Source organism: Molothrus ater, chromosome 15 (assembly GCF_012460135.2).
Source record: "Molothrus ater isolate BHLD 08-10-18 breed brown headed cowbird chromosome 15, BPBGC_Mater_1.1, whole genome shotgun sequence".
Lineage (NCBI taxonomy): Eukaryota > Metazoa > Chordata > Aves > Passeriformes > Icteridae > Molothrus > Molothrus ater.
Genome location: NC_050492.2, coordinates 7,708,485 through 7,779,520, shown reverse-complemented (window position 1 = coordinate 7,779,520; position 71,036 = coordinate 7,708,485). Strand labels below are relative to the sequence as shown.

Here is a 71,036-nt window from a genome sequence, read left to right as displayed (position 1 = left end):
CCAGCCGGGCACCGGTGACCGACAGCCGGACCCTGTGCCCGGGCCGGACACCGGCTCTGCCTCCGGCTCGGCCCGGCCGGGCTGCGATTCCCGGGGCGGCCGGGAGGGAGCACGCGGAGCCCGGCCCCAGGATCGGCCGGGTCCAGGATCGGCCGGTCCAGGATCGGCCGGGTCCAGGATCAGCCGGGTTCACCACGATCAGCCGGGTCCAGGATCGGCCGGGTCCAGGATCAGCCGGGTTCACCACGATCAGCCGGGTCCAGGATCGGCTTCACCTCTGGAGCAGGCTGAGGGGCTGTGTGCCTTCTCTAACCCTGCATTCCCGTGCATCCACTTCCAGCCTAAAGCCTCCAGGGCTGAGACTCAACATCGAAATCATAAACACTCTGTGGAAACCCAGAGCACTGGGAATATTTCTCTGTCTGCTCTGGGGTGCCCTTACCCCCAGAGCAGCACTGACTCTGACCCTCATTCATGGAGAAAGTTTCTTAGACTTCAAGATAGATTAGAATCCACAAAAGTGTGAAATAGATTATAGAGAGTAGTGTAGGTGTATCACTTGGTGAGAAATTGAGGTTTTGGGATTTTTAGTATGTTGTGGATGGCAGCAAAATGGAGGACACAGGGTGTCCTCCTGGGTTTCTTCCTCTTGCTTCTTCTTCCTTCTTCTTCATGGGTTTGGGTGGCATTTTGTAATTGGGCAGAAAAGTCCACATTGGGGACTCTTTGGGATCAGTTATTGGGTTAAAAGGGAAAATAATCCAGGTGTCAGTTCTTAACTGGATAGTTTAGTCTTAAAAGACCTTGTAACAAGAGATTGTTGGCCATTTTGTGCCTTCTAAAAGAAAGCTGCCAAACTCACAGTAGTGAGACTGTTTTGCTGATAAGAAATAATAAACACTTGAGTCCAAACACGAAATACTGCCTCAAGTGCCTCTGCTCCAGACCCAGAAAAACACATAACTGGTATCCCCTCAACACTCCTCTTGCTGTAGGCACTCAGAAAAAGTCCATTCCCCCCTGTGGGTAGCTGTACTAACTCCACATGGCTGTGGTAAAATGGTTATTACCCTCAAAGTGAAGAGTCTTGGCTAGCCAAGGAAGCAGCATGGGATTATACTGAAGTACTTGTTACCTCACATCAAACTGAAATAAAAACTCACATTCTGCTAACATATTGTGGCTACACATGTAAGCAATATATTTCACTATTCATTACACAAATCTAACACGATACCAGCATCTGCCACATATAATTGGGCAGTAACAAAGTAACTAGCAAAGACCCCCAGAAATTAGATTCAACAGATCCAACAGTGCTGTTATAACCCAACTGGAAAACAATGGATATTTCTGTATTTAGGATGTGTGCCATGACTACTTTAAAGTAAAAGAATGGAATTGTGTTCTGCAAAACCCAAGGATCTTGTCTTTATCCCTAAAAGCATTAAATATACACAAATACAGACCAGTGACTGACTCAGCAGCTTGACAGTGAAACATAGAATTAGCGAGATTAATAATAAGCTTTCAGCCATCCAGATAGGTAATGCCATTGTTACTCTCCTTATCTTGACAGAATCATTTTGATTCAGTTGAAAGGGAAATCTGCTGGCCATGAAGGGAGGGTGGTTTGTGACAGCCCCTGTGAATCACTGGGACAAGCAGAATGAGGTCCAGATGGCATCACTTGCTGTCATAGCTCCTGCTAAATGTAGCCTTTGTTTCTACTTTGACAGGCCAGCAGTGAAACAATGAGCAGGAAAGAATGAGTTCCCCTTTGGCATAGCTCCCTAGGCACCCACAGAAACTCTGTAGCCTGAGGGAACCTCTTTCTAAATTAATTTACTTAAATTGCACATCACTTTCTGGGTGGGAATTCAGGTGAGCAGGATGTGAGCGTTAGCTGCTCTGTGTCTGACCTCACACCAGTGAGCCAGGAGTTGCATCACAGACTCTGTTGGGTGAAAAGACAATTGAGACACAGCAAGACTGTTTATTTTCATAGTTTTAGAGACACTTTCTCAAGAAAGGCAAAGTGAGTAGAGACCAAAGTTCATCCTATAACTGCCTGGACATTTCCCTGCATCCCAATGCCTCTTTTGCCTGTGAGCTGACCAGAACCCTCTCCCTCCTCCTCCTCCTGGCCTTGATTTTGGATTGGCTGTGGAAGGAAGGTGTGAAGGAAGCAGAGAGCAATCATGCAGAGGGAGAAGGAATGGGGTCTCCTGCACACCCTCTGTGTTCATCCTGGAGCATCACTGAGCTGGGGGATCCACTGCCCCCTGCTCTGGGTCAGACCTTCCCTTCTCTCCTGGAGGGTGGTCACCATCAGCCACTTGCTCAGCATGAGCAGAGCCCAAAACACACCTGTATGTAACTCCCACCCCTTGGGAGAGAGCATAGCATCCAGGGCTGAAATCCTTCCTGAGAGACAAAGTACAGAAGAAATTTAACGCAGCTCTTGACAGCTAACATAGGTACCCAGTGCAATGGGCAATGAACAGGTTAAAAATACAGCAGGAATTTAGCTGGTGCTGAGCAGACACTCCTATCAGCTGGGCAGTGTGCTTAATACAACCTCCCTGCGCCATTTTTCAAAAGCATTCTCCAAAGTGCTGTGGAAAGGGGCCAGCAGCTGTGACGCTGCCTGGTGCTGGCAGGCCGTGCCGGGAGGCCCTGACAGGCCCATCCATAACATCCCTGAGCTCTCCCTGGGGCACAGCCCCGCTGATAAGGCTGACTCAGGGGCCCAGGCCTCACTCAGCGCCTGTCACAGCCTCGGGCTCCAGGCCGAGGGACTCATGGTGTAATCATCCCACCCTGCCTTGGAAACCTCTCCTGTATGCTGACACAAGCTCTGTGCTCCTCCTCCTCCACAGCTACGGTGTTTGGCCCTGTGTTTTGGGGATACATCACAGATGTGCATGCTGTAAGCCAGCAGAAGACCAAACTCCCAGCAGCTTTGAAGAAACCTTTGATGAACCTTTTGAGGGTTCATCATGGGCCTTGTTGGGACCCACTGCTTGCTGGGTGTTTTCTGTGCCTTGACAAAGCTGGGATGGCAGCTGAACTGGAGCATCAAGGCCTTGCACTGACCGGCCTCTCATTTGTGCAGGTGGAAATGCCCCAATGAAGAAATTATGGGAACTGGCTCCTTGCCATGGCCTGGCTGCAAAGTTGTGGAACTTAATTTGTTCTAAACACATCAAACCAGCTTTACATTAGCAGAGGGTGGTTCCCAGTGGTGGAAAAGGACTTTGGAGACAGAGAGTGTTGGGTCTGGAGTTGGGTATGACAACACTGAGCTCCATTCTGTCAGCATTGATGGGAATCAGCTCTGGCTATTTAAAGTATCTCCATGAGTACCAGGGAGCTCAGCAGAGGCCTGCTGTCTGCAGGACATGTGTGGAGCAGTTTGACCTTCCTACTCCTTCATAGCTTGGCTTTTTATAGCTCCAGATGTGCTCATTAACCACAGAATTATTCACCTCCTCTTTGAATCCTACTCATTCCTAAATAAAAGCAACCCAGTCATCAGACTGAAAGATAAAAAGCCATCACAGCTGACATCTGGGTGCAGACTGCAGATGCTCATGCATTAGTGCATTAACACAAGATATTTATCTGGGCTGAAAGCAAATAGTATCTTTCATCTCTCAACAAAGTATTTTAATCACAGAAGGTCACAGAGAGAGAGAAGAAGGGGAATACATCATCCCATTTATTAATGCAAGAGCATGAAAAATTATGTGCAATAGAAGATTATATTATGAGACAGTCATAAGAGGGACAATTTATAGTTAAAGGTCAAAAGAAACAGAAAACTAACCCACAGAGCAGTTCTTGGCCTTCTGTGTCTCATTCTTTTTCCATGTCATTGTTTAAAGACAGAATTCTGGGCATCCTTCACAAAGGGCAGCTCCTGTTCCCACAGCAACAAAATTCAACAACATGATCGGTATTTTCCATCTTAACATGCAATTTTCCCTGTGCCCAGGACAGAGGGCTCTGTCTGTAATTGACAAGGGGATCCAAGCATATGGGTAGGCAAGAATACTCTAAGTGTTGGATCAAACAGAGCTACAAATTAAAGGATCAGCTTTACAGAGATCCAGGATATGGTGGTAACATCCTAACACCATGCTGGGCATGAGGCTTCTTCTCATGTTGGTACCTAAGCCCAGGCTGCTCAGGCAGCTGAGAACTGCCTTACATTAGGACAGAGCATTGAAAACAATGGATTAAAAGGTGTAAACCAGATGGAAGTGATGGTGGTCAGTTCTGCCCTTGCAGTTCTGTTTCCAATCCATTCATTTATAGCATGAAAAGTGATGAATACCTGTCTTGGGATAGTTCTCTAGTCCAAGATGCTCCTTCCTCCACTAAGCTGGGAATGTGTTATGACATGACACATCCCCAGCACAGAACTGTGACCAAGAGGATTAAGCTGTCCTCAGAGTGGTTATAATAAAACTGATTTACACAGAGAGAGCTGTAAATGCCACTTTTGCTCCCTAAAGAATAGATTCAAAAAAACCCCAAAAGCACAGAGAGGAAAAGCCTGATTTCAAGCACTAGTTACAAACCACAGAAATTGAGAGATCATGCCCGGTGTTTCAAAAAGTGGAATTGTCAATGAAAAACTGTCAAAGTCCATTTGCTTTGTGTCTCTGCCCTAAAAAGGACCAGCTCGCATGACACACATCCTCACCAGCTGGGGCCTCTCCCACAGCAGGCACAGAACAAGGGTTCCTTCAGTCCTCTCACATCCAGCTCTGCTTCTGTTCCAGCACCATGCTGTGTGTCCTGGCAGGACCTGTGCAAATAGGATTTGCTTGCTCCCCACTCATCCTGTACCCCTAAAGAGTTAGTCCAGAAAGCCCACCCCAATGCAGCCATGGATGCACAGCACTAACCCATCAGTCAGTCCAGCAACTGGCCAAAATTCAGCTGCTGTTCTAACATCTCTATTGTTCTGAAGGGATTTTTTCCTGGGGGTTTCATACTAAATGAGTCACTTTTCCTTTTAACCTCCCAACTCCAACTGCATGGATGTATATCTGTCATCCCAGCCACAGCTGGGGTAATGCAGAGGTCAAAGGGATAAATAGCAGAGAGGCTTTATGAACTTTCTCCCCCACAAAAAAATCCCATCTGTAGCCAGGAAATAAAAATCACACAAAATTCATCCAATTGCTTGCTTGCATCATTGCTACTATAAAAAAATATTAAAAATGTATATAAAATACCCTTTGTCTTTCTTTTCCTTTTTTTTTTCACCTTCTTTCTTAAAGTCTGTGGAATAGGATTCCCTATTTTCCATGTTCTCCTGACATGGTGCCAAGCAGCAGAGAGCAGCTGAGGCCATATTTTGTCAAACAACCCAAAAGCCAACATACTTGGCAATGAATACAGACAAGATGCTTCTGATACAATGAGCGGGTTTCATTCCAGACCAGTCTGTTTTCATTGCTCTTAGAGTTTTCATGGCAATGGGCTGGCAGGGTGATTATTTTTATTCACAACCAAGTTAGCAATTCGGTTCTTGCTAACACTATTATTACACTAAATTATCAGGAGAGCTTGAAGTCCCTGCTCACATCTGCTGTCCACTTTCTGCTCTCAGAGAGCAGAAATAAGGTCCCAGTGCTCCTAAGATATTGTCTGGAGGTGTAGTCAAGTGCATTTCTGCCTCTCTAAGTGTTCCTGACTTTATTAAGGAGCAGTTTGGAAAACAAAGCAGGGAGCTGGGACCCAAGGAGAGCTGCTGGGAATTACCAGGGTGCAGAGCTGAGGCAGGGAAAGCCTTGCTCTGCTCCTGCAGAGGATGAAGATGAGAACATAGGTGTAGGTCCTTTCAACATAAAGACATGGATCTGTTAGAGGAGGTCCACAGGAGGTCACAAAGATGCTCCAAGGGCTGGAGTCCCTCTACTCTCAGGACAGGCAGGGAGAAAAGCAGGCTCCAGGGAGACCTTAGAGCCCCTTTCAGTGCCTAAAGGGATTCAGGAGAGCTGGAGAGGGGCTTTGGACAAAGGCCTGGAGTGACAGAACAAGGGGGAGCAGCTTCAAACTGATGGAGGTTGGCTTTAGATTGGATATTAGGAAGAAATTCCTTCTTGTGAGGGTGTTGAAGCACTGGCACAGGTCACCCAGGAAAGCTGTGGCTGTCCCATCCCTGTGGAAGTGGGGAGGCCAGGTTGAACTGGGCTTGGAGCAACCTGGAGTAGTGGAAGGTGTCCCTGCCCATGGCAGGGGGCTTGGATTGAGATGATCTCTAAGGTCTCTTCCAACTCAAATCATTCCTTGGCTTTCTCAGGAGGAAGCCACGTGTCCCACAGGGAGAGGGAGGAGGAGGCAGGGCAAAGGGCTGTGACCTGCCTCAGCCCCTGCACAACCATCCTGCACTGGGCACAACACAGAGCAGCCTGACTGTGTGGAGTCTTTGCACAAGGGGATGTTTGCAGCAGAGCCAGAAAACTCCCTTTGACAAGGATGCTGACTCTAGAGAGGAGTGGTGACAAGTGAGGACGTGTTCCCTGCTCTTAGTGGCAAGCAGCTGGGGCCCCCTGCACCTCTGCCCTCCTCAATCTGTCCTGTCCCCACTGGGCTCCTTTTAGGAGCCTGCTTGTTTCCCATGCAGATGGACACCCTCCTTGATTGGGGCTCCTGCCTGGGCCTGTCCCCTCTGTCATGTCTGGGTTCCTGGGTGAAATGGAATCCAGACTCCTGTGATGTCTGTGCCAGTAAAAATCCACGTGTCAGAACCACCTCTGATTCCTCAGAGAAATAATTAGCAGCGAGTCACTGCGTGGGGCCAGCAGTGAGCTGAGACAAATTGGCAAAGCTTCATTAACTGAGGGACTCTCCAGACTAAAGCAAGCAAAGAGGCTGAGTGAGCTGCTCACAGGAGCTGTGGGAGTGACTAACTCCACGGGCACTTTCCAGCCACAGGGAAGGGCAGAGAAGGAGCTGCTCCCTGCACTGCTCCTCAGGGTTCAGCAGCCAAGGTCAGCACTGCTGGCTCCAGCCTCTCAGTGTTGTTCTTCCAAGTCAGGACTCACAGCTGCCACCACCGTGAAGGTGGTGACAGGAATTTGGGGGTTCTGGCTAAAATGCCTCCATGCATTTCACGCTGGGGCACAGCAATTCAAACAGCTGGAAGGGGAGGAGAGGGCAGCAGCTGAAAATAAACAATGTTTAGCCAGGGTGAGCACAGCCCAGTACAACCAAGTGATGTAAACACAAAGCCTATCTTCAGCATTTAATTGGCAGGATTCCTAATAAACAGCTCTGATGGCAACCTGAACTTGTCCTCTGCTGTAAAAACAGCCTCTGATACCCAAAATGCTGCAGTCTGAGACTTATAACGTCCTTTTTGGCTCCTGTCACACACAAAAAGGCAAAAATTTTGCTGGTTAGATTCAATGAATTAATAAATAAAGAGCAAATCTTACAATCCTCTAAGTCTATTTCAAAAGTAAAAAAAAAAATACATCCAAGTGGAAGATGCATTCATTTAAATGAAACATTTACATTAATTTATTAGAAACTCAGATTCTGTAGGACATTGCTGTTGTCATGAATTTAATTCCAGCTGCAGATTTAGTAGTCAAACACAAATTAATCAAGATTGGTTGGATTCAACTCAAGATACACACAATACACTGAGAATTATGTAAGACGTTTCTTAACAGGATCAGATTATTTTTTCTGGTCAGGTTGTTATTAATAGTAGCACTATACCAACAGTGTAGACCAGCCTACATACATTTGTGAGCACCTGGTCCTAGAGCAAAAAAGCAATAAGCCTCAAGCTAAAGAATAATAAAAAACCCTTAATATTTTTTCCTTGGCAATCACAGCAAGTGGAATATATGATTCTTTCCACATTAAAAAAAAAAAAAATAAAAAAAAAAGAAGGTTTCCTCAGGATTATCCTGAAGTGAACTCCATTTAGGGCCCCAGCACAGTCTCAGCAAGTTAAAAGCCATCTTTCCACTAACTTCGGTGGGAACCAAGGATTTGTGAATAAAATGTTGGCACATCTTTAACAACACAGGAATTCTGTACTGGGTCCTTTAGGGAGTAATCCCTTCATTTAATGCAGCAAAATATAGGATTGTGTCTTAGCTCTTGTCTGTGAAGAGAAGCAGGTGCTCCTAACGTGACTTCCAGACACTGGAGGAAATGGAGACCCTGCACAGCCTGTAAGTTCTTCAAGCAGGCTCTGTGGGGAAAACATCCATAACAGCATGCTTAATTCTCTGTGTGCTTTGGAAATACCCAGCTGGAAGATCAGGGAGCACTGAGAGGAGCTGCCAACCTCTCCAAGCACATTCCCTCTGGGCTGAGTCCTGCTGCTCCTCCCAAAGGCTCTGCTAGTGACAGATGCAGGGAGCAGGAAGGATGGGTTTCTATGAATTCACAGGACTGCAATTGGAGAGACATGGACCATGCTTTTGTCCCCAAAGGCCTCTGTCAGGTCACTTCATTTCTACATGTCTCAGCTTTGCAACCTGGAAAACAGTTCTTCCTTCTCTCCACCTCACAAGTTTTCCAGTCTCCATCTGTTGGCCCTGGAGTCACCAGGGAGGGGGACATACCAGTTCCGGCCTGGGGCCAGGTTTGTCATCTGTTCTGGCTTAAATTACTTCCAGCAGGGCAGGAAGAAAAGCCAGGACTGCAGCTGGCTCAGAGGGACACACCAGGGACAACAGAGCTGTCCCAGTGACAAAACACTCCACCATCAGCCCCACAGGAGCCCCACAGCTCCCCCCATCATTCACAATCATTGAATGATAGAATGGTTTGAGATAGAAGAGACATTAAAGATCATGTAGTTCTAATTCTCTGCCATGGGCATGTTGGTCTAAACACCACCCAGCTGGCCTTGAACATTTCCAGCAATGGAGAAGCCACAGCTTCTCTGGGCAACCTGTGCCAGTGCTTCACCACTATCACAGGGAAGAATTTCTTCTTAATGTCAAATCTAAAATTCTCCTCTTTTCATTTTAAACAACTTCCTCTTGTCCTATCACTATCTGCCTCTGTAAAATGTCATTCTCCCTCTTTTTAATGGACATCTTTAACTACTGTAAGGCTGCAATGAGTTTCCCTAGAGCCTCTTCTTCTCCAAGCTGAACAATCCTGACTCTCTCAGCCATAGAAAGAGGAACTATTGCCACAAAAAAATCTTACACTAAAAGCTCCATTCCAGAATATCCTACTCACACCCACCATATGATTTTATTCACCATATGATTTATTATTTATTATGATCACGGTTTATGGTATAGTTGCGTTTTGCTTCTGGATGAGACAAAGCACTATTCTCAACAAGCACATTCATTTATTTGCACTCACCCAGAAATGTTACAGACATTTACACATCCAGCTGTACTGTGGGATAGAGCATGGGGCATATATGGCTGAAAAAGGCCCATGGAAATTAGAAGTAAACATGTGCTGTGGCATTGTCTAATGTGACACATTCCTGACAGAACTGGGGCTTGGTGCCTGTATGGGACACACCATTACACCATGCCAGGCAGTGTGTGCTGTGCCTGCACAGCACGGGGTGGACACTGCATGAACACACCAGCATCACCCAGCTACTAATGCCCTTCAGCGAGATAAGCCAGGGCTGGGGGTCCAGGGAGACAGGAATGTGGAGTGGGGCTGGCCTCTGTGATAATATCTGCTCAGTGGTGGTCTTATGGGGGAATTTATTTCCAGTCAATGCAAAACAAATGGGGTGGTTTTATGTGTCACGTAATGCTGGGCTACAAAAAGCAAAACAAGGACAGGAACTTCATTATGCTGAGAAACATCCCTGTTTCATTAGAAACCAAATACACTTTGTCTTCAGTGACTATAAAGCAAATGCCTGGGAAATATTGCAAGCAATCCATTACTGCTCCTGGCTGCTCCAGAAGCCACACTGACGGGAATGCTCACGTGGCTTGGACTGGAGCCAGTACAAAGTCTTTAGGGGCCCCTCAGAGCATTCAGCAAAGTAAACCCCATTTAGGCCCAGCCTCACTCAGAAACTTCATTCTCAGGCACATCCAATGGGACAGAAAGGTTTTTTCTACACCCCAAAATTACTTGGGGGCATCTTTGCAGGATGTATCATCTGGAACTCATGTCTTTCTGTGGACACCTACCTAAAATGTCCTGTGGCTTTTAGTGAGTGGGTCAGCAGAGAAGGGACTGTGTGTCCAACAAGGAAAACCTAAGTTTTATACAAAGCATCATAGAAGTGTCCCCATGCATGACAGGGCACAGCAGCCATTTGTTAAAAGTCCCAAGGTTGATGGTGGCTCACAGCACACCAGGAACTGACCCTCTATGTTTTATACATCAATAGAAAACCTTTTTTTTAATTTTTAAAAGAGTGCTTAACATCTATAATTAGAAGCTGCAAGCTTTTCATGCTGGGGAGATTTAAAAAACCATTGGGCTGACTATTCTAGGCACTCAACTTCACACTTTCATTCTCCTGTGGTGATGGTTGCCAGCAGCCAAAGGTTGAGGCACCTGCATTTCCTACTGACACACACCCAGGAATGCAAAGGAAGTGCCTGGGAAGGGCGATGGAAGAGAATGAGATTTCTTTATAAACTAACACGCCTCAAATGAATGCCCAAAGGAAATTACTTTAATTTCTTGCATAGAATGCTTTAGGTGAATGTGATTTGGTTGCCTATGAGAGGAAAAAACATAGGACAGAAAAAACCTTCCTAACAACACTTTATAGTGGAGTTACACAGTGCTGGGAGAAGGGGAGATTTCTAGCTACAAAGAATCAGAGTCATGGAATGGTTTGGGTGGGAAGGAACATTAATGCTCATCTCAATCCAACACCCTGCCATAAGCAGGGGCATCTTCCACTAAACCAGGTTGCTCCAAGCCCCATCCAACACTAGAACATGAAAATACATGGGGCAAATTGTTAGCTAGCACAAATCAGCAGAGATGAATACACTGGACACAACTACACAGGCTGACACCAGCCAGGGATCCAGCCTTGCCAATCAGCCGCCCATGAGGAGGATTACAGAAAAAAGGCCTCTGAAAACATGAACAATAAATTTGCCACCTGGGTATAATTTGTGGAATTTGGTATTTGTTTAGGTCATCACATATTTCCTCTCAAATGAAGCAGCCATAAAGTAGCTTCATATTTTGTCTAACATCAAACAACTCCATAAATAGAGATACATTAGCAGGAGTTCTGTTCAAACCAGAATTAGGCTTTGTGGTTTGTTTGGGTTCTGTGTCCTGCCTTCTCCTCCACTTGGAGAGGAGTGGAGGAGTGATTGATTCAGCAGCCAAAAGTCTTTTCTTGACATAAGCCAAGGTTCAGACATGATGGGGTGTTCAATTTTATCTCTTTTTGTCTTTTTACAGTGGGCAACCAAATCTGATGAGCTAACAGGAACCTTACATCATTACAGAGGAGAAAACTTTCCATGGGGCTAGGCTAAAAATACCACATTTGGTTGTCCAAAAGGAAAGACAAAGTGTGCTTCCCTCAGCATGTTGTAACTGTTGAGTTGGACACCAGCTGTAAGGGCCTCTTACTCATTAATTCTGTCTTCATCGTTACAAAAATACAAAAAATACCTAAAAAGCTGCACCACTCATTCAGTGAAGAATATTTTCCTGACAGCACTGTCCAAATTTTTTTTGCCAAGTCCAGCGAAGGGACTTCCCCTATTTCCATTGTCAAATCCCTCACAGGAGCAGAAACTCTTGGGGATTTTCTCCTGTGGTATCTATTGTTGTCAGCTGGACTCATCCCTGCCCGACACCACAGACCAGGGGGGCAGTGGGAGTGGTAGGATGGAGGCTCTGTGCTGCCTGGGGACAAGCTGCCAGCAAAGCATTTCCAAGTGACTCATCAGCAGTTGAGCTCAGTGGCTGCAGATGCAAACAAAGCTCTCTGCTGTTAGCTCAGCTATGTGCTTGCTCCATCCCAGCTTCAGTTTACAAACCACCAAGATGCTCGAGCTTTCTGTAGCATTTCAAGAGCACTATTCATCTCTCCCTCAAGGAATCATGGAATGTTTTGGGTTGGAAGGCACCTTTAAAGCTTATCTAGTCCAACCCCCTGCCGTGTGCAGGGACACTTTCTACCAGACCACTTTACTCCAAGCCCCATCCCACCTGGCCTGGAACACTTTCAGGGATCAGGCATCCACAGCTTCCTTGGGCAACCTGTGTCAGGGCCTCAGCACCCTCCTGGGGAAGAATTCCTGCCTAATATCTAATCTAAACTGACCTTGTTTTGGGATGATATGTGTGGCTGCAGTATGGCTGGCCTGTGGCTTCCTGGGGAGCCAGGAGGGTGAGGGGCTGGAGCCACGCTGGGCTGCCTCCAGCACTAACTCAGCAATTTCACTTCCTCTGCAAAGTGTGCTCTGAAGGATATTCCTTCTGTCCTCAATTATTTTTTCAGTCTCCTTTAGAAGAACAATAGTACACCTATTTGAAAAATTTTACCAAAGCACAACTTGGAATAATACCTGGGGACCCATAAACTAAAAATCTTTCTTGAACACATGTTTAAACTATTCATGCTTCTCCTGAGACATTCTGAACAGGCACAACTGACTCCACATCCCTGAAAACAGAAAAGTAAATGTCCACCTGTGCCAAGTATTTGTATTCTCTCTCCCTAGGCAGTGACACTGATGGTTTTAAAAGAAGTGCTGAAATTAAGATACTGAAGGAAGCAGTGAAAGGTTTTGGAGTGAACTAAACAAAACAATGGATCTTGGGCCAGGTGAGATTTTCCTGGGAACAGGCAAGCTGGGGCCATGGCACAGGGCTGCACAGCAGAGCACCCTCTGGCTAAGCTCAGCAGAACCATCCACAGATTGATGTTGGGGTTGCTGAGAATATATAAAGAGTTTTAGAGCACTGTGAAGATTTAAAGCCAACTTAAAAAAAACCAACCAAACAAACAAACAAAAAAACCCAACCCATGTTAAATCTTTAAATTAGAGTCATGGAAGAATTTTAAAAGCTGAGTGATTCACCTTTCTTGCTAATTTTACGAGCATCAGAATTGCTAGGTTCTGTTTGATCTTGTGACACCTCACCTTGCATGCCTAAACACTCATAAAATATCCTATTCTTTGGCAACCAAGTGTTATTTCTGTGGTATCTTTAACAGATGAAATACCTTTGGTGGAACATCATTAGCTCTTTGTGCTAACCGGTTGTATATCCAGTTGGACCTCAGACAATTGATAGGACAGAAGAGGACCCTCAGTCCCTAGTGGATTTTTCAGACACATCCATCATTTGCTTAAACCACAGTAGAGTGAACTAGGAGACTTGGTACAATTTCTAGCATGACTGTTTGTCTTGGAACTCGTTATTTAACCATTTGATGCCACAGTCTCATTTATTTGTTAAACATAATTTATTGTATGTGTGAGGTCAAATTTGGAGCTAATGTTTGCAGAAGGCTCTTAAATGCCTAGGTTAGAGTAGCAGATGGGTACTATTTTCTTAATAATAAATTAAAGTACAGACCTATATTCATTACCACAGTGTAATATTGCGCTTGAAGCAGACAAACAGTTCAATGTTAATAACATTTGCTTTTCATGCTCCTTGGATTTTAAGTGATTTTTATTATTTTGTCAGACATAAGGCATTTTATTCCATAGTCAGGTCATACCCTATAGTAGAGGAATTGTATTTGAATATCTGTATAGAGGCTTTGCCCCAGAGGTCCTGGTTGTCCTTGATGGGCTGCAGCTGTGACCAATGAAGGTAACTGGGATAAAAGGGGGCAGGATGGCCAGTCAGGGAGGGCCTTAGAGGGGCCCTGACCTGAGACAGAACAGTGAGAAGGAGAAGGAGAAGGAGAAGGAGAAGGAGAAGGAGAAGGAGAAGGAGAAGGAGAAGGAGAAGGAGAAGGAGAAGGAGAAGGAGAAGGAGAAGGAGAAGGAGAAGGAGAAGGAGAAGGAGAAGGAGAAGGAGAAGGAGAAGGAGAAGGAGAAGGAGAAGGAGAAGGAGAAGGAGAAGGAGAAGGAGAAGGAAGACTGGCAGCCATAAGAACACAACAAGAAGGTATGGACTTTAGAAGTCTGAGAATATCATTATGGGACTCTAGAGAAATAATAGAACAACAACAATACCCTTTCCTAAGAAAAGCAGAAAAAGGCTGAAGAACATACAGGGCAGCATGTGTTAAAAAAGAAACAGTGAGACCTGACCCTTTTTTAGGTGGAGTCCCTGGTGATCCCAATGCCCACTGGACACTTGGGATAATGGCCAAAGTGCTCATTGAATCAACCTTCCCCCCATCACTGGTGGGATCTTTTCTACTGACATCACTGAATCTTGGATCAAAGTTTGCAGTGCTGCTAGATAAGGCTTTGTGCAGTATCACCAAACAGCCTTGCAGGTTCTTAAATGTCATCCAGGCTCTTTAAGCTCCAAGGGCAAATCCTCCTCCAAATCATGTGACACAGCTCTCTCAGCCTAAGCTGCCCAGATGGAGCCCAAGGCAGAGCTTAGGCCTGGCTGAGGAAGCTTCTGAGGAACCCATTTTGTTCCCTCCACTTCCTTGCACTCAAGTGAATGTCAGACCTATTTCTCTGAGTAATGACAAATCCTTCAAAGTACTTTAAAGATTTATTTCAGGCTCAGCTTTTCCACAACCCAGTAACTGGATACTTGGAATGAGGGGGAAAAGAAAATTAATTTAGCATTTATGCAGCATCAGTTTCTTCAAGGAACATGCACCAAAAGATATCCTGGGGCAACATTCTGGAGAGAGCAGAGGAGCATCTTCAGCAGCAGAATCCTGCAGCTGATTAGCCACAAAACTAATGTGCTGAGAACCTAATAATAGCAGAGGAAGGACTTGCTTGAACTTCTCTGAACAGGGATGTTGATGCATGCTGTCCTCTGCCTGCAGCCACCAGCCTCCCAGTCTCAGCCTAGACTGGGTCCTTTTAACCATCACTTCAGTCCCCACTATGAATGCCCTGTGACAAAACCTGCCAAATCTGATCTTGCTTGACTGAACCCAATTCATGCAACCAGCTGAGCAGGTACAGGAGGGGTGCTGAGGAACCTGAGCAGTCCCTTCATTGCCCACACAGCTCCAGCTGCAAAGGGAAAGCATCTACACCCTGAAACAGCAAACATGGGGGAAATCCAGACAGCTCAGACCTGGGGAAACAGGTATGGAGCTGTGGGCGGGTGGCTGGAGGGCCTGACAGATGAAAGGAGCAGTGATGGATGGTGTTGTAGCAACAGTCACTGCAAAGGCAGAAAAGGAAACAAAAGAAACAGGATATGACTGTTTAAGGAGGCTGATATGTTACATTCCTGCAAGCATTTATGAATTCCTACTTATGTGCTAGAACACTAGAACATAAATATTGGCAATTACTTTTAATTTATTTTTGCCTATTCAATAGTGTTCAGGGTTTGGAATTTGTGCTGTTATATTTGTGAAATCTGGGTGCACAAGTGCAAACTTCAGGAATATTAAGAAAGAACTAAGACAAGACATAGTAATTCAGAAGACCAACTTTGAATTGTTATAGAAATATTTAAAATTCTATTGGCATGCTATTTGCCTGCTTTTGGTCTCAGCTGGTGCCCAGTAGATTATCTCCCAGAAATGGCAGGATTTGGGCACCAAAGCATCTTAATTCTGGCCTGCAAGCCCTAGTAGTGAGATGAAGGCTTAGTCTATTTGTTTTTTTTACAGCAACCAAAAAAATGAGTAAGCTAAAGCCTATGACATCAGGAAGGAGTTTCTTCATTTTGTATTATTCAGTTTCTTCATTTCTTGCTCATGGATGATGAATGCTTAATCTTCTGTCCAGTGTGAGCACCTCATAGCATTTCACCTCAAAGTTCAAGCACAGTATTTTTCAAAAGATTCTTGGAAATCCTCCTCTGATGGACCGATGAATTCAGGAAATTGGGAGAGTTCAAACTGTTAAACATACCTCTCTCCTCCAGGATAAACACCCCCAGTTATGCACTGCATTTTCCATGTCCTTCTAGGGGATGTTCCCTTCCCTAGGATGTGACACAAATGTGCATTAGTGAGTCGAACCTCGGTGTGAGGAGATGCCTTGGGCCTCTACAGACATTTCTGCAAAAGTGCTGGAAGTGATGAAGCACAGCCTGAGTGGAGGGAGAAAGCATCTGCTCCAGGAGCTGAGCTGAGCTGTGTCCTGTCCTCACACCCTGAGCTATCCTATAGCATTGCTTTGCCCCTACCATGCAGTTTACACTTTGCAGAGCACAGCCTCTTACACTGATGAGAACTGATCCCCCTGGATCCTCCCCAGGGAGTGTATGGAACACCCTCAGCACAGCAGGAATGCTTTACATGGGGTGAGACAGCAGTGATGGACTGGGCTAAATCAATTCCAGCAGAACATACTGGGATATCACAAAACTTGTTCCCTCTTTCTTAGCACACTGTTTGTCCCTCTGTCCCTATCACTTTAAGGCTGAAATGAATGGGGAAACTCCTGTGAAATCCATCTACAGGAACCTTTGTGATCATTGAATCTTAATGCTGGCATCTGTGGAACTCAACTCAGCCTTTCAAAAAGAGTTAGTTTGCTGTACTTATCTCTGAAGGATAAAAGGCAAACTCTCCTTGACCTGCATAAATTGGGAACATTCAGTTTAATTCTCTCCAGTTGTCTGCATTCTGGAGCTGTACAACAGCCAAAAGAGGATGCATCACTGTAAACAGAGTCAAGAAAGAGGGTGATAAATGCTGAGATCCCCAGGAAAGGCTGGGGAGCTCTTCTGCTGGATAGGTACAGTCACTTGGATTCTACTGTGTGAAAGAAAAATGTGCCAAAATTGTTTGCAGAATATAGCAACAGCTGACATCTGTCATGATTTCACAAGAGAAAAACCAACAAAATCTCAGTGTTTAGCTGCTCAGTGAAGTGATTCACGTTAGACCAGAGGTTTTGACTTTGTTCTTCCAGGCACCGTTTCTGATGGGAAATCAATCAGTTTAATCCCATAATTATCCTTGCAGAAACAGCAAATTGCTTGTAATCTCATCTTCTGCTTGCAATATTATGCCAATATTTCTTTTGATTTTCTCAACTGCCATTCCCTGGTCATGGTGGCATGGCTGTGAAAAGGTTCCAGCTCTGGCAGGGTGAGAGCCAGGGTTAATCCTGCCCTTGCTGTCAGCAGCAGCTGAACCCGCTGGGAGGAGGTCATGCCCCTTCCAAGCAAACAGACCAGCTCCTTCCATCTGCTCCCTATATTCTGGGCTTGCAGCTATGCAGGTGAGGTGAAAAAGAGCCAAGGATCTGCTCTGGTGTGGCAGCAGTGAGTGTGGCAGGGCAGCAGGACAGTCCCCTGCCTGCTCTGTGCTGCCTGGCTTGTCACAGCATTAATCTCAGTCTGGGGATTAAGGTGAGAAGGGTCAGGTGTGACCTAACAGGCACTTGCTCATCTGTTTGCTCTGACTTCTGAGATGGAAAGTGAGACTGAGAATAGGATGAGCATGAAACCAATTCATTTTCCAGCAGAATCAGTAAGAAGGGAATATATATATATATATATTTTTTTAGAAGTGGTTTGTTTGTAACATTTGAACATGTTGTGACCTCCCTTTGAGCCCTGATGTCAGCCTTGTCCTTGTCCACAGCTTTCTGCAGAGCTGCCATTATCAAGGACAAGCTGCTGTTGAGCTCTGATGTGAGCTGGCCATGCTGTGTCATTGCTTCCTGGTGTTCCCCTTGGGAAATCCATCACAGGCTCTTATCTTGTGTTTAGTCTGCAGGATTTGGGAGGTAGGGACTTGTCCTTGCTGCTTAAGGGGTCACAGAACCCCAGCACGTGAAGTTCTGGTAGATGACTGGTAACCTGATGAGCAAGACTTAGAATAACTTAGAATATTGTCTCATGAATATTTGCCAGAATAGAAGAATAAACTGCATTTTCTGTCAGACCCTGCTGCATTTTACTCTCTGAATGTAAACCAAAGGATTTGCCTTTGTCCCTTTTGTGACTCTGCTCCTGCTGCATAGTGTTGCAAATCAAAGCTTAATCTGGCCATGCACAGTGAAGCTTCTTAGTTTTTATAGACTCATAGAATGTTTTGGGTTGGAAAAGACCTTAAAGATCATCTTGATCCAACACCCTGCCATAGGCAGGGACACCTTCCACCAGACCAGGCTGCTTCAATCCCTTAAATCTCCAAAGCCTTGGGAGGCAGCTGGCTTCTTCACCTGAATGTGATTACAGAGAAGAAACTCAACTGGAGGAATGAGATTTCTTTCATTACCCTAATGGTTTCTATCACAGCTGGGTTTTTCTCTGCGGGATGCTTAGATCCCTGAGACAAACTTCTTAGAAATGATTTAGACAAACAAATGAATTAAACAGAATTCAGAATGACAGTTCCCAACACTTGGCCATCTGCCAAGGAACTTTCAAAAGCCAAAATAATAACTCAGATCTGAGAGATCCTGCAAAGCCTATAAATTAAGTAATCCTTTGGAAACCTGCAGCTAAAGCTGCCATAGGGTTGAGATTTGCTTGTACTTGATCCAAGTTAGAAGTTTCAAATTTAATTGTTCACAGGATGATGAGGCTTTGGGATTTTTTTTAAACTATTAAGTAAAGGAATAAACTGGAACCCTTGAGAATGTGTTGTATGTGAATCCTCTTGGGATAGGAAGGCACCAGAAAGAACTCATTCAGGCAATGGAAATGGAAATTAAGATGAAAAAATCAAGCATTACTGATTAATATAAGAAAGGAAAAGAGATTGTACTCTGAGAAACACTGACTACTGGGAGGGCAAATTGCACAAATGCCATGAAACATTGCTTGGAGTTTTTTGTTCCCACGAGGATTTTGAGTTCATATGATCAGCATCACTTTTAGGGACCTTTTCCAATCAAAAATATGAAGAGGAGTAACCAGCATTAAAAAATAAAAATAACCATTCACAACAAATGATTTCCAAACACAAACCACGTGCCTCTGACACAAAATTTTAACAGAAGTGTGGCTGCTGGTAAGGCCAACCCACAGGCTAATGGCTAGTTTGGTGCCTAAAGCTACTTTTAAATCATAGAACCACAGAATGGTTTGCATTGGAAGGGATCTTAAAACTCATTCCAGTCGCCTGCCATGGGCAGGGACACCTTCCATCAGGCCAGGTTGCTCCAAGACCTTTCCCACCTGGCCCTGAATACTTCCAGGGATGGATAACTCATGACTAACTTCAGCCACTGAAATGGCCCTGAGCAGAAACAGCCCTGATGGCAATTTGTACAAGCAAGAAAATCTCCTGACCTGGAGAAGAGCTATCAAGCCATAATGATGCTTTAAATCACCCTCATATGGACACATGTTCAAAAACAAACCATTGAAGGGTCATTATCAGGACTCTCAGATAAACACAGACCTCTGCTAAACATTGGGAGGGTGGCAGATGGAAAACCTGAATGTTCATTGAAAATGGGACATAAAGATCTGTAGTTTACCCAGTCAGTCTGTGATAACAAAGGAAGGAAACTGAGAGTGTCACCAGGGGTGAAGTAGAGCCTGAATGGAATAGTCAAAAACAGAAACAAAGAGGTGATAAGTCTCTGGGGTGGAAAACTACTGGAAACAAATATCAAGGAAAATATCAGGGAGAGGAAAGATAAAGTGAACAAAGTGATGAGATTGAATTCATGAACATGTTTGACCTCCCTTTGAATAATGTGTGGTCTTTGTTAGAGCTCGCTGTCGGGTTTCAGCACTCAGCAGAAGAATGAGCACATTGGCAATTCTGCATTTCAGGTGGATGTTGAGGCTTGCTCCCACAGCAAGGTTCAGCTGCTGTTGGTCCTGTTAATTTCTCTTAATTAGTTCCAATTAGATTTTAGAAATTACCTAAAATAGAATTGAAAAATTCTCACTGAGCAACCTGTTCTAGAGGAATGTAGCCCTGTCAGTGGGGGTTGGAATAAGTTGATCTTTAAGGTCCCACCCAACCTAAGTCATTCTGTGATTCTATGATTCTATCAAAGACAAAACCAGAAATTCATGAGCCCACTTTAGGTGGTTGAAGTGAGAGCTGACTGGGTCCTTTGTAGACTGCAGACTCATGTTTGCTTTGCTCAAAGAAAGCACATATGAAAAGGGGTGAGAACAGCTGAGAGAACTCGGGGCACCTGTGAACCATGGACCTCTTTAGCTAATGCTCTCATTCCCTGCATCCTGTGGAAAAACGTCTATGACAGAGGGGTGCAAAATTAGTTCCTGATACAGTTCTGAATCCTGAGAGCTGCTCTGCATGTGAACACTTTCAATCAGGAGCAATTCAAAGGCATATAATTTTCTTCATAGTAAAACTGCCTCTACTTCACACAGTGTAGTGTATTCTGGAATATAATCTCATTTGGAATAAATACACCCACGAATTTATACCAATTTGGCTAATTTGTTCTACTTAGGTTAAGTTTTAGATGAGGCATCAGTTCCATAGGAGTGATCTGGGCTGAGCATTCAAAAAGCCTTGAAGAGAAAGTGCCTCGGAGCCAGCAGTTTCCTGTCTGCTTTTGAAATGAATACTCTAATGGAGGGGATTTCTGTGTTTTGATCATCTTTTGCCTCTGCCAGCGAATTACTTGGAACCCCTGAAGCTTTGCTGCACAGCAGAGCTGCCCTTCACAGCAGGGTGCAGTTCAGAACCCACCCAGGGAATGGAGCTCCAGCGAGTGGCAGTGGGAAATGTTTGACTCCACAGAACTGCGGGTTTCGTTTTTTTCTTCTTTTTTTCCATAGCTCTGGTTTATTGTTGCTACTTTCCAGTAAACTTAGTGCCCTTCACAGCAAGAATTTTTTCTTTTCCCTTGCAAGAGGAAGGAGATGCCATTGCTGACACGCTGCATTTGTGCACATTTTTAACTCTGTCCTTCAGAGAATCCTCTTCATCAGGATGTTGAACAGCGAGAGCGGGAGAGGTGGGACACAACCAGTCCTCCAGCTCTCTGTGAGAGGAATTTTGCTGTTTGGCTGGGTGGATTTTCTAACACAAGCAAGAAACCTCAGCCCAGCCTACTCCCAGGCTTCTGCAAGCTGGGTGATATCATGCAGGAATAAGGAGGTATGATTCATCACCCAGACAAAGTCAGCCTGTGTAGCCTCTGTTGGTGAAGGCAGCTCTTGTGAGGAACAAAGAGCAGGGGAAAGCTCTGCTGGTATTGGCTGCAGCTGGACCTCCCCTCTGCAGGCACCTTTCTAGCAAAGCAAACCAAGTGTATTGTGTTTCAGGTTTTGACACAGCTTGTAGACTGTACTCGTGCTGCTGTGTCCCAAAGCTGCAGGACAGCTCAGGAGCCTATTTGAAAGTCACAGCTGTGACTCCTGTCTCAGACCAAAGCCCAGAAAATGGGCACAGCACTGAGGCAGTCACACAAACCTTCCTGTGTCACGAGCAAAGAGCATTCACAGCAAATGGCACATAAATCAAACTTGCAGCAAGAAGGTGCTCAATGAAACTGGACTTTCTAAACAATGAACTCTTTGTTAGGTCCTTCTTTTTCAAATGGGAAATTCTGGTCCAGCCCTTTCCAGGAAAAAACAGAAATTTTACAGATATTTGGAGATCTTTTCTCAGCTTCTAGGGGACATGCTTTGCAGCTCTGCTGACCACCCACCCCACCTGCAACCCACCACTCTGTGCCTGCAAACCATCCCATTCGACACTCACTGGCAGCATGGACATCTCCATGGTGCTCCAATGATCCAGCTGTCACTGATCCAGCTGTGCCACCAGGAAACTGAGATCCTCTGCAGGGCCAGGTGCTGCTCCACAGACCACTGCAAGGCACAGTAATGTTGGGGTACAATGGCCATGAAGATACTCTGAGGGTGGAGCACCTCTGCTGTGGGGACAGACAGAGACACTTGGAAGTGTTCAGCCTGGAGAAGAAAAGGCTCTGGGGACAACTGAGAGCCTCTTCCAGTGCCTAAAGGGGCTCCAAGAGAGCTGGAGAGGGACTTGGAGCATGGAGGGACAAAACAAGGGGCAAAGGCTTCAAACTGACAGAGGGCAGAGGTAGATTGGATATTAGGAAGAAATTCTTCCCTGTGAGGGTGACAAAGCCCTGGCACAGCTTGCCCAGAGAAGCTGTGGCTGCCCCATCCCTGGAAGTGTCCAAGGCCAGGTTGGATGGGGCTTGCAGCAACCCAGGATAGTGGAAGGTGTCCTTGCCCACAGCAGGGGTTTGGATTGAGATGACATTTCAGGTCCATCCCAAACAAAACCACTCTGTGATTCTGCGATTATTTTCCTGGAAGTTTACCTTTTGTCCAAGTGACGACCGTGAAAGATTCACAAACCGCTTTAAACCAAATCTGATTATTTCCTTGAACTTTTTTCTCATTCGGGAGACTTATTATAATGAATAAAACAGTCACAACCAAACGTTTACTGACCTATTGCATCATTTTCCTTGCACTGCAGGGGATGGAACTGCTGTGAGGGGGGCTTTGACCAAAACCACACCAAACTACCAGTAAAGTACTGCAACTTGACCACTGTGAGTAGTCGCTCCGAAGCCCACTTATAAAAGCATCCAGGGGAAAATCCGTGCCGAAGCTCCCCCAAGGCCAGCCGGGCGGGGTCCATCCCTCCTCCCGGCCCGCCTTGAGGGCGGGGTGTGCCGGGAGGCGGACTCGCTCCGGGCCGGCGCTCGGGCTCGCTCCGTGCCGGCGCTCGGAGTTGCCGCAGTCCGCGGGCAGGGAGCGCCCGCCGCCGCCGCTATGGCGCACTCGGTGGTCCTGCGTGGCCCTTCGCCGTGGGGCTTTCGTCTGGTGGGCGGTAAAGATTTCAGCGCCCCGCTGACCATCTCCAGGGTGAGCTCGGAGGGGGAGCGGGGCGGCCGCAGGTGATGGGGGCGGGCGGGTGGTACCCGGAGCCGGGCGGGCTCTGCTCGGGCCGGGCGGGTGGCAGCGCTTGGGCTCTTTTCAACTCGAAATTACTCTATATGCACTCAGATGAGTGCTCCCCTCTGAGCTTTGCACTGTTTCAGCTGCTTTCCCCAGTGTTACAGCGTTCTCCCTGCTTTAGTTTTTTTGGATGTTAATTCATAAGGATCTGCTTTCAAAGTTTTTAGTGTTCGCAGGGTTTGGATTCGTGCCCTGGACTGAGTTCACAGGCTGTTGGGGTTTTTAAAGAAGGCATGAGTTAAGTCAGCAAGAAGTTTCTCCATGCAGGCTGCAGTGTTCTGGGGTCTATGTGGGCTGGTAATAATTACTGTGTAAGTGTACTCACACTTGTGTTTGACCTCACAAATATGTATTCTGGAAAATTCTTTGCTAAGACGCCCCAGATAGATTGAAGTAGGCTTTGTGTGTAGATACGTGTGCAAACAAAGCATCCCCCGTGCAGGAAGGCTGGCGGCGCGGCGGTGTGATGGATGAGGTGCTGGGTGCGAGCTGGGCACGCTCCTTGGGGCACTGAGTGTCCCTGCCCTGCTCTGCCTGCCCGGCATGTCGGGCTCTGCAGCCCTGGGCAGCTGCTGCTGAATTTCTGGAACAAACACTGAGTGCAATTGAAAGGAGCTGTAACTTAAAAATACTGTTGTAATGCGCACAAGCTGTTTGCTGTCTTTTCATTCATCTGCCAAAGCTGTGACAGAAAAGACAAAACACGGATCCTGAGTTTCAGAGAAATAATTATGGAAGAGAGTGTGTTTTAAAGAGGTTTAGTTTGTCTTTGAGTTCAAACATGTCTATTGCACGGCTTTGTTTCTGTTTTTACTTTGGCCTGTCCCTTTCCCAGTGCTCCAGTGAGGGCTGTTTTGGAGGAGAAGCAGGAGGAGCTGGATGGAGGAGAGGGAAGGTGGGTGTGCAGGTGGGGCTGGCTGTGCAGCCCGGGGGAGCTGTATTCCAAACAGCTGCTGCAATGTGCTGTGAGAGGGGCAGTCAGCTTTTGGGGTTCAGCCTGAGCCTCCTGGACATGGAGAATTCTATTTCTCCTCTGGTAACATGGGATGTATCAAAAATCACTTCCCAGCAATTGTAGAAATGTTCTTGTTGTGGAAGTGAACATCTGAACTCAGTGGAGGGAGCCAGTTTTCCTGTTACTTTAAAAAAAAAACCAAACTGGTTTAATATTAAACAAGAAAAACCTAAGTCTGCTTCTGCCTAGATAGGTGGCTTGCCAAATTTCTTGTTTGATTCAGCAAACCTGGGAGGTGTGAGGAGGATGATTCTCCTCAGGCCAGTCTTGCTGTGGATCACCAGGAGTTGTAATGCAAGGAGCAGATGTAGGGTGTTATTCCATTTGGCAGCCTTTTAAATTGGATCCTTTTTTAATTCTGTTCCCCCTGAGGAGTGGGCTGATGCTCTGATGTGCTGTACTCTAACAGCTGCTCCCAGAGGGTGGGAAACAAATCACTAGGGTGTAAATCTAGATGTAGGGTGCTCTGCTTAGGCTCTAGTCTCTAAACACAAGAAAACACCTCACTTGCTTTGCAAACAGTACCTGAAAATGTTAAAGCTGGTGAATTATCTTCTGCTGCAGCTCCTGGCCATGAGGATGCAGGAAGGGGCTGCTGGAGGGCTCCCTGGGGAGCCTGGGCTTTGCTTGGTGGTGGCTCTGTGCAACCCTGCTACTGTGCAGAGCACTGATCATGGCTGTTGTGGTGCCATATTCCCTTTTATTCTGTAATTGTCCAGGAAATCTGTTCTTTCTGGCTTTAAATCTTGGCAAGGGGGGTGGGGGCTTCCCGTCTCCAGGAATGAGAAGCCTCCATCCCCTTTGCCCAGCCTGGCTCACGGCAGGAGACTCTTGCTAATTGTGGAGGCTTTTGGCTGACTTCTGCTTCCCTTCAAAGTGCCTTTCTTCTTTAATTTCAGTTTTATTTGTTTTATACTAAAATGCCATTAAATTACAAACATCTTTGGAAAGGCAGAAACCCTGCTGGGAGGCAGGACCACACTCTCAGATTCCCACATCCAGCTGTGGGCCCAGGATGCCAACATGTGCTGGGTGTGCTGGGCTGCCTGAGGGGTGTGGGACTGCTGTGTCCCAATGCTTGGCCCAAAGGGAGCTGAGGATCAACTTGTCACAAGGTGTTTGCATCCTACCTGGTTATGTTGGGAAATCAGGTTGCAGTTTGGGATTTCAGCATCCAAGGCCACCCACATTCACCTCTGGGTGCTGGAGGCTGGAAATAATGAAAGGAGCTGCCAGAGTGAGCTCAGGAGGAGGCACAGTGGTGCTGGGCAGGGGACAAAGCTGAAGGTGGTCTACAAAACTATTGTCAAGAGATAAATGACAATATATAGATTTGCTAGCATGGAACATGACAATGACCCTGTCCTGCTTTGGGATGGAACTTGCCTCCTTCACAATGGTTTACTTCGACCTTTTAGCCCCTGTGAGGTGGCTGTGGCTGTGCAGGTGCTGATGGTATTTAGTCTGTCCCTTGCAGCTGTCTCTAATAGGCTCAGGACATTAAGCAATGGTCTTTTTTTCTTGAAAACAGCTCACTTCTCTCTGTGATTTGATAAGTCTTAAGTGACAAGGGGTAAGGATCTGATTGCTCTGCTGAGCAGCTGATGCTGAACTCTGCCCTGGAGAGGCCAGGGCTCCAGGTGGGCTGTTGTGTTCTTTGGTATTAAAGATAAATGCAAATCCAGAAGGGCATGCTTAGGGCATCTCATACAGTCACATGAAAAGTTAGGTGTGCTACAGATACCCTTTTATCCTCTTTCTTCCTGTATGTTCAGGAGGACCCATATTAGCAGGGCTGGGCTGGTTTGGGGGCATGCAGCCCTGGAGGGTGATAGTGGTGTGCTGTCAGCACAGGGCTCAGTTTGTTTCATAGCCACTGTTACAGTGAGCTAACAGTAGGTGTAGGACATCACATCATTAATAGTTACTCCTCCTAATGATATTTATGGGAGTAAGAAATGATCCAAAAGATCTGCTTCGAGTTGACCTTAATGACTTGAAAGTGGTTTTTAGATTTAATTAAATTTCTGGTAGCTGCTTTTCCTTGGTTGAGCAGGCCAATACTGGGTGCTGTGCTTGCCCCCTGTGGGAAAGGGGGTTCCCTGTGGCTCTTATTCCAGTGACAACATTCCTTTTGACCTGCAGCCATGGCTCAGGAACAGGAATGGAATAACTCACTTGGCTGCTCTCAGTGTTGTGCTTGTAACCACATCAGTGGGTGCTGTGGTTCTGTGTGGGATCACAGTTGATCTACCCCCTTGCCTGGGATTAAAAGATAATCAGTCATGAGCGTAACTGGAGGAGCTGAATGCATTTAATCATTTGAACTTGCTTGTCCTGCTCCTAGAGCAGCTGATGTCATCATCTGCCCAGTTCTGCCAGTGTTAATCCATGCACTTGCTCTTTTTGAAATCATAGATTAATTACTTGGATAAACAGATAATTGACAAGTGGACCAATTCCAGTATTTTTAAAATGAGATTTTAATACAAGTTTTCTTTATCTGCTGGCTTCAACATTAGTTTACCCGCTGGTCTCTAGAGGAGCAGCAAAAATGCAAGTTTCAGTTTTGGCTTGGAACTGTAACACAAGAAGGATGAGAAATAATTGGTCTGCAATCCATTATCCAGGTATTGTTTGAGTTAAGGTTGACTTTTAAACTTAAGCAGCTTTCACATTTGAGCAGAGATGTGTCCTGTTAAAGGTTAGGATACTCGAGAAAGAATTCTGCTGAGGAAGGAATTCCAGTAAAAGTGGTTTTGTTGACTCTGTCAGGGCAGCCAGCAAATGCCCAAGTCTGTGCTGTGATCCTGTGTGAATGCAGAGGGAACTCAGTGGTATAATACCTGGGGAGGGCTGGGAGGTTTGTTCTTGTGTGGGTGGGATGGCTGAGCAGAAGGGGCTCCCCAGGGCTGGCAGTAACAGGTTTGGTTACTCCAGAAACTCTGCATGTGTTGGTGTAGAAGGCAAGGATCAGAGACAGCAGCAAAAGGAACAGGAATTTTGTCTCTGTTTGAGACTAGTTAGGAGGATTTCAATTTCCATAATGTGGGGTTTTTTGTTTTGTATAGTTCTTATGTATTTGCTAGTTTATCAGCTGGAAATGATGCACTCTGTTCAGAGCTCCCAAATGGACTGAAGAAGCCCCTCTAACTATGGCCCCCCCGATTTCTGCTGACTTTTGTTGGGTTTGCTGTCTGTGTTGAGCTGAGGGATGAAAGCCATCCCTCACTTGGTTGCACAGTAAAGTTGTTACAGTGTTTCAAGTGGGATGATTATTTCAAGTGGAAGGAAATACTTTTGCTAGTCGGTTTTTGTTTTTCTCATCATTCCTATAAACCCAGGGCCGAGAGGTTTGGGTGTTTAAGTGTGAAGCTGTGCTGGTACAGAACACTTAATCTGAGCTACAGATAAGAACTAACAGAAATATGTCAAAATATATTTGCTGCTGAAGTGTTTCTATGGCTGAGGCTTTGTTTAATAACTGAAAAAGGAGAATAAATGCTTGTGCTGGTTCAGGAAACAGTAGTGGTGGAACATACTGGAATGAAAACCTAATACTAATTACTGTAATTAAGCACCCTGATAATCCTGAGTGGGAAAGCAGGTGGAAAGAATGATTCAAGTAGATCCATGTAGGCAAGGTCTGACCTTGGGGCAAGTTAACAAAATAAACCCAGCACACCCATGAAAACGCCAGGCCTCTGCCAGGCTGGACAAAGCAGCATGGGGTCAGTGTCCCTGGGTATTTGGGATTTGTGGGTTTGGGGTTTTCTTCCTTCCCCCTTCTTTTTGTTTCAAATGGTGGTGATGTCAGCTTCCCTTAAAGATTCAAAGATTGCCTGTTGGGACAGGTATTCAAAATTATTTTGTAGAAGTGTGCACTTAAATCCCACTTGATAAAGTGGGTTAAAGGGAATAGTTAGATAACAGGCTTACTCCTGTTGGTGCAAGAAGTATACAGGGGGAATTATGTGCAATTATTCTTTTTTTCCTAAACTTTTTTTGCTGTGTGATACAGCTGATGGTTATAATCCTGGTCCTCCTGAAATTGGGTAAGTCCTTTAATTTTTATACAAATATGTCATTATGAATTGTGTGGAATTAATGCAGACCAATGCAATTTATTTTCATTTTTGATAGCTTGAGGATGAAATACATGTCACAGGAAATCCTAGAAGGAGCAATATAGTATTTCTAACTGAATTTGTTTTCCAACTTCTTCCAACATTCGCAAAATGCCTTGACTTGTGGTTCTCAGATCCCCAAGCACTTAGTAAAAACGTTTTTATTTTTTAAGTCATCTGTAACCACAGGTTCTCAAGTGTGAAAGAAAACAGTAGCTCTCTCAAGATCTAGCAGTGTTGATAGAAAAGGTTAAAACAAACAGGTTCACAGAAAAATACTCTGCTTGATTTGTTATCAGTGCCAGATGTGTGCCAGAGCAAACCCCGTATCTCACTGAGCTTGTTCGTGTAGTGGGTTTGTACACAGCCCCTAACACCCCACTTGCCCCAGGCCCTGGTAGATAAGGCTATGTTTGGTTTCTACTTCAGAATTTACACAAAAACTTCAAGCAAACACAGGTTTCACTCTGTTACTTGAGCAACAGCAAAGATGTCAAGCCACAGTGTGGCTTTTGAGGAACTTTTCCAGCCAGGAGAAGCCCAAAACAAAACTTGCTTTCTCTCCACAGAGAACACAGCTGTATTTAAAAAAAAAATAAAAAGTGCTGTTCAACAGGATTTCAGCCAATGAGTTTTCCAAACACCATCAAGATGCCTCACAGCCACACTCAATCCTTCTTGACAACCAGAGCAACTTGCATTCACACCCATTAAGCCTTAAGTAGTTTTACATATTGTGTGGATTGATAGCAAATTATGTGGCAATGACATTTTACAGCCCATGCTTCAGAAAACAAAATATACCAGAATAAAGAAGATTATTTAAAGTTGTTATTCTTAATTATTAGATATAGGCAGTGCTCAGCTAAAAGAGAAAGCTGTTTTGAGCAGTTGACTCCAGGACTGGTCGATAACAACAGAGGAGATTGTCAGAGGGGAGGTTTGCAGGATGCTGACCCTGCTCTGAATGCTGTTGTTTACCATAAGCAACAAAACACTTCAGAAACCCTTAGCATATGCAAAGATTCTGGTCCAAAAGACCAAACCCTGCAAAATACTTGACATTCACCATTAAAGCAGCTGTTTAGCAAAGGCACAAATCCCTGCACTCTGTGATTAACACCTGAGTGTGCTGCAAGAATGAAACTTCAGGTATGCTCACCAACTGGATTAAACTTTTTATGTTGAAGAATTTTTTCCTCTTTGGAGATCACTCTGTACACTTTCCTTTGCATGGGAAGGAAAGTGTCAGCCTGCCTTTCTGGCCAACAGGCAGATGATTTGGAAGGCAAACTCTAAGCAATTCCTCTATCTTCTGCACAGTGCTTAATGCTTGCTCCTGAGAAGGGCTTGAGAAGCCCTGCTGCTTGTTGAGGGGTGTCTGAGGGGGAAAACCTCACTGGAGAGCTGGGTTCTAAATCCCTGAAGGAGATGAAGCTCTTCTGGCCATAAACACTTTCTGTGATGCTGCTCAGGCTGGTCTGTGCAGAGGTGTGGTACCTGAGGGACTGGGGTGATGCTCCAAGCACACTCACACCAGGGGCTCACTGGTGTCCCCAGGGCAGCTCTCCCTCCCTGGCCTTTGCTCCCTAACAAGGCAAAGTAAACACAGAGCAGATTTAAGTGTAGTAGCAGCTGTATTGCTGAGTGGGGCTGTTCTGTGCAGTAAAATCTTTAACTTGTCTTTGGAGGAGGGAGTAAGGGGCTCCTGGTGGCTGTGACCATGGGGCATGCTCCCAGAGCTGTGTGCCCTTGGGCTGAGCAAGTGAGCTGTTGACAAGATACACCAGGTGATCCTGGTGGATCCCTTCCTTGTTTTTCTCAATCCATGTTTTAAGGTCTGCACATGGGTTAGTGGCTGGTTGCTCTAGAACACAGGTCCAGTTTCACTGATTCTCAGCCTCTTCTTTGTACAGAGCCCTCATTCTTTGGGCTGGGTTAGGATCTACTCTATGGAACTGTTTCTAAATTTGGATTTGGATCCATTAGTACTTGGATTCTAAAGGATTTTTGACTGTCTTGCCTTTTATAATATTTGTACTCTGATTCTTTCCCTTCTATTGTTTTAAGCTTGTTTTCTTCAGTAGTTAAATGAATTCAGATTCCATGAACAATGTTCTTCATGTACTGGGCTGTGAGCTTATCTAAATAATGTCTTGATACATCAGACTTTATATAAGCAACTAGAAAAATGCAAATGAATTGGCAAGGAATTCAAGGCAGGATGCTTTGAAAAGCTGAAGAGAATCCCTGGAAAGAATGTTTAAAGGGTTTAGGGAATTTATTTTCATTAGTTAATTATTTGACTCTTGATTCATCTTGTTTTAAAAGATGTAGCTATGTAAGATCATTCCCTACCCCATAGCATGGAACAGACAGGCTTTGTTTAAAAGCTGAGAATTTTGTCACACTGTCTTGAAAGTCTCTCAAAGACTTTAATTGTGTCCTTTTGATCACAGTTGCAGAACAGAAAATTCCCCCAGCCTTGCCTACAACAAACTACCACTGATTTAAGAGAAGAGTGGTGTGGTCTGTGTAGGCTTGTTTGAGATTGCACCTTTTAACCCATTAAATCCTGGCTTTGTTCACTGATGGGATGCATTAGAGTACACTTTTAATAAAAAGTGAAGATGTGGCAGAGATAAAGCTGCCTTCATTATGTAGGTGGGAATGGCCTGAATAGGCACCTTTTGTAGATTTGGATAAAAAATTTCTGTGAGAATAAAGACTAACCTGATCTTTCCCATGGCTGTGCTGAGGCCTTGCAGGCAGTGAGGAGCTGCATCCCTCATCCTTCAGTCTTGACACAGGTGACCTTAGATGCAGGTTTCTGGGGAAAAGAGTAGAAATAAAAAGGGATTAAGTTAATATTACAAATTAACCTTTTACTAAACTATTGATTGGTTCAGCTTGTGGTGTTTGCCCAGTTCTGAAGTTGGCTTGAGCAAAGCTGTTTCTGAGTAGAGTCATCCTTGTGGTGGGCAGGGCTCCCATCCCTGTGAGAACAGGGGTGCAGGCATGGGCATTTCACCCTCCCAGCTCTGGCTCCCTTCTGTGGCCAAGCTCCAGGGCAGATGGTAGAACACTGTGTTTCAAGAGCAAACTTCTCTTGGTGCAAGATTATTCTTGCTTACTAAATTAGACTGCACAGCTCCAACACCAACCAATTTAGGTTAAGCACAAGGCAGTTGCCCCAGTGTACTTTATTTTAATGGCCTGTCATTGTCAGATGCCAGCACTCAGTAAATCCTAGTGATGTTCCAGTGGCCAGATAAGAGAGTTGCTGCTGGCTTTGGGACTATCCCAGTCTGTTTCATAGCATCAGAGTATGCACTTGGCTGGGGAAGGGGCTGCTGGAGGGTAATTGCCTTAGAGCAGAGGTGGATGATAATCCTGGAAAAAAGCAGTAGGGAATATGGTTGAAAAAACTTAATAAACACAACCAATTTTTTAAAGTGAGATAGTTCCCTGGTGGATGATTTGGCAAAAGGCATGGTGTGGAGGTGATGCTTGCAGTGCTGTCACTGAACCTTCTGTGGTGACTGAAGAGGCAGAGGGCAGTGAAAGAAGAGCTGTCCACTGGGAGCTCTTTCTTTAAATTTGTCTTTTTCTTACTGGAACAATAGAGGGGGTTGAAACAGGCACCGATATTGGACCTCTGGTATTTTTTGAAACACAATGCTATGTGGAAAGATGTCACAAATGATACATATCCCGAGGGGATTAGGAAGAATAATATTTTTATTAGAAAAGGGGGGAAAAGTACATTCTGGCTCCCTAGGGGAACAAATCCCTGCAGGACACACCCTCCACAGGCATGCTCTGCAAGGAGGGGCTGCTCTCTGGGACCTGGAGAGCCTGGAGCTGCTTACCTGGGGCAAGTGCTCTGCAAATACCCCCTTGTGCTCTGCTCTACCACAGCATTGCTGGGCAAATGGTTTGTTTCTTTTAGTCTTTTCTCTTTATAAGCTTTCTGAAGCATCTTCATTTTCTGAGAGAGAGAAGCGAGGAAGCAGCTGCTTGTTTTTGTGGAGGGGTTAAACTCAGAGGGTTGTTCTTGATTTAATTTTGGGAGAGCAGTGAAGCTGGCAGGCGTGCACTCTGCGTTCTCAGAGCAGCAGCCGTGCTGTGCCGTGCATGGCTGAGAACACACCAGAGCTTCTTTGGGCATAAAAGGAGCTGGGGAAGCCCCAGTGCCAGTGACCTCCCCAGCACATGAACTGCTTCTGCATGTATTTCATGCTTGGCTCCTTCCTGCTGAAAATGTAGCAGTGCTTTGGTGGTGGGTAGCACTGGGATCTGCTTAAGCATCTCATGAAGAGCTCACCCCAGCCCTGCCATGGTCCCTGGTGACAGGTCACTGCACTGGACCTGTTCCTCTGAGTTGCTTTGAGTCACTCGCAGAAAACTTGGGGGAATTGGCCTTAAGCTGAAGTAAGAAAGCTTTAGATTAGATAGGAGGAAGAAATTATTTCTGTGAGCATGGTGAGGTATTGGCATAGGTTGCCCAGAGAAGCTGTGGCTGCTCCATCCCTGGAAGTGTTCAACACCAGGTGGGATGGGGCTTGGAGCAGCCTGGTCTGGTGGAAGGTGTCCCTGCCCATGGCAGGGGGTTGGAGTAAGATGATCTTTAGGGTCCCTTCCAACCCAAACCATTCTGTGATTCTATAAAACATTCAGCTCTTCTGGCTTGCATCCCAGGCTGTGCCTCAGAACCTGCTGAGCACCAGGGATGGCACACAGGCAGGGGTTGGATAGTACTTCTGGAGCAGGAAGATACAGAGGGATGGTCCTCTCCCCTTTCTGCAGGACTGGCACGTCTGTGTTGGGCAACTTCACCCCAAGTCTGCTTTAGGTGGCTTTGGATTTATGTTGTCCTTTCAAGGACACAGGGCTGCAGTGACTTGATGCAGGTTTTCTTTGCAGTGTTTTTAACTTCATAACCTGTCTGATTACTCTCAGATTCGTGTGTGCTTCCTTGAAGTCACACACACTGTGGTTCTGGCTCAGGGCAGACCCGAGGGCTCTCTGGAGAGAGGCACAAGTGAGTGCCTCTGATCCAAGCTCTATCCCAACACCTCTGTGCACTGCCAGGCTCCAATGTCATACAATCACAGAGTCCTTCGTGGGACAAGATTTTTAAGACCATCAAGTCCAGCTGTTAACGCAGCACTAAGCCATGTCCAAAGCAGGCAGAACCCCTGCACTTGGGTTCAGGCACAGCACTGACCCATAACCAGACTTGTCAGACTTTCTGTGGAGTGTTTGCTGTCAGTGGCTTTGCACAGCTGTGGGTCAGGAGAACTTAGTCTACGGTATTTTAAATATTATTCACTAAAATACAAACTTTGGGCCTGACAGACATTACAGTAATGATTCCCAAGCTGTTTAGACACCGATGCTGTATCTCAAATGAATTCTTGGAGTGCAGCTCCATTTCAAGCCCTTGGTCATCTCCACAACTAGCATAAAATGCTAATATGAAAATACTGCCAAAATAATTTGAAATAATGCAGAAGCTTAAATTAGGAAACAGCTAAAAGTCTCATTTGTGAACAGCTTATTCTTCAAGGAAGCTACAGCATGGTTAAGATGAGTACAGGGGAAAAAATCCATCAGACATCTAGACAGCACTGAATAGACAAGAACAAAATACAGCTGTCCTGGGTCAAGCTGAAGGTCTGTTAATCTAAAAGCCTGCTGGCAGCCAGGGCTGTGGGATGAACACTGAGGGAAGCAGATAACAGCAGACAAGAGCATGGAGGTGCTTCCTTGGAGTTGCTGGTTGAGCTTTAGGTTGACTTCCTGACGAGTCTGGCAGCTTCTGTGGCTGTAAAAGGACCCTAATGCCCCATGAATGGATACAGGGGTCAAAAAAACCCCTAACAATGCTAGGGGAAAAATAATCCTGTCCTGGCTTGAAATGTGTCAGGGCTAATGTGTTTTGGAGCTGAGAGCCATCTCCTGTTGTTTGCTCTGAGCTGAGTCACAGGGCAGCCCCTGAGCAGTTGGTCGGGGCAGGTTTGTTGGAGCCAAACAACCCAGCTGAAACTATTGAAGGGCAAATGGCAAATACTGATTTACTCTGACAATGCAACAAAAGCTGTAACTTGGGCTGCCAGTTCTGCTTAACTGTCAGAAGTGGTTTGGAGCTTGTCAAACACCTTCAGGTTTGTGTTTCAGCGTTGCCAGGAGCTGTGGTCCTGCAGGGAGCAGTGCAGCAGTGCAGTGTTACACTGGGGCTCTCTGCTTCTCACCAGGGATAGCTCTACTGCAATCCACAGGGGCTGTTGTGGTAAGACTAAATCCTCTTCTAATTCCCTACAAAAACAGCACAAATTGTCCCTGGAAGTGTTGAAGGCCAGGTTGGTTGTGGCTTGAAGCAACCTGGGTGGAATGTGCTACTGTGTTGGAACAAGATGGTCATTAAGGTGATCTTTAATCCTACAAGCCATTGCAGGATTGTATGAAATCAAGATGAGGCTGGGATGTGCATGTGTGTGCCCCCTTTCTAAAAAAACCCCACCTGTTTAATGATGAGCTGTGGCTGGGGGGCTTCTGGGCACTGGGGAACTGCCCCACTTGGTCTTACTGTCTGAAAAACTACACCTGGTCTGCCTGGTTGCTGTCATGCACTGCTGTAAGCCAAGGGGAGATGGTGGGTACAGCAGTGCTCCTGTTGTCTGGATTTCTCAAGGAGGGTGGGGCAGAGACCCACCATCTAAGACAGGGAATTCCATCTGTGTAAATCAAGAGTAAACAGAACCAAAGCACCAGCTTGCTGTAGTGCAGTGACACATGAATAGCCAAAAGTCAGGCTTGCTGTAACTCCTCGGTTGATAAAATATGTTTGGTTAGCAGATGCTGTGAATAAACTGAAGAGGAAATTAGAGGGAAACATAGAGTTTAACCAGACATGTTTACCTGTTCTGAATACGCCTTGCGTCATTCTATATTACTGTAAAATTAAAACCACATTTAGGATGATGTAAATGAAATGGTAATTTCTCAAGAACCTCTTTTATGGGCTATAGGATTGATCTTGTTGCTGACCACAAACTGTACCTGGACCTGTCATTAGTTCCTCAGGAAAGAAGTTAGAGGTTTTATGAGGTTCTGGCACTCTGACAAAACCAGAAGGAAAGAATCGTGGAGGCTTAAAGAGCTGTGTGATATTTATAGAATAAAACCATGGAATTGTTTAGGATGGAAATCATCTTAAAGATCCTCAATTTCAGCTGTTACCTCACCACTGCCAAGGCTACCACTAAACCATGTTCCCAAGTGCCATATCTGCTAAATCCCTCTGGGGCTGGTGACCATGCAGGGCTAGAAAGAGACATCATTTGATGTCAGTCCAGAAGAAGTGATGTCAAAAGTGACCTCTCTCCCAGTCAGGGGGATGGTGGTTAACCAGAGGAGGGTTTCATGTGCTGTTTAGGGACAGACTCCTGCAGCATCATGAAAGGTCTGCAAGCCAAAGGAGTGTGAAGCATCTCTCTGGAAAGAGTGTATTACATTTATTTCAAGCAAGAGACAAATGTGAAGAGGGGACCTGGTCACACAGTGGCTGGAGTTGACTGAAATTCCATATTTCAAAGAGTGCTGTTGTAGGGATGGCCCTTGGAGACCTGGGGCTCACCTGAGAGCTCTGGCATCCATCCCCAGGTAGGTGCTGTTGGTGAAGAGAAAATACATTCTCCAGGAATAACTCTTCCGTTTACCTGCATCTTGCTCCAAGAAACTGGACTTCTTTTTTTAAAAAAAACCCCAGCTTTCTTTTAAGTAACCCTTTTTTTTCCTCCCCAGATTAACCCTGGCAGTAAAGCAGCCATGGCAGACCTGTGCCCAGGAGACATTATTCTGGCAATTAACGGAGAGAACACGGACAACATGACACATCTAGAAGCTCAAAACAAGATCAAAGCATGTGTGGACCAGCTGCTTCTCTCTGTGAACAGGTTGGTTCTCTCTGATGTGCTCTTGTGTCACTTTTGCTCAGAGGGCTTTTGGCTGGCCCTGGAGCAGATGTGCTCTCAGGCTGGGTTCTTGGAGCATCCCCATGGCCTGGGTAATTGTCCTGTGTTTTCAAAAACAGTAAATCAAAATTATTTTTAATGGTTCACTGGTAGAAAAAGTGGGTTCAGTTCATTTTTATATGTGGATTATTATTTGTATCTTGTAAAGCTTTTCCAGGCTGTGGCCTGAGTTGAGTCTTTGTGGTTGTGTCAACTCAAGCAAGAGTAGCGTGGGAATCAAAATGTCCTTTGGACAAACCCTTCCACTTCATTAACATCCACTCATCATTTTAAGCATCTGTTCAATAAAAAAAACATTTAAAGGTCCTGCCATATTTGCTTTTTAGGGTATTTCAAAGCAAAATGAAGGCATGAGTTTGGTATTGGGTTTGTATTTTTTTTTTAGTTGGGATGTTTTGTGTGTGTGTGTTGTGGGGTTTTTTTTTTGGTTGGTTGGTTTCGTTTTCTTGGTCTTTTTTTGGATTTCTATTGGAATTAATTTTTAGCAAAATCACAAATTACCCAAGCAAAATGAGCACTCCTTATAAGGTTCACAAATGGCTAATAGTATGTGGCATAAGTTAAAATAAGTGAATATAGTTTTCCACTTCAGATTAAAGAGGCATTTCCTGATATAAAGAGCTATCATTTACTGTTTATACTTTTCTTGGAAAACCATGTAGTTCTGACTGGATGCCTGGGCAGTGGGGAAGGAGCACTACCATAAATGGAGCAAACCCTCAGTGATTCCTCATGGTTCCTCGAAAGGCATCTCTGAGCTGTCTGGCTAAAGCAAAGTCCCCTGAGCTCAGCCCATGGTGTACAGATGATGTGGCTTCAGTATTACAAGGAAAATAAGAAAAGCAAGCAAAACCACTTCACACAGGTGGAGTTTCCCATAGCCAAGGAGGGCAGTTATTCTGCTTTCCACCTGGAGCAGTTTTAGGGAGACCAGGTGATTTTCTACCCCCAAGAGAACCTGTGCCCAGGGCAAGACCAGGATTCCCTTCCTGACTGCCTGCAGGCTACTGGAGCTCTCCTTGGAAGAGGTGAAAATCCAGAACAGGAGGTTTTGGTGAGCCACCAGCTGCTGGCGTGGTCTGGCAGCAGAGCAACTTCACTGGGAGTTAGAACCACATTTTGCTGAAAGCAGCTTTCACCTGCAGCATGGCAGTGTTCATTCTCATGGATGAGGGTTTCTGCTGTGTGAATTGATGGACTGAATTCCCACCTTTACATTTTAGCCCCTGATATCAGCTGATGCTTGTTTCTTGGCTCAGATTGGACCCTTGAATATCTCTGTGCAGGTGCATCTCCTCTCCTAGGTGGTGATTCCTGCACAGGGCAGAGGCTGTGGTCACAGAGGTCTCACAGCAGTGTTGGTGTGTGCCTTGCTGGGGTTAGGAATGATCTGCCTGCTTGGTTTCCTTTCCATGCTCATTCATGACCTCAGGGTGATCTGCAAGGTGCTGTGTGGAGCGTCTGTGGCTTCAGGATGTTTTTCCCAACTGTACCTAGCAAGATGTGGATATTTTTAGCAGTGAGACCTTGTGGTGTGTCCAGAAGAGGTGAATTTTCTAACAGAGATGTTGCTGCTGGTGGCCCACAGCCTTTCAATGATGCAGGGTTTGTGGATGACATGGTTGGTCTTTGCTAAGCAGTAGGATTGCAATGGTTTTGTCAGGCCTTAAAGTCTTCATAAACACAGATTTTAAAGACTTTTGTGTCTCACAGGCTCTGCAAAGTAGGAACAGATGGTGAAGTGAGAAGCTGTTCAGTTTGGCGTGGCTCCTCTTGGCGATCACACTGCTTGGTGGCTTCTCCAAGGGCAGAACTCACCTTGGCTTTGCCCAGAGATCACCATAAGAGTGGCATTTCTCTTGACAGGAAAAACTGAGTAGTTTGTTTTTTCTGCAGTAGGGACAGCAGCTCCAGTGATGAGCTATTAGGTCTGTTTTTAGTTTGGCCCAAAGTGGGTGCACAGTGACTTCATTCTTAGATTTCTCTCCAGTCTCCCAAGTGACCTGTTGGATCCTGTTGCCCAGCTGTTAGTCATTGCTGGAAGCACATCTGGCATTCCCTCCTAGGTGTGAGTGGATCCCTGCTCCAGGATCTGCCTCCTAGAATGTGGGGTGACCTGTTTCTGCCCAGGGAGCCATGTCCTGGGGTAATAATGAGGGGATTTGTTGGTTTGTCTGCATGTCCAACCCCTGCTGTTTGTCACAGCTGTGGATCAACACCCTGGACCCTGCTCTGAGGCTGAGCTTCAAGAAAGCCCTGCCTGTGGTGGTGTGGGTTAATATCTTTTCCTTTGGGCAGAAGTTGCTCTTCAAGCAACATCTTCTCTGTACACTGCCTTCAACAAAATACAGTTTGCAAGCCAACACAAAAGATTTATTTTTAAATGTGTTTGTCTGAAATATATTTGAAATAAGAAGCCTGTTTGTTGCATGTCTTTAGTGAGGAACTGTTTTGTCAAAGCAGGCTTCCTCCAGCCAGGAATGAGTGAAGGGGAGGGCAGGGAGCTGTGCAGTGCTTCCATCCCCCTGGTGCCCTTTGGACTGCTTCATTCCATGCCCTTTCTCCACCAACCCTTGACATTATGTGTTACTGAGCTAGAGAACAAGATGGGTTTTGTTTTCAGTCTCTGGTCAGTAAATGCCCTTAGACTGGGAACTTCAGTAGGAAAGTCAGACTGTGGGGAAAACAAGAAAGGGGAGTTACTGAGTGGCCTGACCAAGACCAAGTATCATGCATCACAAAGGCAGCCATAAAATGGGGTTGGAGCTGTGTTTTGCTGAAATCACTGCTTGAAAGTACCTTGGGTGTGGGATGGGAGACCTCATGGCATTGCTGTTCCTGCTGACACAGACTGCCAGGAAACCCTTGGCAGCACTGTCCAGACCTGCCCATCTGTGCCAGAGGGCCAGGGCGAGCTCCACAGCTTTTTGTGAACCTTTTGTCATCTGCCAGGGAGGATGAAGGCTTGGGCTGCAGCTTTCCTGAAGAAACTGGCCCTGTGCCCACATTGGGAAAACTGCTGGCAAGGAGATGTCACAGGTTTTTAAGCATATTGGGCCTCCATGGCTCTTCTGTGCCCCTGGAGCCCACAGTCAGTGTTGATGTCTGTGAAGCTGCCTCTAGTCTCAGGCTGGACTAGCAGATATTTCCCTTTTTCAAATCTCTTTGACAAAAGGAAATATCTTTTATCAATGACAAATTTCTTGAGGGGGTTTTACTTCCTTCTTCATACCCTCAATTTTCTGCCTCCTTTCTTGGCCCGACCCCTGACCTCCCTGAAGCTAGTGGGTATTTTGTCCCTGGATCTTTTGGATCCTGCTTTTCCCCAAAATGTACAAGTCTGTCTTTGGGCAGTGAAAGGCAAAGCAGCACAGTGGCCTTACTGTTCTGAAACAAAGTGGTTGAAAATCCTCATTGGTTTATGAAGGGAGTTGATTTATGTAACTGATGCCTATGTGGGCACTGATGTAAGATGTGAGGAATTACTTGGTCTGGGCACTCCTGGAACAAGGGCTGGATGTTCAGGCTGTGGTTAATGGCTCCAGAATGGGAGGCCAGGAGTTCACATGGGCTTAGTGAGGCTGTGGGGAAGGCAGTGATGGTGCTGATTAAGATTCAGCAGGATGGTTCAGGCTGCTCTGGTGATAAATTAGGCAGCTGTTCCATCATCATCTACCCAGCTATCTCAAGCCAAGGTAGCACAAGCTGTACTTTGCCTGCCTTAGTGCCAGGCCTTACGTGGCAGCTGGTTGGAGAAAGATCCGGGGTGTTGAGCAGCCCCATGAACTATTACTCACAAACACCTGGTATAAAACTTGTTCTTTTTACTCACTCTGAAGTTGCTTCCAAGTTACACAACAAATTCCTTAAGAGGCAAGAAGTGTGTTGTGCCAGGGGAGGTTTCAATTGGCTGTTAGGGAAAATTTCTTTGCTGAAAGAGTATTCAAGCCCAGGGACCTCATATCTCTGGAGGGATTTAAGACTTGTGGATGTGGCACTTGGGGACATGGTTTAGTGGTGGGCTTGGCAATGCTCAGGTAGGAATGGGGCTTGATGGTCTGAGAGGCTTTTTCAGCTTTCACACTTTAATGATTTCCAGTCCAATCCAATTCCAGCCCTTTGTTTTGGCGACAGCCCTGGGGCTGTTGTGCACAGGGCCAGGTGGGTGCTGGACAACTGGGAGCATCTGCTTGGCCCCAGGTGCAGCCAAGAACCCCAGGGTGGTTGAGTTGAATTTATTTCCTGGCTGTGGTGTCAAAGAATAAATCCTCAAAGGTTCAGCTTTGATTCTTTGTATCTAAACTAAGTCCTGGAAGCAGTTTCTTCCCCCTTGGTTTGGTGTGTATGCCACTGCTGAGTCTGCTTGGAGAATTGACTGAGAAAATTCTCTGTCTTTTCCTGCTCTATGTAAAGAGAGAGAGAGTTTCTCTGAAAGTTTCTGTGTAAGAAAACCCAGTAATGAATCTGCTGGACATGTAGCCCCAAAAGGACCTGGAACCTCACGTAGTTGATGTTCCTCCCATCTCCCCCAGTTCCTTGGGATTTTATTGGGGTCTGTTAGCTGTAAGCAGCACAGGCAAGCTGCTGGAAGATGGGAAGGATGACAATGTATGTTCTCAAGTTTCCAGTAAAAGTACAACTGAAAAAGTGAATCACAGCTTCCCCTCTGGAGCTCCTTGAAGACTATTAGAGAGGAAACCCGGCAGCTTTCCAGAGCAATACACAATGGTTTCAGCTGAGAGGAATGAAGGAGGAGAAATCCTGCAGCTTCTTCACAATGTCTGAAGGGGCTGTGTCCTTTGGGGTGCTCAGAGGAGCTCAGCTCCTGTGCTGCTCAGCTGCTCTGCAGAGGATGGATCCAACACCCCACAGTTTTTGGGGTGAAATTCACAAGCCTGGGAAGTTTGAAGCATCAGCTGTAGCTGCTTCTAGACTGAGCTCAGCTTCTAGAAGGCTGGTGGCCGTATCAGTGATAACAATCAGCTGTGAGCACAGTGGTGTGCCACAGTGGGAGGTGAAGAGCAATCAGGAGATGGGCAGGACCCTGGAGTCACCCCCCAAAGAAAGGGGGTGAAAATAGCAATGTGATCATTCTGGTGGTTTGCAGCTGTGTGGTGACAGCAGTGACCTGGATCCAGGTTGGCACTTCCCCAAGTGATAAATGTTAGTTTTTAGGGGATGGAGAAATAAGAAATTTGGTAAGACACAGGAATTCTTGCAACTTAAAAGCAGCTTGACAAACTTGAGAGTGAGACTTGCAGATCACTACCAGGTGAAAAAACATTCTGGTAAAATATGTGAGCATATGCAAGTAATCTTTTGAGAATGACTGAGACTTTTAGAACGTAAATGGTGGAATAAAAGGTGTCTGCAACTTTGATTTTTTTTTAGTGATGTCCCGTTTATGGGTCCATTTCCTATGAAGCCCTGTGTGGAAGGCCTTGCACTAACCTAGGTCAAGTTATTTTTCTTGGGATTGTCCTGGATGCCATTAAAAGAGCAGAGTGGTGTAAGTGCAGGGTAATGATTTCCACATAACTGCCTTTAATCCCTTATAGCACATCTGAGAACACTTTTCCTGTCCTTGAGCTGTAACTTAAACAACTCGGAACATTTGAGTGATGCCTGATCTGTTGCCTGTGACGTATGAGAAATGTGTTGGGATTTTGCTGTTGCCTAAACACAAAGCTCTGACTGTTGGTAGGGTGAACCTGCTCCTGGGGGGGGTCTCTGCTGGCCCCCAAGTCCCCACTGCTCTGGGGCTTGTTCTGGGGGTACAGGGGACCCCCCCTGCTGCTGGTCCTGCTGGGGATGTGGGCATGGGATGCTCCTGGCAGCTGGGGTTGGGGTGTGAGCTCCAAGCATCAGCTCCTCCTGCAGGAGCTGCCTGTAGCATTGTTCTACCAGGCAGAGTAATCTCTTAATTGTTTTGGATTATTTCAGATTACATGGTATTTTGCTGTTCCCAGGGAAAAGAGGGGGGTCTCCCTGTGTAAGCATAAATGCTCATTAAACTTACAGTTTGACTTTCTTTTTGGTGAGGCTGGTGGTTCTCCCATTCACCTTAGCTTTGCCTTTCAGAGTGCCAAGTGGAGCCCAGACTGTGCTGTATCAGCTTGTTTCAGTGTAATTCAGGTGGAAGCTGGGGCTGATGTGAGCCTACTTTGTTCACATTGTTGCTGGGAGCTGTCAGAATTGGTCTCAGTTATACCAAGAACTTCTTGTCACTCTGCAGAACTGATAGTGAAACCTTGAGTTTAATCATTAAAGCATTAACCATGCATGGGCTTCTCCATGTAAACTGGAGTCTGTCCATGTCTGTCATTAAGTGTAAACATACCCATGATGACTTTTGGAAAGCACAGGTTTATCTGCTTTCTGCTCAGACAGTGTGATCTCAGGGGTGTGGAGAACTGGGAGTGCTGGCAGTGCTGGTGACTGAATGCCATACCTTCACACAGAATGAATTTACTGCTATTGCTCTTATCTTCTGCAATCAGAATCACTTGCTGAAGCTGTGTTCCTATTTACTGCCAGGTTGAAGTCTTTGGGGATGCTTTAAGCTGTGTTTGGCATGTGGGCTCCAGAGCTGAGAGGGGGAAGTCAGCATGGACCCTCCTTGGGGCACTATGAGCTCTCCTCAGGCTAGCTCAGTGCAGAGGAAAGCACAGAAATAATAATGGTGATCCCTGCCAATGTAATTAGGCATTTCCATTGTTCTGGGCCTCTAGATTTGATTGATTTTCAATGTGGAAGCAATGTACACAGCACCAGATCATGGCAAACAGCAAGTGGGGGTTGCTAGGAATGTTGATGTTCCTGGGACTTTGTCCCAGTTGGAAAAAACAATTTATAAGTGAATTGCTCCAGCCTTAAATCAAATAATGACAGTAAAGATAAATTATCAGAACAAGATACCTAGCTATGAGAGTAATCGCTCCCTGTTGAAAAAGCTGTAATGGCAGTAGTGAGGGAAAAAAGCTGAAATCCTCAGGGGCTGGATCCGAAGTGTTCAAGTCAGTGGGAGTCCCTGCATTTGGTAGGTTTGGGTCAGACCCTAGATTTGTAAAGACAGCTTTGTATGTTGACTTGTGTAGCTGCAAAATACCAAAGGTAAAAATCTCCTTGAGAATTCCTGGGTTAAAATCGTGCACCTTATTTTTCAAACTTGGACTCTGCAGAGAATTTAACTGTAAGTGAACGTGGTATATGGCAGGAGTGAGAGTCCACAAAGGATGCTTGGATGTGCCCATGGAACAGCACCTGTTTTTGTGAAGTGGTGCATATACAGACTGTGATGATAAACAGAACAGTTTCCATGTTGAAAGCTTTATCTTGAACTTATTTGAGTTTCCATTTTCCAGCTTAAGCTTCTTGCATCATGAGAAGTCTGTGGATGTACCTGCTGGACCTTGCCCAGGCCCCTGGGACTCCCTCATACCCTCAGTGCTGGAGATCACATTCCAGCCATGTCCCCAGATGCCTTTGTGGGGAAAAAATTATCAGGCACATGGAAAATCTTTGGACAGTGACAGTATTTTGCTCTGCTTTGGCAGGACTGAAGATGCATTTGGGAATGGAAACTGTATTTTTAGGGCTTTTTCTATCTGGCAACTGTTGAAAGGGTCAGGATGATTCATACAGGGTGGTGAAAGCCTTCTCCCTGAAAGGTGTTTCTAGAATTCCTGATGTGGTCTAGTACACAGGCGTGCCAGGGATTGCATGTATGTATGTGTATATAAATCTATACACATGTGTAATCAGAATACTTTCTGGATTCGGGGCTAGAATAAAGGGGCAAAGCCAGGAATGTGCAAAACAGGAGCCACCAAGAGCCTGTATTCTGATTTCTTGAACCAAAATAAGCTTGTCTCTTTAACCTCAAACTGAGACAGAAACTTGTGGTTTAAGAGTGGTTTTGAGCTTTAATAGGATTAAATCTCAAAATCTCTATTTATCATTGTAATGTTTCTGAGGATAATTTTGCACAATTGCAAATGTAATATAAACCTGCCAAGGAATTAATAGATGCTATATATATATATATATATATATATATATATATATATATATATTGGCTTTTTCTTTTTTTGGCTTGTTTGTTTTGGCTTTTTTTTTAATTTGTTTAATTGCTTTTTTGTTTTGTTTAAGGAGCTTGTTTCTTTCTTTGGGATTTTTGTGGGTTTTGTTTGTTTGGGGTGGAGCACTTTGGTTTGGGCTTTCTCAAAAGCAATTTAAGTAGAGTTTACCTTATTTCCCACTGCAGATCTGAAGGGAAGACCTGGTCCCCCCCTGTCCTGGAAGATGGCAAGGCTCAAGCATACCGGATCAACATTGAGCCAGACCCACAGGTACGGCAGCTGCAGCCCTGCCCCACTCTGCTGCTCTCCCAGCTTGCTTTTGAGAAGAGGACATCCATGTCTGGAGGCTGGAAAGCCCTGTGCTCTGCCTGTGCTCCTTCCAGAAGTGGAGGAGTTTCCATGTGTGGTGTTGAAGTTCTCTGCAGGTCTATCTGTGCTTTTCTTGGGCTGGTTCCCATGGTGAGCCAGATCCTGAGCAGATCTGCACAATCCCATCTGTGTCATTGCCTTCCAGCCAGGCCAGGCTTTGCAGGATCAGCCTGCTGGGGACACAGGATGGCTGGGCAGCACGTGGAGGGTGACACCCAGCACTGACCCTGTGAGGCTGTGACCAAGCTCAGAGTTAGTGTGATTTTTGGATGGAGCTCTTGGGAGTCCTCTGACTATCCAGTGCCTGCCCTTCCCAGGGTACAGCACACCCAGGGTCTGTCTGCATCTGCCTCAGCTGGTGTGCCTCTACCTTGGCTGCTTCCAAAATCTGCTGCACCTTCCCAATCCTGACAGTGATTCACCATCCATGATGGTGGATTTATTATTATTTTTTTTAATGTTCTCATCTTTTTCCTTTGTGGGTTTTTTTGGTTTTTTTTCCTCTCTCACTTCTTCTCTCTGTTTTGCAGCTTCTCTCTTCCCTCTGTCCTCAGCTCTGTTTCCTGGAGCCTTCTACCTGTATCCTGCCCTGCCTTACTACCCTGCCTCCTGCAGCATCTGGGTGGTGGATGGAGCTGAGCAGGTCTCCCCATCTTTCCTACCCATCTCTGATGGCTTGTTAGCAAGGTCAGAGGTGACTCTCGTTCTCCTTTGGCTTCTTGATGGAAAGAGCAATGGGGTTTCTCTTCTCCCTCTCTGCTTATAAGGTACTGGATTGTCAATTTTTGCATGTGCTGGTCCATGTTGTGGGGATATCTGGGGAACAAGGAGGAGACCAGGAGGATAGATGGGCAGAGGGCAGCTCCTGCTGTCTGGCTCCCCCTTGAATGTGTGCTGGGCTGGTACACATGCTGCCAGCTTTCCCAGGGCACCCAAGGTCATGGATGGCAGGGCTGGAGCCTGCTGAGGCTTCTCACTGCTGTAGGTTGGCCACCCCTCCCAGGGCAGGGCAGAGGCCCTGGGGCTGCCTACAGCCTTCAGAGCATCAGAGGATGTCAGTTCAGGCTGACAGAATCCTCTGTGCTTGCTCCCAAAGCATGTGAGCTCCCTTTGGCTGATGCTGAATGTTCAAATATTGCTCAGATGGCTGTCTCCTCCACAGAGGTGGTTTATGTCCTTTTCCATGCTTTTTCTCCAGCCCTTACAAAATGCCTGTGTGCAGGGTCTGCTGGTTTAGCTCAACTGCTCCTTTCCAGAGAGGCTTTTAGAGTGTCCTGATGAGGGCTCCAGGGTGCCCCCTCAGCCCTGCCTTGGCTCAGTTCAAAAGGATTACAAGAGCTGCAAGGGTGGAAGAGAGGGGATGATGCTGTAAGGAGTGGAATCTCCTTCAGTGAGGAATGGGGCGAAAGTACTGGCAGCAGAGAGCCCAGTGAGTGATCAGGACAAGGGTGAGATCCCCCAAACCCCATGAGAAATGGACCAGAGTGTGAGGCTGTTGGGTCTGTTGGCCATTCCAGCTATGTGGAATTGGCAGATATTCTGCATTTCTGCCCAGGACAGCAGGCAGAGACACAGCACACCAGCAGCAGTGGCAGAGCTGCCTCAGTACCACACACCAGCAGCACTTGGGGCTGTTTGTCTTTCCTGGCCTGACTCACAGCACAGGCTGATGTGTGAGCTTGGGTCTTGCATTCTGGCCATGTTTGCTTCATTTATCAATTACAGCCATATTTTCTGACAGATATTTTTTCTTACTAGGCTTTACCTATGAATAATATTAAATGAGGAACAAATGTGCAGCAGTTCCACTGCCAGATATAACTTCCTGAGGTTTAATGCAGATTGGATTTGAATCTGACTATTAATATATGTTACATATGGATCTTTTTAAAAATTAGACAGTTTTATAAGATATAATGAAGGGGGTAGGGATGGACTATTCTGAATCCAGAGCTACACTGAAAATATGTAAATCTGGGAAGTAGGTGTGCAAGGCAGATGTGTTTGTGGTAGGGCACTGAGAGAGGTGTGTGAACAAGGGTACACAAGTACAGGCAGCAGATTCCTGCTCTTGCTCTTTTTTTGTGCCTGTATCCATGTGTTGTCTTCCTTAGTGGCTTTTTGGGTTTCCCAGAGAGGAGGTGAAGGTGGTTCCATGCACACCTCCAGGTTGCTGTGCTTGCAGCCAAGGTGTGTTGGTTGACTCTTCTCCCCAAACTGCCTCCAGTGTGGTTCATGCTGGCAGCCTGGAGCACATGCCAGCAGCTGTGCATATCTTACCAAGTGTTATCACTGATGTCCTCTGACCTGTGTGAGGCTGAGGGTGACCATCAGCACCCAAAGAGAGCCAATCTTTGCTGCAGGTGCCAATCCCCTGGGAGCAGAGCTCACAGGCAGGGCTGGGGTCGCTGTGGAGCAATGCCAGGTGACCCAGGGCTGTCCTGTGCTGTGTTCATTCAGCCCCTTTGGCAAAGGCACGTACTAGATTGGGAGAAGGAAAAATCTCATTGTAAAGTAATAACTTGGCTCAATATGTGCAACCTTTAGGTGCACTTCCTTGCATCTGGAAAAAAGTAATCTGCTTTGAAACACAGGGGAAAATTTCTGCTGGAATTCTGCCCTCAAATCACAAAAAGAGGTTGGGGGTTTGTCCCTGAAAAAGGTTTTGAGAGTTTTACCCCAAGTGGCCTTTGCAGTAATGGGGAGCACATATCCTTTCTTCCTCCAGGTTTTACTCTGTATGCTTTTTCATCATACTGGACAAAGATCTGTTGAAAATCTTGACTTATGACTACAGTAACTCTTGCCTGAAACATGTGAGCATAAGCAGAATGCCTCAGTCTGAATGATTTGTAGGAAAATCTGTATTTCTGTTATTCCAATTTAGGTTTTTAGGTGTAATCTTTGTCTTGAAGGCAGTGAAATTTGTAGTTACCTTCTGTGCAAGAGAACTTGGAAGGTGTGGAGTAGCTGGTGAGTTTTCCTCTCCCCTTTTTCTAAATCTGTTGCGGTTTCTCAGTTGAGGTTTCTGGTAAACCCCTACTCGGAGTCAAAGAATGTGGTCAATCCTCCTTATTAAAACTTTGGTTATTGCCATGACTCTGGGGAATAGCTGCCCTCAAACTGAAGAAGCTGGAACTGGAGAGCTGCTTTTTCACAATTAGCAGGAACAACACTGAACAGGATGAGTGAGTAACTTTTGGGTAAAATAACTATATTTTTTTAAAGCAGACTTTGGCTATCAGTTGGTTTTGCTAGATGAGTCTGTCCTTACAGGAAGGACCTACAGAGGAGGCCACAAATGCAGTGATGTTCAGACTTGCTACCTAAAGAAGGGCTGCCTGTCTGTTGGACCCAGAGATGGGTGGAGGTGGGACCTACAGGGATGCTGGGGACAGCTCAGAGCTTTCCAGCCAGCAGTCCAGCTCTCCATCACTCAGACATGACATCCTTGCTGACATGTTGAGATCCCCAGTCTCACTTGGCTTGGTGTTGGTGTCCTTGTGGCCACTGGTCCCAGCCACTCCTCCCCAGCAGACAGGAGAAGTGGGAGCACCCATCCATCAGTTTCTGGAGATCCCACTGTTAGTGGCTTCCTGTAGCATGAGCTTGCTATTCAAAATACTGCCATGCAGTGCTAATAAAAAGAGAGGATGTTTGTTTTGTTGTTAATTCCCAAACTGCCAGAATTGGCAGCTCTCTGGCCCAGGGGGGCTGGAAATGTGGGCTTTGGGCTTTGGGGACCCTGTCAGTGCTAATTGACAATAGATCAAGTGTGTGGGTGGGAGAATAATCACAGCAGAAATTAAATTGGCAGCACATAGCCAGAGCTGGAATAGGATGCAAGTCTTCCCAAACCTGGATGTTTGGCTGAAATAGCTACATGGGATGAAAGGCTGGGTTTCCTCTGGCAGTGCAGACAGGCAGAGGCACTTCCCACAGTTATCCATGGGGAATGGTGTCCTGGTGCTACTGAGCTAGCAGAGCAGCCCTGTGTCATTCTCAGGGGATGAATGAGGGAGGTGCATCAGCACTCTTGCTCCTCTCTTGTGCTCTGTCCTGAGCTTTCCCAGCCTGACCCCCAGACTGGGAGGGTGAGCTCTGGGCAGTGGAGAAGAGCCACAGCACCAGGGAAGCTGCACAGGAGCAATGAGAAGGCTGTTTCTGCTCATCACGTATGAATTCTTTTCCCTGTGTGTTACTCTGTTCTTAACACCCAGGTCTCAGTCCACAGAGATTTGTTCTTTGTTTGCTCTGACTAAAATCAGGTGCAAGGTGTGTGGCTTGCTGTGTGAAAATGCCAGCCAGAATGGGATGAAGAGGAGGAATTGGGCTACACTTGCATCTGTTGGAACTGTTTGAGCAGCCTAATCCAGGCAGTGCTGGGTGTGAGCTAGGCCAGTGGAAATGTGAGCACATCTTTGTTTGCTCTTGTCAGAGGGGCTCAGGTGTGTCTGGTTGCAGGGCTGAGGACTTGCCACCTCTCATTGCACAAGGCATCCTCCCAGCATGGGCTCTGCAATATAATTCCTGGGAGCTTTTCATACTTGTCCTGACTTTACAAATAGTATCACTGCTGATCCTGCTTGCTCCTAATTACATAAATGAAATCACATGTGGGCTTCAGGGCAGTCTGAGCCTCTGGTGCCCCAGGGACAGCAGTGGTGTCCCACAGTAGAGCAGGGACAGTTGGCTGCTAACCTGTCCCTTAGAACTGATTTTAACACCTTTAAAATGTGTTATATATGCTCATATTTACTTTTTGCTAGATTATGTATATATATATGTTTTTTTTTTTTTACTAAGGGTGAATGTCTCCTTGTGTAATTAACTGAGTAATGGATTTAAGTTAACTTTAATTAGATGGAATATTTGTTTTAAGTTCTCTGTGGGTTGCTGCCAAGCAGGAAACTTCTATGTACTTCTTTGCAAAAGCCTGGCATGGGCCATGCTGAGTTCTGTGAGCTGGGGGTTAAAGCCTCCTGGCTGGAGAGATGGAATTTCCTTCCTCAGGGAGATTGACCATCCTTCCTCCCCTGCTCTTGGGGCAGGATGGGCCATGCCTGCTTCTGGGAAAGCTCCTGCTGTGACCCCCAGTCCCAGCAGCAGGGCACCAACCAACACTCTCCTGAGGAAGGAGGGAAAATGTCTGCTTTGGGGAAAACAAAGGATGAGCTCATGCCCTGGCACAAGCCCGGGCTCCCTTCCATGGGAACTCACAGTTTGTTGTTTGAGGACTGATTTAATAGCAGAAACATGCTGAATGCTGACAGCCACTGTGGGTGCATCAGCCATGAGCTCTGGGTGCTCAGGCAGCATTTCACACCCAGATATTGGGGTTTTACACTACAAAAACCCACTAATCTAATTTACTGGGTGAAAAGGTTACACACACATAGAATGTGTACTTGTGTTTACTTTTGCCTGTGATATAATATTGCATCATTTGAAAGCAAAGGAGTTTTCTGAGTACCATTGTAACACCTTGAAGCTGTAACCTTTTATGCAAAATTCTCTGTGCGTGTCTTAGATAAATTAGCATCTTTAAGTGAGTTTTGGTAGTCCTGGTATATGAAAGAGGCAAAAACAATATTAGGATAAAGGAGGGAAAAAATGGGAATGGAAACTTCAAAATAGTGTTTTCTTCTGTCCAGATAACTTGAATAATTTGTTCTCATTGAAGGTACATAGGAATTATCCTGAAATTATAACAGTGGGGGTTGGTTTAGCATAAAACAAAATGCTCTTGGATTAAGTGCTAACACAGACATATACAGTGTTATTTTACAGTGTTATTTTACTTGATAACATCAGTTTCAGTGATGACTGCATTGACACAGCTAAGGAAACTGCTGCTTGTGTACTCAGAAGTGCCAAGTGTTTGGAAGCACAGGTGTAGCTCAGTGTTTCTGTTCTTGTCCATCAGGAAAAACAGCTTATCCCCTTTCACTTTTCCTTCTGGTTCACTTAAGAGGAATTAACTGCTCTTGGAGGTCACTTGAGTGGAGAGAGCCCTCCCCAGTGGTACAAAGAGGGATGCTGGAGTAATGCTCACTGTGGTCCCTCAGGATGATCAGGCTGAAGCAGCTGCTTCCATCCCCTAAAGCAGCTCATGCCACAGAGGGCTGGGAAAGGCTGAGACATGTTTTTGAATCTACCTGAATTTATCTTATTTATTAATGAGGAAAAACAAAATGTTGGGACAATCCAAAATGAAACAATATATTATTCTGTTGCTTTTGCTGTGTTTTCTGGTGTACCTTATCCTGGCTTTTACAGAAGGAGGTGTTCAGATAAGCCATGCTGGTGAAGTAGGCACCTTTTAGTTTTAAGCATGTAATGTTTTTTTAGCCTGAAGCTTAGCTTGTTGCCAGAAATTTTTAATTTCAATTAGCTGCTGATAATGATCATGGAAAGAAAATCAGAAAGTGTGATATGGTAACACCTGAAAACGCAACAATTCCCCAGCTGAGCGAGAGGAGAGTGACAGTAAGCTGGAAACATTATATCAGGGCAGAGACTGTTAGTGTTAAACTCACCAGGTTTGTCCTATAAGCCAAACACCAGAAGGTGAGTAAAGGGATTCAATGGAAGCATGGACTGAAATGGGAGCAGCAGCATCTTCCCTGAGAGAAAGGGTGTTGTCAGAAGGGTGGTTGACACTTGCTGTGATGGTTTGAGGATTTTTTTCCACCTGTAGTGGATATTATTTTCTGTCAGTGGGAAAGTTAATCCAACAGCAGCCTGTCCGTGGTGGGGGCATCAGTCTGACACCTGCAGTGAGCAATGCCCTCCTGTTCCTGAGCTTGGAAGGTGACCCTGAACACTGGGATCTAGGACAGTCCTCTCTAGGGTTTAGACTCTTGTTGAACCTAGCTCTAGTGAGACAGTCACTGGGCAGGGGCTTGCTGCTGCTGCTGGGCAAAGGAGGAAATTTCAAGGCTCTTTTACCAAGGCATTCATACAGAGCTCTCCTCTGTCTGCTGGGTAAATGCCCCTCACACACTTGATGTTAGAAATGTGCTCTCTGCACTGTACGGGCAAGATAAATGCAAACACATTTCAATCTTGACAGTCTTAGGTAACTTTTTTCTATTGCTGTGGATTTTTAAGAGACTGCTAGGGAGCCAGGTAGGTTAAGGGATAAAGTCCTGGTATTACAGCTTGAGTCTCTCCTGAGCTCTTTAATTTGCACAAGGGTGCAGCTTCTCCCTGGAGCTGTGGGAGGAAACATCCATCAGAGCCTTGCTGATGGCCATCCATCCACATGGCTGCTCCAAGGTGGAGAAATGTTACTGCTCTTTGTGTGAGAGATTTGTCCCTGGGTTAAATGTGTATACAGAATCACAGAATTGTTTGGGTTGAAAGGGGCCTTAAAGCTCATCTTTCACCTTCCATGGCCAGGGACACCTTCCCCTATCCCAGGTTGCTCCAAGCCCCATTCAATCTGGCCTTGAACACTTCCAGGGATGGGGCAGCCACAGCTTCTCTGGGCAACCTGTGCCAGGGCCTCAGCACCCTGACAGGGAAGAATTTCTCCCTAATATCCCATCTAAGCCTGCCCTCTGTCAGTGTGAAGCCATTCCCCTTTGTCCTGTCACTACATGCCCCTTGTGCAGTACAGCCTGTTCTGGGAATATGGGCGGGCTTGGGCTCCAGCTTGAGTTATGTTTCCTGTGAACATTGTCTGCAGCCTTTTTTCAAATAGGTCATCTGATTTTAAGAGTTTGGTCTTTTACTTAGAGCTGAAAAACTAATTTGATATTTAGCTGACAGCTGTGAAAAGAGTGTAGTGAGAAGGATGTGATGGATAAGGTTTTCCTTCAGACTGTGGTATACATTTGTTAGGATCCAGTTTAAACCCAGAAAAGTGAGGAAAGCTGAGTCTCTGTATATTAACCACAAAGAACTTTGAAGGTTCAAAATATACCCTAAAAACTAGATTAAAACCAAATGAGGCTAGATATTGGTGCCAAAAAGTGGATGTATTTTTTATTTAATAGTAAAAAAGGCAAAGAGAAGGAAAGAGAGAAAAAGATGTGTGCATGGGATGGGGAGAGAGAGAGAGTGACAGCGGTTAGGTGGAAGCATATGACCCATCCAAGGGTCCCAACAATGTCTTGTCTCATTTTGTCTGGTCTGTGGTGGTGTGGGTCCCACACCATGCTGCCACACGCCAAAGAGTGCAGAATTCCATGGACAAATAGGACATTTTGCAATATGCATTAAAGAAACAGCCAGTCATGAGAAAACAAATTGGGAGTTTCTGGTTTGTAGGCTGAAAGAGTTCTCCTTGGTGAGAGTTCACAGGCCAGCTCTTAAGAAGGGTTTGCAAGCTCAGTTTAAGAGAGGCCATAAAAAGCAGGAAGAAAATCCAGCAAAGGAAAGCAAATTAGGCCTTGAAAGGGGGAAATTTGACCTGATCTTGAATTCGACAACTGGAAAGAAATCCATCTGGTTCTGGGTTTCTGAGGGTGAATGTGTGAGTGTTTTGCACAAAGTGAAGCCTTGCAGGGGTCTCACAACCTTTGAGGAAGAGGAGACTGAGCTCTGGCCTGGGAGCAGCATTTTGTGCTACAGGAGGAGCCTCTTGATCCCTATGGATGCTGCTGGGTCACCTGTGGCTTTATAACAGAGCTGAGCAAAGGTGAGCTGCCACCACCACGAGCATCCTCCTCCCACAGGGACAGGGAGCTGGGGGCACTGCCAGGCACTGCAGGAAGGGCTCTGTTTCCTCCCTTCCATCAAGGGCCTCCTTTTGGAGAGTGCCCAGGCAATAAGTTTTAGCTTTATAGCAACATTTGGTCCTGATGTACAAATTGCTGAGCTTAACAGGACAAAGGGGCAATGCTTTACAAACTACTCTGGATTTAAGCAAGTCCATGGAGATGATGGTCTGGAGGAGGTTTCTGTTCTGGTAACAGCTGCCAGTTCTGAGCTCCCCAGCAAAGGTCTGGATGGCACCAGTGTGCAGGAGCACGTGAGGTCAGAGGAGAGGACCCAGCCCTCTCCTGCAGCCACTCTGGACTGAGTGTGAATCTGGCCCAGATAATTAAAGGTAATTGCTTTCTAAAAGCATTGCTGTCAGTGCTGCCACCCATATGGGCCATTGCTTTTATCTCAAAAAAATGTTTATGATCCTTCTTTTCCTCTCTGCATCATAGTTGAGTGTTTTCTTTATTTCCCTTGAAATAATAATCTAAATCTGGCAATTGAGAACACATAGCCTGCTTGTGTATATATATATATGGTTGGGTTTTTTTAAGACTATAAATTGGGGAACAGTTAAAATTATATTATTCCTGGCAGCAAAATTCCTTTTTTAATAGACAATTTGAAGTTATTATGTTGGAAGCAGTTTTCCCCACATGTTTGTGCATGTGTGGTGTGGAGGGAACTGTGCCAAGAGGGCTCCAGGCAGCTTCTGAGGCAGGGGAAGTTGCTGGGAGCTTGCTGCAGGCTGCAGGTTTTCAGCTGATGGTAGGAAAAAAACCTTGAAAACACCATCTTTCAGTTCTTAAGTAAGCTTGGTTTTATCAATGGACATTTTGCCTTAGGAAGAACTGAAGAATTGGTCTTTCAAGATCTTTTTCTAGCAGGATCTGGTTTTTACTTCTCTTAGCTGTTTGTTTTTACAAGGCTTGTGAGTGCTAGTGTGTTCTCCTGTGCATTAGGGATAGACACTTGTTTCTAATTAGTATTTATTGGATTATTTTAGTCAAAAATAAGCTTTGTATCAGAGCCCCACAATATACACTTCGTTATTTGTTCACAGGATGGTGTTTTATTTCCCTGCTTGGTTTTTTTTCAGCTTCAATCTACTGAAAAGCTGGTGGAAAGCAGCTGTGTTGGGGAGCTGCCCTAGAACAAATTAAACCAGGTTAAATAGATTCCAGCCTCTTACACAGCACCTATGTCTTTCATCAGTCCAGGCATATTTGTGACTCACATGGCTGGAAATAGCAGCCAACGTGTGTCCATGGGCTGTGTCCAGCTTCCTGCTGCTTTCCCAGTTGCTGGGGTTAGCTCCTCTCCCCATACTGAGTTTTTGCAGGCAAAGCCTGGCTCAGGTGACATTAGCAGTAAGTACTGCTTGGTTTATGGGTGTGGATGGGACTGACTAATAGCACACCCATGTATGTGGAATTCCATGTGTGTGGAATAACACATAGGTAATGTTTGACATTGGTAAAATGGTAAAATAATGTGGAAAATTTGTCATTTAATGGCATCTGAGTTCCTGACTTGAGGTCATATGACAAAAATATTTCCACAGTTTACCTTGGGACTTAAAAAGCAAATGGAAATATGAATATCAAGCTAAACCCTTGACTGATGTGTTTCTCACACTGTAAATGACTAATCTTATTTGGGGAGAAAACCTTCCTAAATGAATGTGGATCTGTGTGGACAAGGGTGGCTGCAAGTGAAAATCCCAGGACTGGTCCCTTGGCCTCGGGGGTTGCCCATCCTGCCTGTGAGCTGCCTAGCATGGGTTTATCCTGTTTTGCTGATAGAAATGGAAGGCATGGCCCTGAAGTCAGGAGCACAGCAAGTGTGCTCAGAGTGATGGAACATGGAATAAGAAGTAGACTCACAGCCTTTCTTTTAAAGAAACAGCACGTATGCTTTAAAATATATAATAAATGCAGGACAAATAAATGCAGAATATTTGGCAGTGGCTCACCATGGAGAAACAGCAAATTCACTTGATTGGGGACTGAGGGGAGCTGTGTAGATTCAGCACAATTTAACTGCAGGTCAAGCCTGAATTTTCCTTTTCCTGCTGCACATCCCTGTTTTCCACAGCACACATAAAATGTTATTACTGCAAACTGCATGTCCCAACACAGCCCCTCCATGTGCATCACACACTATAAATCTCATGTTTTCTGCTTTCTTTCTTTTCCAGGACAGTGGCCCTGCCCAGAGCAGGAGGTCCATGCCCCATGGAGCTGGGGGCAGCCCTGTGGACAGCAAGCAGATGCTGAACATGCAGCATCACCAACCAACCCAGCTGTACACAAACAACAGCTCTGAGTCAGCCCTTCCAGGCCAGCTGAGTGGACTCCACATCACTCCTGCATACAGGTAGGAGCAGGGCAGGGCTTGGCTCTGCATCTTCTGCTGCTCCTGCTAACTAAGGTTCAGGGAGTGCACAGATGCTGTTGTGCTCCTCAAGCTCCTGAAGTCATGGAATCCTATACTCACTTCAGTTGGAAAGACCTTAAAGATCATCCTCTCTGACCATTGACCTAACTCTGCCAAGTCCATCAGGATGCTGGGCTGGACCCCTGCTCTGTGGGTCAAGTATAGGTGGGAAGAAAAATAAATAAACTAACCAAATAAACAAAACAAAGCAAAAATAAAAAGGCTTGGAGACAGCAATTTCTGAACAAAATGGCCACATCTAGATAGGTAGCAACTGCAACATTGAATTGAAGCTTGTGATGCTGAAGCAATGCTCAGGTTTGCATCTTGGTGAAGGTGCTCATTCTCCAGGTCTCTGTTAAGATCCTCCTGCTGCTGATGTGAGTAGGGAGATTAGTGGCCCCTAGGTACGGTCTCCCAGCTGGGATTAATGCCAAGGAAGACAAGAGGAGGAAAGGTTTAAATTGGATATTAGCAAAACTTCCTTCACCAACAAGGTTGTCAAGCCCTGGCACAGGCTGCCTGGGGCAATGGTGGAGTCACCATACTTGAAGGGACTTGACAGACATGTGGATGTTTCTCCTGGGGACATGGTTTAGTGGTGGCCTTGGTAGTGCTGGGGGAATGGTTTGGCTTGATGATCTGAAAGGGCTTTTCTAACCTAAACAATTCCATGGCTCTGTGACTGTCACAGACAATAATACTTTGTTTATAATTTGTTTTTTCAAAGTGTATCAAAGGTGGATAGAGGGTGCTGCCCTCCTAGGAGTGCCACAGACCCAGGAGCCAATACTTGCTCTGGAAGCTGGAGATATTGGCTGAAAGGATGAACTCCAGTAACTGGGATGTTTATAAGTGTAAGATCTGCTCAGTGCAGCTGTCCGGGAGGCTGAGAAATAAATAATGCTCCTAGGAAAGAAAAGGCTTTTGTGTAGCCAAGAATGGTTTGGGTGAATAACTCAGACTTTGAGACAAGCCAGGTTGTGGACTGGGATGCTTTCACATGGCTTATGAGGATCTTGATTTATGTTCTTCCAAACTGGCAAAATATCCTGCTAGAAAGTAATGTCTGTATCACATGCAAAGAGAGTTTCTTTTCAGCTTGGGAACTCTGTGTCTGCATGAATCTGTATTTCAGTGATGCAGCAAGCCAGCTCATTCCCTGTGCTGCTCCGGGAAAGTTATTGAAGTTGGAAAGGGGAGAACTGCACAAAAAATAGAGAACAAAATCTGGTATTTTCTGCAAATTAGCCTAAAGCAACGACATTCACTTGGGTCTTTGAGTAGAATTGGGGCAGGAGTGCATTTTCTTTGAATTGGAATACATTTTCTTTGATGAGGCCGGGCTGGTGTCATGATTTGACACTGGCCAAATGCCAGGCACCAGTAAAGTCCCTTGCTTACCCTCTCTTGCTTTCAGCTTGGTAGAGGAGAGGGAAAAAGAAATAACGAAGGGCTCATGAGTTGAGATGAGGACTGGGAGAAAACACTCTAAGGGCAAAACAGGTATAAAGTAGTATATAGGTATAAAGTAAATTTATTATTAACAGAGTAAAAGAAGGCTAATGAGAAGTAAAATAAGTCTTTAAAATACCTATTTTTTCCCCCCAGCCTCTCCCTCCCTTCCCAGTGACAGTGCAGGACAAAACAGGGTGTGGGGGTTTTGGTCAGCTCATCACCAAGATTTTCTGTTTGCTCAGGGAGAGGAGTCTGCTCTCTGCTATGCTGTGAGTCCCTCCCATGGGCAAACAAGCGTTCCCAAAACTGCTGTGGCCTGGGTCACTCATCCACAGGGTGCAGTCCTCTAAGGATAGGCTGCTCTAGTTTGGAAGCAAGGCCCCTCTCCCTATCTCTGGAAGCAGGAGCCCTCTCTCTATTCAAGTCTCCCGCTGGATCACAGCTTTCTCTGTCATCCACCAGCTCTGCTGTGAGCACTTTTCCCGTGGGCTGTGAGTGGATCTGCATCCCCCATGGACATCCTGCATTACAGGGGGACAGTTTGTGTCATCATAGTCTTTACCAGAGCTTGCAAAGGAATTTTGGCTCCAATGCCTGGAGCACCTCCTCCCCCTCTTTGTTTTTCCACTGACCTTGGTGGCGCCATGTTGTTTTCCCTCACGTGTCCTCATTTCTTCCTCTTCTCTGACTAGAAGAAAAGCTGCTGCTCATAGATACCATTGCCAACAAGTTCCACTAATTCAAATATTCCTGCAGGATCCCACAGCACTGAGAGGTTGATCTCATCTAGGTTCTGTGTCAGGGAGTCGCTGGCCATGTTTCCACTACAGGCCAGGCCTTGCCGCCATGTTTCCAGCAGTGGCGGCCGTGACGCCAGCACTGTTTAATGCCTCTCCTCCCTGCAGGGCATGGGGAAGGAGAAGCCACTGCTGCCCCCTGTCCCTCTGCCCACAGTGTGGCTGGCCAGGTGTGGCTGGGCAGGCAGGGCAAGGCTCACCACGGGCCGTGCCGAGGTGGCAGCAGCCGCGGCCGTGTATCACCACAGGCCGGGCCAGGGATGGGCCCCCACAGCAGTGCCTCGCCATCCCTGGAAAATCTGCCCCTGCATTGTTTTGATTTTCTACTTAAATATGTCATCACAGAGGTGTTATCAGCCTCTCTAATTCAGCCAGCAGCATGTCCAACTTCAGAGCTATCAGAGATTGACTCTGTCAGACACGGTGGAAGCTTCCAGCAGCTTCTCACAGAACCTGCCCTTGTGGGCCCCCTCCCTGCTGCTACCAACAAACCAGGCTGTGCCAAATTAACACAGCTGGCCAAAACCTTTCCCATTGACCATGTGTGAATTGATGTATGAGTGAGCTGTAGCAGGGTAGAGAAGCACTTGGAGCACACCTGTAGGGTTTGGACTGATTGGGAGTCACGGGGATGGGTCCATGGCTCTGCACCACCCAGGTGCACCACAGAGAGCAGAGCTGCTGGGGAGTCACTACCAGAATATGGAGCTCTAGCCATTCTTTGAAAGTGACTTTTGCTGGAGGTTTTTTTCTCCTCCTTTTTTTCTTTCTTTGAAAGTGAATGTTATTTCTTTTGTTTATTTGTTTAAGCAGACATGAATATAACACTGGTGGAGAAAATGATCCAGATGATAGCTAAAGTATGTGAAACTGATGGAGTTCAGAGCTCTTGCTGTTTTTACTGGTTTTATAATGACCTTGATGACCTGCTCTATAAAAAGGAAGAGGAGCTCCTTCCCCCTGGCTCTGTGCTGTGTGTTGGGGCCTCTGGAGCACAACAGCATTTGGATTCAGCTTTTCTCAGCAGAACATTTAAGCATGTACCTGAAATATATTTGATTCCAGACCATGCTTTTCATTTTTTGATGCTTTGGACTGGAATAATGATTTATATTGCTATTTGTTGTCTGTGCATCCCAAATGTTCCTCATACAGACCAGGAGCAGCTCCAGGCTGAAGGCTGGAGGGGGGGGTTACAGGGCAGTCCCAATATCCCCCTCCTTGGAGGTGGTTTTCTCAGTTAAACTGTGCTCTGTGTTTGTGATGTACCTACAGTAACACCAGCTTCACAGGAAGCACTTGTGGGTGGGGTTTTGCTGTGCCGCCTGGCACACACTCTCTAGATGCCCTTACAAGGGGTGGGTGCATGCCCTGGCCCTACATGATTATTGAAATGCATGTTTTTTTCCCATTTTATCAATAAATTCCTTAAGTAGAAAAGCAATTTACAGCATTTGCAAACAGCTGCCCTCTTTCCTGAAGGCATCTGGTAACTGGGCCAGCCCTTGCTGTGTTGCTCAATTGGAGCCCAACAGGGAACAAGTTTAACCTCCTCAGTTCAGCAACTGTTCCTGTGCCAGACATACCTCCAGGCAGGGAAACACATGAGAACAGAGGTGCTTAATTGAATCTGTGGGAATGTGGAGATTTCAGTACCTCCCTGATGAGCTGACAGTAGCTGTTTCTGTTTGACTTGAGCCTTTCTTTCTTTGCTTTAAACCAGCATTGACCCCGTGAAGTCTCTCCCACGGAACAGAAATGGGATTGATGTGGAGTCCGATGTCTACAAGATGCTCCAGGATTATGAAAAGCCCATTTCAGAGCCAAAGCAGTCTGGATCCTTCCGGTACTTGCAGGGCATGTTGGAGGCCAGTGAGAATGGTAAGGAGGTTGGCACCCAAACGCCCTCCTGTGAGGAGACCACCAGGATGGCAGGTTTCAAATCAGTGTTTCACATACTCCTGCTTACCAGATTTTGTGGCTGACTTGAGCACTGTGTGAAAGCTGGATTTTTAAGTGGCGTAGCAGCTGTGTTCTGAGATGGTTTATGAGATGTGATGGCCTTAAGCAGTTGTGTAAGATCACTGTTGGAGAACCTGGCCTGGTTAAGTAAATGGCATTTGCATAAGGACGTGGGATGGTCTTCGGCAAGGCAGGGATAGAGATCAGGAGCTCTTGGCTCACTTCTCAGGTCTGTCACAGCTTCCTGCCCATGTTGTTAACACATTAAATAATAAGATCCCAAATCTATTTCAGCTTCTTTTTTATTTTATTTGCCTTTCACCGTTAAGTCTATCGAGGCTTTTATGTTCAAATTTTTAGGCTTTGCTTTACAGTCTTACAGGGCAAGATTCCTCTTTCTGTTTCCTTCCAAGGGCCCCATACTGCAATCATGTGAATCCAGGAACATATCTTTTATGAGAAAATACCAACTGCTGTAAATCTCATTATGGAGCTGTGAGAGGTAGTGAGTTGGGCTGTTGCATTTCAGTTTCTGTTTGTGTAAAATGTTGGAGAAGTCTGTTCTTTTACTAGAAGGATGTTGATTCTTGCTTCACAAGAGGCACAATTGCAGGTAACTTCTGATCATCATGGAATTCCACCAGTATTGGTTTTCTCAGTGGGACTGAGCCATAGTTGCAAAGCATGAGGAAGGATCAACCTCAGAAGCACTGGGTATATTTATTGTATTTTATATTAGTAATACAGCCCCTGGATTGGCAGTATTAAAGCCCTTGGACTGATGTTAAATACAAGCCCCAGGTGGACCTTCAGGTCCTTCAAGACCTCCAAGAGCAAGGACAAATCTGCTGCTTCCCCAGTCTCCTTGTTAGGAGGAAGTAAATGGGAAGTGACTGTGTTAATCCCAATTAGTAATGCTGCTGCCTTCCTCCCTTCTCTGTGCCAGGGAAAGGGAACAAAATTCAAGCTTTGCTGGTTTGCTCCTGCCTCCCCCTGCATCCTACAGCCCTGGGCTGGCAGAAACCCAGTGCTAGGAGGAAGAGAGAAAGAAAAGGCTGGGGAACAAAGAGGTGCCAGGACAAATCCCCACATCCTGGGACTGTGCAGCCAGTCCTGGATGTGTTCTCATCAGCATTCTCTTGGCTCTAGCCCATCACCAGTGCAGCACTGTGTGTTTGACTGGAGCCTGACAGGCTGCTTTTGGGTACCAGCCAGTATGGGACAGGCTGGAGCAGTCACTGTCACCTGCGTTCCACCATTCTCCCTCTCCGTAGTGTGGAGGGGATGTGTGACTGCCTGCAGGCACAGCCTCACTTATGCCTTGGTCATTTCAAGGCTGTTTATTTCACAAGGGATGAGAAATTAGGTGAAAAGCATCTCTGCTTGGCATGAAGCTCTGTGATGTTCCAGCACGTTTTCAATCCTAAGTGTTCCCGCTGGGTTTGTTTTACAGCTGCCACCCCTGCTCCTTTTTTCTTAAGCCTAAAATTACACATTTTGACCTAAGCCTGCTCTGCATTGTCCTTTTAAAGTCAAGCTCTCCTCTCCCAAGAAGCTGAGTGTCTTGGACAACGACCTGTTTTATATGGGATGTGTTCCTACTGGAAGCATTTTAGCTCTGTCACACACCCTTAGGGGGCAGTGCCCACCCTCATATGCACTCATGACCCAGAAAGGACAAAAAACTCCAGCCATAAAGGGGATGGCACGGTGGAGGCTGTGGAGTTAAAGCCTTTTGCTGCCTTGCTCAGGACTGTAAATCACCATGAGACTGGGCTGGTAAATAGAAGGAAATGATACACAGTTCAAGAAGATGGGAAGCAGCCTTCTCTGCAGGGTTCATTTTGCTGTAAAATCCCTTTTTCTTTTTTTTTTTTCCCTCTTTCCTTTTTTAAGCAGCTTATCCAAGCACTCTGCATGAGAGGCAGTGACAGCTTAACTGTTAAATGTTGGCAGATGAGCCTGTCTAGTCCAAGCATGCTGTGTCTCATGCTGGGGGAAGCCAACAGCTTGAGCAGTTGCTTCAGTTTATTCCCAGCAAGGCAGCGGAAGGATTCAACAAGGGGCTTGGCTGGAGCCAGCCAAATGCTGGGGGAACTCCTGGGGTGGAGTAGCCCTGCTCTGCTCTTGGGCAGGCACTCCTGCATGTATGAAAGCTCTTGGCATTGCCAAACACTGTATTGTGTTTTGGGGAGGTGGGGTCTGGTGGGAAGTTGGTCCTTTTGGTTTTACCCACTTGGTAAACTGGAACTGATGGCAGCATTGGCCTCTGTGTCAGAGCCATGGCTGGAGAGGGGGGCTGTGGTGGGAAGGTGCCTGTGCACCCCGGGGGATGAGTCAGGGGTGCACCCTCCTTCCCATCTGGGCCCAGGACAATAAGCACTCCTGGGGGAGCAGGAGTCTCTTTTCTGAGTAACGCCATTCAATCTGTGGTGTGACCCTGCCCTGGGTCTGTGAGCAACCAGCAGTGATGATGTATCAGGCTCCAGGTACTCAAAATTCCCTTTAGGAAAGACAGAGATGCTCCTGGAGCTGTGGGAGACACTTACACTGGATTTTGCTCTGAAGTTGCCAAAACTGGCACAGAGTCAGAAAGTGACTCTGTCAGAAAGTGCTTGTGGCCTGCTGAGACCTTTTGGGCATCAGGGCTTGAAGCCCATGTTTACAATGGACCCTGGACTGAAACACCTTGGAAGCTCAGGGATTGTGGCAAATTAGAACTCTGGAGAATGACTTGTTCATCCAAGAGCTCCTCTGCTGCTTTTCCAATCTGTGAGCCAACTGGTCCTTCTTCATGAGCTTCTCCTTTCTACAAGCTTAGGCAATCACAGAGGAACCATAGATCAATATATGCCAGAAAACAGACCAGTCAGTTGTCAGCTGTGGAAACCCATGCAGTCAATACTGGAAGATTTTAACTATCCCAGGAGTTGGCAACAAGCATGTTGGTGTTGTCCAGAATTGGAGAGTAGATGGTAGATGGTCTGTAGGGAGTGGGAGCAGAAACACTGAAAATTCTGCTATGATATTTTTCATATGCACAAAATCTTCATTGTTTCCTGTTGTTGGACCTTCATTAAAGGAGGCCTGGTGCCTCAGAAGACCTTACCTTCTATCACAGTATTTAGGTTTAGATTATGTGAGCTTAAATGTGTGCTCTAGGAAGAAAAGTGCATGTGATTCTATTATTGTTTGGTTCAGTTTGCCTCATTCTCTGAAATTCTTTCATGGATGGAACTTTTTTTTTTTGGTGGGGGGGTGGGGAGGAGTGGCTTTTCTGAGCTCTTAACTTTATGATTCTTAACTCAGTAAGTAGAATTATAGCCGAATTAACCTCTCATCTCTAGATCACAGCTTTGCATTTTGACAAGGTCTATGTCTGTTGAGCTGGTGCTGTCCTGGAACTTCCAAGGAAGTTGCAGGTCCTGTTATGACAGGCAAGCTCATCTGACTCCATAAGGGAAAGGAAAAAAAAGGAAGAAGAAGAAGAAAGAAGAACAGCCCTGAGAGACCAAGTTTTTAATCTGTGTCTTTATAATTCTTGGCAGGTGAAAAACTTGACAAACTGAGCAACCCCCGGAACATCAAGTCCCCGGTGCCAAAGCTTGGTGGCCCCATGTCTGGGCTGCAGATGCTCCCCGAGTGCACCCGCTGCAGGAATGGCATTGTGTAAGTGTCCTGCCTCACCAGAGCCCCTTTGCACTGGGGACAGTGACACTGGGACATGGCTGGGTAGGGTTCTGCCAGGCATGTGGGTTAGAATTTATAGCAGAATACCTTGAATCCCTTTATGGTTTTTTCTAACCATATCTAAACCTGAGCAATGCAGTTTGGATTGCCCCTTTTAAGGGAATCTTGCAAGGGATGATTTATGGGATGGTTTGTGCCCTGCTTATCGTAGTAGCTGCCCAAGGACTATGAATAGCACCACAGCACCAAGCACTCCTTCACTGCCTTACAAGGGTTGGTGGGAGAAACACCTTGAGTGTTGAGAAGAAGACAGCTGTTTTGTTTGTTTGTTGAAGAGTTACTCTCTGACAGATGGATGTTTATTTCAGAAAGTATAGGTGTTTTTATGCTTTGTTTGTTGTAATTAATGTTCTGCTGTAATTTACGTTCTGCTGTAACTTACATCCTGCTCAAGCCAAATTTGCTGGCTGAGTGTGAGCTGTGCCAATGCCTGCAATGGTATTCTTGCTGGTGCTGTGAGTGAGGGTCTCTGCTCCACAAGTCATAGTGCCTGCAAGTGCACAGCTCCAGTCCTTGCGGATGCTGGCTGATTTTCAGATCCAGGCTGAGTGTAGATATTGAAGGCTGTGTTTTGCATCAAGCTCTGGAGCAGTGCTGCTGGGTGTGGAGCATCCCTCCCTTCAGAAGCACAGTGAAGCCACACCTGGAGTGAGGTGACAGCTTTGGGTGGGCTGAGAACCCCTGATAACACCCTGGCATGTCCCTGCACGCTGCTTTCCTCCACTTACTGTTTCACTTGAGGCAGCAGGAAAAGCTGTTCATGCTCCTGGTTCCTCCACCTCACTTGAGCTCTCTGATCTCTTGCAGGGGCACCATTGTCAAGGCTCGGGACAAGCTCTACCACCCCGAGTGCTTCATGTGTGACGACTGTGGCCTCAACCTGAAGCAGAGGGGGTATTTCTTCATTGAGGAGCAGCTGTACTGCGAGACACACGCCAAGGAGAGGGTTAAGCCCCCCGAAGGATATGACGTGGTGGCTGTTTATCCAAACGCCAAAGTTGAACTCGTCTAAGGCTGGGCTGTGCTCTGGAGAGGTGGGGTGGCCCACCCACGTCCTCCTGCCAGCTGCAAGCACTGGGGCTGTAATCAACCCCCATGACCAAAGCCCAAGTTCAAATGCCTTTTCCTAGATAAAACCGTTTACACTTGGGATCTCGGGAAATGGTGTTGAAAGCATTCAAACAGGTTTTGCCCTTCTTTTTGACACTCTGCTTTTTGCTGTGTTGGGTTATTAGTCTGTGCTGTAATCTTATCCAAGATCTGTGTAAATATTGATTAATTCTCTACTCTCTTTCATATAAAACCTGTATTCCTTTTTTTTTTTCTTTTTTTTTTGTGCCCTCCTTCTACTGAAGATGTTTTAGAAGATGTTTTAAAAGCTCAAAGAAAATAAGGCACTTTAACAAAAGAAGCTGTCTCTTATGCCCTGACCTTAATCTCCTGTCCTGTGGCTGCCCCAGTGATTCAAAACCAACCCCTGAGAGTCAGGACAGTACCAGTGGGTGCCTCACTCAGCTGCATCCCAGCAGATGTGCCAAGGAAGGGTGGTCTCTTAAAACAGTAATTACAGTCAAACTCTCTGGACCAGGGCAGTGCAGTTTGAGGCTGACAAGGACTGATTTGAGTTCCCAAGAGATCTCCACACTGAGTGTGTGATGAGGCCTTTTTCTTCCTCTGTCTACTCCTAATTCCATTATTCTGTTATCTAATGGCTCAAGCACACCTTGAAAGGACACTGCAGCAGTCTGGAGCACCCTTTGATTATCCCCACCTCCTGCATTTCTGCCCACAGCTGCCTTTGCTTTGGCCATCATGACTATTCCCCAGTTTTTGCTCTAATTTTGCAGTCCTTTATTTCTAAATCCTCAGATTGCCGCTATCTGGATCTGCCACCCAGCAGAGAGGGGGTGATAAAATCCCTCCAGGCACTTAGGGATAACCAGAGCTTGGGTGAGCCCCAGGTCCCAGGGCAGCAGGATTGTGTTTGTACCCATCTCCGAAGGCTGTGTTTTCAGCCAGGTCCATCATCCACTTTATTTGACAGGGAAAAGACTTTGTGGCTCTTGAAATGTTTCTTTGTTAGAGAAATGAGGTTTTTTTCATATTAGTACTTAGAGGAAGGAGAGAGAGAGTTGACTTGCTCAGCTGCTGGGTACTGCTGTGCAAGGTGATGGAATCTGTGTCATTGGTACCAGGAGGTTATTTCTGCTTTGCAACAGCCTCAGTCTTCCTCCTCATTTTGAGAGAGGAAGGATATGAGGGAGAAAAAGAAATGCTTGTGCTTGCTTTCCTTCCATGGAAAAGGAAAATAAGAAATGGGGTGATGGGCAAAGCACCCCTTTCCCTCCTGGCTCTCCATAAGAGGGAAAATTGGGGATTGGAGGAGTGTTAGGAACATGAGCCTAGTTGGGGCTGAGCAGGCAATTTCTTCCTACAGGTTCTGCACCCCAGAAGGGATTTTAGGGTGTTACTGGTCTCCATCTAGACCTCTTCATGCAGTGCTTTACAGGGACACAGCAGCTCCTGCCCCGTGCCCTGCAGCCTCCCAGCAGCCTGGGCTCCCTCCAGCTGGGTACCACAGAGATGCTGGCTGTGTGCATTCCTGCCACCAGGGGAACATCCAGAGGACATCCTCCTCCTTCTGCCATCAGGAATTTTTAATTATTAAAGTATAAGAAACGTGGAAATTTTATCACAGTGCTGAACCACGTTTTTCTTCTATTTGCATGGCCTTGCTTGGTCAGTTGGACCTTCTGAAGGGGGGAAATTTGGGACAAATGTAAAGGAGAAGACATGGTAATCAGGTGGGAAGCATTACTGCCCTGGTTTGCAGGGCTCTGCTTGGAGCTCCTTAGGGTGCCCTTGTCAGAAACATTTATTCTGAGTTCCTCTCTTATCCTTATACATTGCTGGTTTGAGCTCTGGTGCCTGTGGCTTGAGAGTTCAGGCTTCACCAAAATCCAGGACTGAATACAGCCCAGCTGCATGATGGAAGACTCCCAGCATGAATGGCACAGGATGCCTTTCCCTGTTTTCCAGGCAGACAGTTGGAGCTGCCAGTGGTGCTGTTTGTCACTCCCTGGGGCTCTTGTCCCCATTTGACTCTACCTGCATGGTGGCCATGTGCTGCAGGATGCCAGGAATCTGCAGCCCTGATACAGGGAGCACCAAGAAGTTCCTAAGTGGATTCATTGCCCTCATTTTCAACACCCAGCTGAGCAGGCTGCTGCCAGGGCACCCTTGGTGGTCTTGCTTGGCTGCCACACCAGTGGGAATGCTGGGCATGGAGCTGTTCTTCTAATGATCCCACGTTCCCTCAAATCAATATTTCCACATGGCATCTCATGATACCCCTTCTTAGGAGTAATCAATTCACCTGATCCCCCTGCAGAGCTTGGAGCTGCCTCACACAGGCCCATCCCAGGGCACATGGTTTCCTGGCTTCAGGCCACCCTGTTCCTGTTGTGAGGCTTGCAGGAGCAGCCACAAGCATCAATCACCTTCTGTGTCACCAGATAATGCTGTTAAACTCTGTAAAATGTGGGGAGGGTACTGTTTGTATGAAACAAAAAATAAAATTGTATTATGGGTTTTGTCTCACATCACTTGGCCTTTGCCTGGTCTCTATGTGTGGGGGTCCCCTGGCATCCAAACTTCAAAAAGCATCTTGGAGGTACAAATTGCATCTCCGTGCCAATTGCAAATGTGAATTGCTTTCCACATTTCATTGAGAGCTTGTTTGAGGTTTGGTCTGTGTTCTGGGGGAGTTGGTGTGGGGTTTTTTTAACTTGAGACCTTCCTGGGAGCCTACATCCTATCAGGTGTGGAGGTGGGAAAGGCCACTGTGTCTCTGTGTGATCCCCCACTGGTGCCTGCTCCTCTCCATCAGTGAGACCCAGCTCACCCTGTGATGGTCCAGAGCTTTGCTGCCTCTGCTCCTGCACAAGGCTGAAGAATCAGTGATTTTGGTGATGTTTAATCAGCCACAGTGACACAAGGGAACCTTCTCCCACCTGATGTCCCAGGCTGTCACCAGACTGGGATCCACAGTTCTGCAGTGCTGGGGTGAGCTGGGCCTTCTTCCCAAGGAGAGGTTACTGCTGCCCCTTGGAGTACAGAAGCCACTGGGTGGTGGGAGTGTGGGGGATTGGGAGGGGAGGGCAGGCTGGGATCAGCAGCTGTGTCAGAGGGATGTTTGCTTTTGTAGCTCAGTCTCTGTGGGTCTGGTTTTAACAGTTGATTGGGATTCAAACCACTGGGGTATGGGAAAGTCAGAAGGGGTGTGAGGTAAGTGCCTCCATATTTAACCTAAAAGGTTTGATTTGGCAAGTGTTCATATATGGAAATTGTTGTCTGTATGTGCCTAAAACGTTTAAAATACAAAGCCTCTGAGGCTCTGCATGTGGCAGAAAAGGTTTCCATAGGGGAAAGAAAAAGTTTCCAGTGTGGGTCTATGTAGCTCTTTGTCTAATTTATACACATATCCAAATAATTAATACGGTTATGACTCTCCAATTAGTGGTTTTTCTATTCACCCTTGAATACACACATGTGTTGGATGTGTTTCTGTGGTTTAGCCATCACCATCCCCAGCCCCCCTGCCCTGGGCATTGATTCTGGGGGGCTTCAGCCCCTTGGGGTGATCCCCACTGTGAGACTGAGGGGTACAGAGAGCCTGGGCAGCTCTGGGGCCCCCCAGACCCTCTGCTGCCCACACAGCTACTCTGACCAGCCCAACACTGGGAGCCTCCTCTCTTCTTCAGGGAAAAAAAAGAGGCACAAGCTCCACAGCACAGCATTTATTAACTAAATGAGGTAGGACCAGGGCCAGACTGATGCAAGTTTTAATTGTTTAACTTTTTCCATGTATCATTAAAGTTTCTTACTTAGCCAGGCATTATTTCCACCACCACGCCCCTGTTCTGCTGCAGCTTTTGTTTGGAGTTGTTTAACTTTGCTTTTGTTACTACTGGTCTGTCCCAGGGACTGAAAAAATCTCAGCTTGTCCATTTATCTGAGGATAAATGTTCTGTGCCATAGGAGGGGGATTGAGGGGAAGAGGCTATTTGGAAAAGTTCCCTCTCTTCCTTTTCTCATGTATGAAGGAAGCTATTTTCATTACTTTAGGGAGGAAAATATCTTCCCTACACATATAATAAAACCCAGAAAACTCCTCCTGATTCTAGAGCAACTTATCTGCAAGTTGTTTGTCTGTTTCTCCCCAGCAAACACTCTCAGAGCTCTTCCAGCCAGGAGCAGCTTCTCCCCCAGGACATTTAAATATTCTGAATTTTTAGGTAGTCCTAAAGAAGTTGCTTGTGCAGGGAGCCCAGTGGGGAGGGCCTGGGCTGGGCCAGTACTGATTTCAGGGCACAGGGCCACACTTCACTCTGCAAAGGTTCTGCTCAAGCCTGGTTCAGGCTTTTGCCTTTATTAATGAGAATAACTATTTTCTGAAGAAGCACCTTAGTCCTTCACTCCCAAACCTGAAGGGTTGCAGGAGGCCAGTGATGAGTGTGTCCTCCCCAAACTAATGGACTCTGAGGAGATGCAAGCTGCTGGCACTGTGGGACCATGGGTTGGGAGGGCTTGGGCTCACCAGTGGGACATGACCACCACCACTGGAAAATCCAGCTGGAGGGGCTCTCAGGAGGCCACTCACAACTTGCCCCTGTCCCCAGGGAGCACCAGCCACCATGACCCTCCCAAGAGGTGTCCAACCTGTCCTTGGAATGGAGAAGCCCAGCTCCCCTTGCAGCATGTCCCAGGGGTTTTCCCAACATCTGGGGGAGTGCAGGGGATGTAAAGGGGGGCATTGGATGCATGATGTGCTGGGGAATGTATGGGATCTGGAGGGGAGATGGTGGTAAATGGGTGTGCCTGGGCTGCAGGGGGCTCTAAAGGGTGTGTGGGGGCAGATGGGCTGCAGGGGGCTCTAAAGGGTATGGGGAGGGGATGAGGGGCAGATGGGCTGCAGGGGGCTCTAAAGGGTATGGGGAGGGGATGAGAGGGGCAGAGGAGCTGTCGGGCTGCAGGGCCATAGGACAAGGCAGAGCTCCATCCCTGCGCTGTGCTGTCTCCTGCTCCATCTAGTGATGAAAACTGAAATATCCAGCGGCTTCGAGCAGGATGGGACAAGAGCCCGCTCTGTGAGGAGTCCCGGCATGGTGAGGGGGTTCCCGAGCGAGAACATCCGAATCCACCCAGAGGGCAGCACTTCGGGAAACGTCTGGCAATGATCTCTCCGGGAGAGGTCGTTTCACAGCGGAGTGATGGGCTTGAGCATCTCCTCTCTTCTCTGGCAAGACCCCTGGCGGTTCCTTGCTCTCCTGCAGCCCTGACCACATCACTGAGCTCTGACCCGAAGGCTGGGGGCCAGGGAAGCAGGACAGGAAGAGTGTGCTGCTGGTCCCCACCAGAGCCAAAGCAATGTCCCTTCCCCACCAGGAGTGACATTGCACCCGGCAATATTACTGAAGTCCTTCCTGAGTGGTGGATAGCCTTGGGAAAGCTGACTGCATTGGAGCAGGTGGGCTCTGGGAGGGTTTGTCCCAAATCCTCACACACGTGCTGAAGACAGGCATCCTTACTCCATCTCTTTTACAGGATTCCTACCACAAATAAGATGAAAAATCATTCACACCAAATGCTTGTCTGCTGGGCTCTGCTTAGGAGGAGAGAAGTTCATTCACCACTACCAGGAGCTGGGAAGTGATGACCATAATGCTCCTGTGAGCTCCAAGTCCCACAGGCTGGATTCAAGTGAGCATCAGGCAACTCTTGGCACTGCTGCAAGGCGTACCTGCACTGTATTGCTGGGAGAGCAGAAAGGCTGAGATGAGTCAAGAGCCTTTTTAAAGGCTGCCAAAGATGACTTTTTCCCAAGTGCTCTTGGTCCAGTGGGATGTGACCCTGATGGATGGGATCACCAGCTCCAGGGTGGGCAGCAGGTGGGCAGGAGGGCTTTGGCCAGAGCAGGGCTGTGCCACACTCCAGCAGGGTGGCACGGGAGCTCCAGCATGTGCCACAGAGCCCCTCAGAGGACACACTGCAGCTCACATACAAAATGGGCCTTGCTTTGCCCTGTTGATAAGCAAATTTCCACGTGATCCAAGTGCTAGGCAATCCACAGAACTCTAAATTATCATGTGCTTTCTTAATATCCAGCTCTCCAGATGGCTACTGGGAGGGTGGCACAGCTGTCCCACCACAGCAGAGGGCCCCTTCAAAGGGGCTTTGCCCTGGCAGAAAGAGCAGAGCTGCTGTGGGCAGCACCACCCCACTCTGGAGCAGAGCAG

The 71,036-nt window shown here is 46.4% G+C and overlaps 1 protein-coding gene across 1 annotated transcript; it reads left to right on the top strand.

Annotated features, from left to right (window-relative positions):
• Positions 1–22,783: 22,783 nt before the first annotated feature.
• PDLIM4 (PDZ and LIM domain 4) lies at positions 22,784–67,340 on the top strand. The gene is made up of 7 exons (XM_036391952.2): positions 22,784–22,896; positions 35,941–36,092; positions 44,437–44,521; positions 55,533–55,711; positions 59,750–59,907; positions 63,537–63,657; positions 64,546–67,340. The coding sequence occupies exons 1-7, from the start codon at positions 22,804–22,806 to the stop codon at positions 64,748–64,750; spliced, it is 993 nt and encodes a 330-aa protein (XP_036247845.1). The 5' UTR covers positions 22,784–22,803; the 3' UTR covers positions 64,751–67,340.
• Positions 67,341–71,036: the final 3,696 nt, after the last annotated feature.

What these genes read in the sequence shown, in the direction of transcription:
- PDLIM4 (XM_036391952.2), top strand. Translation starts at nt 22,804, where the DNA reads ATGGCGCACTCGGTGGTCCTGCGTGGCCCTTCGCCGTGGGGCTTTCGT. An exon ending in ACATTGAGCCAGACCCACAG is followed by an intron (nt 44,522 to 55,532) that starts GTACGGCAGCTG and finishes TTTCTTTTCCAG; the next exon opens with GACAGTGGCCCTGCCCAGAG. An exon ending in GTTGGAGGCCAGTGAGAATG is followed by an intron (nt 59,908 to 63,536) that starts GTAAGGAGGTTG and finishes AATTCTTGGCAG; the next exon opens with GTGAAAAACTTGACAAACTG.